The sequence below is a fragment of the Cibotium barometz genome, chromosome 43, assembly GCF_041138505.1.
Source record: "Cibotium barometz isolate CiBa-2024 chromosome 43, ASM4113850v1, whole genome shotgun sequence".
Lineage (NCBI taxonomy): Eukaryota > Viridiplantae > Streptophyta > Polypodiopsida > Cyatheales > Cibotiaceae > Cibotium > Cibotium barometz.
In genome coordinates this window covers 37,972,030-38,044,118 of record NC_141088.1, presented here as the reverse complement: position 1 = coordinate 38,044,118, position 72,089 = coordinate 37,972,030, and the positions used below count along the sequence as shown (strand labels likewise).

Below are 72,089 nucleotides of genomic sequence, written 5' to 3'. Positions count from 1 at the left end.
GGGACTGTTGGAAAGACCTTTGTGCTTGTACTACTTCGGACTTCTTGGATGCAAACATTGTTGTTTTTTGCATGAGCAAGTGTGGGCAAATTTCCATAAGGTAGTGCGGTTGATGTGTCAAAGCAGCACAACAAATGAAAACCGTAAACAATTTCAAGCAGAGTTGCAAAGTTTCATTGAAGCCATGGTCCACACATGGGGTGAATTGAATATTGTGCATTACATGGTAATATAATGCTTTTAAAGGTTTGCAAAATAGATTTCTTCTTCTAATGAAATTTTTCTGAATGGTGGTTTTGTTTGGTATCTGTAGCACATCTTGTACGCTAATGGTGCATATTTCATGAACGCCTACTACAACGTGCTTGACATGTGGAGCACCCAAGGAATGGAGAAAAGTCATTACCGTGCAAGGGGACTTTATTTCAAGAATACAAGACATGGAGGTGGCAGGACTCGATCAAACTATCTCAAAGAAATGTTTGATTGGTTCTTCCGTTATACCTTTGGAAGAAACCTTTCAAGGGAGAGGGCTCAAATGTCCAAATTGGCCCAAATTGCCAAAATGAAAAGTAAGGGTCAAAAAACAGCAAGGTGGAGGTCAAGGATAGGACCTACATGTCATGTGGCATGGAGGGTTACACATAGGAGAGTTGGTAAAGTATGGGTCTCTATAGAATTGAATGAGGCCTAGGGTTGATGTGTAGCTGATCTATGGGAATATTATCTATAAAATGTAACCTAGTGTTATAAATGAGAATGTAAATGGTTCTTTTTTGCCTAATATGGAACCATGTTATCTTTCAATTTTAAAAACTTGTTTTTCTGGTGTGTAACATTTCTTTAAAAACTAGGGTTTGGTGTGTAATGATTATGTTGGCCATTATAAATGAGCACCCTCTCTCTTTTTGTCCATTATACAAGCACTTTGAGAGCACACAAGCACTCAACTCCTCATGGGCATGATCACTACTTTCGAACTTGCACGATACTTATTCTCTATCGAGGTCCCCATCCAACCTGATGAGATGCCCTCTCAACCCAAGAACTAGAAGTCACGGATTTGCACAACCTTGCCGCCCGAATCGACAATTTTATTTTTTCATATAGTATCAACAACAAGGCTCCATTTTTCATGCTGACGAACGGGAGGCCACGTAATGACCCCTGCATACCACAAGCGGACCGCACAAGGGTGTTGCAATTTGCTAAGAACATTGCAGAGCACCGGTAATCTATGGTGCAAATTCTATTGCGGTTTTTGGAGTCCCCCTTGGTTTCAAGGACCGTGAAGTCATGCATCATTACCAATTTTGTTAGATTGATATACTTCCCTTTCTAGGTTTGATTGTAGCGAGGAAGCTTTGTAATACATCCAAATATAGTTTTTTTGATGACTTGAATCGTATCCCAAAGATTTACAATGCTTTGTAATACTCAAAGAAGTCGAAAGATGTTGATTTTTGAAATATGACATGCTTTGTATTCCACATGTTCGTGTGTTTTGATACTTTGTGATAAGTGTCCAGAAGGGTGCAAAAATACACTGTGCGGGGTGGCCGGGCAGGCTATTTTCGCACCCTTCCGGACCAATAAAAAAATTGCTCAATTTTTTCAATATTGTCTCTATTGAACGCTTATTCGAATGATGCCCCATGCAACTCGACATGCATTTAGCATGCATACGATTTGTTTGCACACGTGAGTGACCTTAAAATTAGGGTTTTTTAGGGTTATTGCAATGATGGCATTTTCTTGTATAAACAAAGGTCGACCTCTTCTTTTGCCCATTCCTTACCAATAAGAAAAACACACTAAAGCCTTCCCATTCTTACCCTCAGCTCTCCTAACCATGGTGCGTACAAAGAAAACAATGAAGAAGATGACCAAAGAATGATACGCCTGATTAAAGGACAATGCAACAAGAATTTGGAGTGTTACAACCACAGTCTGAAGAAAAAATTGACAGAGCAAGCTAGCTCATCCCAGCCAAGCAAACATGTAAAGTTGGTGGATTACAGCACAGAAGATATCAATGCAACAGACACCGACACCGATTGGGGGGGGGAGCCTATATGGGCGCACATGGAGATTCCCAACCACCCAGCTATAGGAGCAAAGACCTTGCTGCACATCACCATGCAATAGTAACAACAAGAGCAACAACAAATAGCAAGAGAAGCAAGGAGAGCAAGAGGAAGAAACACCGACCCCAAAAAGAAACAGAAGGAAGTCGACCTATTACAGGCCTCGCCCTACAACCACGTCCCATCGAACGTCTTCCTTGTGGCCCCACCTTCTGGCCCACATGGTTTTTCTAGTAAGATGTGTCAATTTTGGATAAACTCTCATCGTGAAGGGCTTGGGGTGTCTCAAATGGGGTTAAGAGTAGGAAAGTTGTGATGGCCAGAGGGGTGCGAAAATGCTGTGTATGAGGACCTTGTACATGCCATTTTTGCACCCCTCTAGTCCTCCTTTCTTGTGTGGCACATTGTCTTGTGGTGGCAGGTGGAGCTAGGGGTGAAGGTGAAAGAGAGAAAGAGAGGACTATTTCAAGCAATAGGACCATTTTTCCCAAGACAATGTGTGGCACATTGTCTTGTGGTGGCAGGTGGAGCTAGGGGTGAAGGTGAAAGAGAGAAAGAGAGGACTATTTCAAGCAATAGGACCATTTTTCCCAACAATTTGAAAAACCTCAAATTTTTGTAGGTTTTTTCCTAAAATTTGAAGGTTTTCATCAAAATTAAAACTCAAATCCCTTAAAATCTGACGTGGTATAACTCAAGCCAATGAAAATTCAATGGCACATATTTTTTCATGATGGCCAAAAGGGTGCAAAAATGCTCTATGCAGGGCCCCCCGAACAGCCCTTATTTGCACCCTTCTGGCCCTCCTCTTTTCTAGATTACAAATCAATCACATGTACTCAAACTTTTATAGGTTTTTTTCCTAAAATTTGAAGGTTTTTATCAAAATTAAAACTCGAATCCCTTAAAATCTAATGTGGTATAACTCAACCCAATGAAAATTAAATGGCACATATTTCTTCATGATGGCCAGAAGGATGCGAAAATGCCCTATGAGGGGCCCCGCGGATAGCCCTTATTTGCACCCTTCTAGCCCTCGTCTTTTCTAGATTACAAAACAATCACATGTACTTAAAACCCACTTTCAACATTGTATTGATATAAAAATTTACATGTGGGATTTGGGAAAATTTACATCGTCTAGCAAAGGGAGTGAGTAATGAAGATGTAAAATACAGGATTAGGGATTACTACCACATGAATGATACACTTTGCATTGCAGCATGGGGAAAGAAGAAGAGTGTGGACATGGTAATATTTCATTCAAATTCAATGAGTTCAACATTTTTTTTGAAATGTGAAAGCTACAAAAGTTAATGATATTGTTCTATGGGTTGCCTTCTGGAACATTGCAAGCATTAGTTCTGCAATCATTCATGGGGGAAGGACTTAACATTTTGTTTGATTTTTTGTGTTTTGAAGATTCTCTCCCACGAGTCACTTACAAAGACTACACACATTCTGCAGCCATGTCGTCAAGGTAAAACATGTTTATTTCACTTGAAAACCAATGAAAATTAAATGGCACATATTTTTTCATGATGGCCAAAAGGGTGCAAAAATGCGCTATGCGGAACCCCGTACAGTCCTTTCTCACACCCTTCTGGCCGCCCTCCTCTTTTTTACATTACAAATCAATCACATGTACTTAAAATAAACTTTCAGCATTGTATTGATATAAAAAAACATCTAGGAAAATCCTAACACATGTGTCGCTGGAAGTTGGTTGGGGTATTTGTGAGCCGAAAGGGCATCACCTTGTAAGCATACACACCCCATTCTATAGCAAAGGCTATTTTATGTTGATCCTTGGGTCTATGAGGACATGATTGGAGCCTGAGAATCCATCTAGGAAACTATAAGCTTTCTTCCTTGCCACTCTTTCTAGGCATGTTCTGTGTAAGGAAGAGGATAGTGATCTCACACTGTGGTAAGCATTCACCTTCTTAAGATCAACACAAAATCTAAGTCTGCCGTTCTTTTTTGGGACAATGACTATGGGGGATACCCATTCCGTATGTTCTATTTCATAGACAAAGCTAGCATTGACCCGTCTCTAGAGCTCTTCTCGTACCAATTTAGAATAGGTAGGGTTCATGCTTGCATCATTCACTATATGAATAGTGTGCATTACCACTTTGGGGGGAACTCCCTTGAGGTCTAAATAACTCCAAGAAAAAATGTCCCAAAACTCTTTTGAGAATGTAATGAGCTCGGTTTCTTCCTCTTGAGTTAGGTTACTGGCTATCCATACCTGTTGGGGTCCTCACCTCTAGCTCAGCAAGCTTAACTTGCTTCGCATCTTCAAGTCCATCATATGAGCTTCTGGACTGGTCCTCTTTGTTTCTTTGAGGAGGTTGGATGTACACCATCTTCTCACCAATGTTATAGTTTTTGAAGTATCCAGGACCTGAGGTCTTCCTCGAGCTCATTGTCCTCTAAGAGGGTAGCTTCATTGGTTTTTACCTATCATCCCTCTTTAATGGCCTTGTTTCTCTACCTCCTTCCGAGTTTGGATAAGTTTTCCATAGTCTTGGGCTAAGAGTCAAAAGGGTCTTCTTGGTTTTCTATGATAGCCACGGGGTCTTCATAGGCTTTAATGATTTCATCATCTATGAGTAGTGTAACCTTTGTTTCAACTTTTTCCCTAAGCCCTCACTCTTTAGGGAACTCCTCCATGGTGTCCAGGGCCCAAGGTATCATAGCCAATGGTTCTCATCCTCCAATGAGGGTGGTGCTGTAACCTTTATTTTTGGGGGCTTGACTCCTGTGGTTGGGTCAGGTTGTCTCTTGTTGCTGACAAGAGCTTGCATATACATGGCAATTACTTGAAGTCTGAGAGGGTCGTGACCTCACAGTGGTGTCAGACTCAAATTCATTGGTGGGCACTTTTGTTTGTGACTGGGTGATGTTCGTAGTTCAGCAGGTTCACCTTGATAACTTGATCTTTCTTCCTTAGGTAGACATGGTCAATGCTCCAATCATGGATCATCCTAAGCTGTTGCATGAATGGCTAGCCCAAAAGTACGTCAGCTTGTTCAAAATCCATGAGTACAAAAGTATGGTGAGGGCCCAAGTGGTCACTTTAACATCTTTTAGGAGACCTAGGAGTTTGTCAATATAGCCATCAACCATCCTGACCTAAAGGTTGTTGTTTTCTAATGGTTTACTCCTCCATTTGTTTCCATATCCATTTCATGGCTATGCTCACACCTATGATGAAAAACAGGTAGAGAGAGAGGAGACACACACACAGGAGCAAGCCCTAATGTATTAGTCAAACCCTAACCATAGAGAAGCCATGTCCCATCTCACACAATGCATTAAGCCATAATCCCAAAAGCTACAACACACTACTTGTGTTGTGTCCGCACACAGCTAACCATAGCTACTGTCCATACAACTATGGCCAGCTGGACACGGTCATTTATGTCTCACACATGCTACTTCCTAACACGCCAGCACACATAGTGCAACTGGCACAAGCTGAAATCGAGCTTGAATCTCAACAGCCCCTCTCAAGCTCATGATGCACTGCCATAGATGAAGATGTAGATGAGCTTGGGCTATCAAAGCTCTCAACACTCCCCCTCAAGCTCATCCCATGTGCACCCAACATAGTATGGAAGTACTCAAACTTCTCCCTCCTAAAGTGGCTTTCTAAAGATGTCGGCCACCTGCTCTTCAGTCTTCACATACTACAAATCCACTATACCATCCAAAACTTTCTCTCTGACAAAATGATAGTGGACCTCTATATGTTTGGTTCGCACATGAAAGATTGGATTCTTGGCTAACTGTATGCTGCTCATGTTGTCACAACAATGAATGACAACCTTGCCATCAATAGGCTCACCCAAATCAGCCAAGAGACTCTTTAACCATACTCCTTCACATGTAGCTAATGGATCATCCAATTGTTCACCAAAATCAGCCCGCAGTTTCACATTTCGCTCCAAAGGTGTACTCATTGGCTTACACCCTGTCATCCCATATTTTGCCAACATATCCAATGCATATTGGCGTTGTACTAACCATGTCCCTGCATGGTCTTTGATCACTTCAATCGCAAGAAAATATCTCAATTCACCCAGGTCTTTCATATCAAACTGCCACTCAATGCCTTCTTGACATGCATAGCATCTGTAGCATGATCTCCTATGACAATCAAGTCATCCATATAGATGACAAGCAAGACAATCCCATGATCTGTTTTCTTCACATAGAGTGAAGAACCTGCTGAAGAAACCTGAAATCCAAGCGAGATAAGATATCGGCTTATCTTATCACTCCAAGCACGAGGTGCTTGCTTCAAACCATATAATGCTTTCTTTAACCTGCATACATGAGTGGGGTACCTCAAGTGTACATATCCTTCTGGCTATGCCATATAAACTTTCTCTTGTAAATCACCATTTAGAAATGCATTTTTCACATCCATTTTATGCATTTCCCAACCATTTGCTGCAACCATAGCAATGACTGCTCTCACTGTTCCCATCTTTGCAACTGGACTAAATGTTTCATCGTAGTCCAAGCCTTGGGTTTGTGCATAACCCTTAGCTACCTGGCACTCATCAATGGAACCATCTGATTTGCATTTCACCTTATAAACCCATTTGCAACCAATGACATTTTTGCCTTGTGGGGGTAAGGCAACCAAATCCCAAGTTTCATTATGGACCAATGCATCCATCTCAAATCCATTGCCCTCTCCCATACATGCTTCCCAATAGCTTCTGTATAGCATGTAGGTTCCACATGCTTCACCAAAGAGGTCATATATGCGTAATGCATAGCAAAGTCATGATATGTCAACCTGTTAACTGGATACCTGACCCTTTGGGATCTCCGCAATGCATGCGAATCACTCTGAACACCTGTCACTCTAGCATGTTGAGGCACATCTCTAATCCTGCCTTGCACCTAGTGTGCATAAAACTGGTATGCCAAGTTCCTCATCCAAACTTTTTGAACTTGACGACTCATAACCTGTAATGCCAATTCCTTCAACCTTCTTTTTCCCTTTATCCACAGCACTACTCCCAGTGCTCACACTCTCATTTTTCAAGCATCCTGACCATGGACGTATAGTACTACTCTCAGACTCTGCTGGCCCAGACATAGAAATAGAACTTGTTTGTGGCAAGTTCACATGCACGTCAGCATCAATGGAATCAATGACACCCTCATCCTTTGCCTTGTACCAACTAGCAAGCTCATCAAACACCACATCTTGTGAGATAACCACTTGCCTAGTATGTGGATTGTAACATTTATATGCCTCACGATCCTGTGTATACCCAACAAAAATGCACTTTTTTGCCTTAGGATCTAGCTTCTTCCTTATCTCATCTGGCACATGCACATAAGCTATGCTACCAAACACTTTGAGGTGTCCAAGGTTTGGCCTAAAACTTGTAAAACGCATCACTGGCGTACTTCCATGTATGGCAGCTGTGGGTGTCTTATTAAGTACATACACGGCTGTGGCACATGGTTCTACCCAATAATAGTCTGGCAAGCTCTTTTCATTAAGCATTGCCCTAGCCACATCACCAATGACTCTATTTTTCCTCTCAGCAGCAACACCATTTTGCTGAGGTGTGTACCTGCAAGTTAGCTGCCTTCTTATGCCATTCTTTCTCAAGAAGTTCTCAAAAGCATGTGAGGTGTATTCACCACCTCCATCTGTCCTCAAACATTTTATCCAAGAGCCATATTGCTTCTCTACAAAAGCTTTGAAGTCCATAAACTTTTCCAACACTTCACTCTTCTCTTTGAGAAAGTAAATCCAAGTCATTCTGCTGAAATCATCAATGAATGTCACATAATACAAGCTGCCTTTAATGGATGGGTTTTGTGCAGGACCCCATACATCAGTATAAACAATCTCAAGTGGCCTGCTACTCATGTTGCCTTCTTTAGGAAATGGCAACCTTGCTTACTTTCCAAACTGGCAAGCATCACAGACATGCATATTCCCATCATACTTGAATCTAGGTAGCCCACCAACAATGCCTCTTGCCTACATGTTCGTTAATTTTTGTATGTTCACATGTCCAATCCTTTAATGCTGCATTTCAATGTCTTGTACCAAATTTCGTCTTTTAGAGAACGTAGCCGATTTCAATTCAGGAATCCCAGCATCCACCAACTTAAATAACCTACCTTCTTTCTTGCCTTTGGCAATGATTGTACATCCATTTTTGAAATCCTCAAACGAAGTAACCATGCTCATTAAACGAACTTGTAAACCTTGTTCAACCATTTGACCAACTTAGGCACATACAAACTCTTTGTAATAGAAGGCACATACAACATCTGACATAGACTTCATTTCACCATTATGCATCACCAATGGTACACTCCCAACATGAGTGATAGCATGCTGGGAATCATCACCTATCTCCACATAGCCTTTCACATCCATTGGCTTCATATGTTCAAACCATTCGCCATGATAAGTCATATGGTTTGATGCTCCAGAGTCCATATACCAAGTGTCATCACTGTCACCATGTGTCATCATAGATCCCACGACATGTTTCATGGCAAACAAGTGATTTGCACTACCATCATGACTGCTTGATGCAAAATTTCCACCATTTGTATAATTTCCACCATGTTGTGCAAAATTTCCACTATTTGCATAATTTCCACCATGTTGTGCTCTACCCCCTCTCATATCATTTTGTTTGCGGTAACAGTCACATGCCATATGACCAAACTTTCCACAGTAATGGCATTCCACATTTTACATAGATGCTTGTTGGCCTTGCCAACGTCCTCTTCCACGAGGATTACCTCTACGTCTTTGAGGTGTCCACCTCTAGCACCATATGAAGGCTGAAAATTCTGTTGTGGTGACCTATCTTGCCATCCACGACCATTATCGACCTCGTGATGCAAATCTCCCCCTGCCTCTAAACCCCCTTTATGAATAGAAAGCTTGATTCCTGCCATGATCATCATGGCTATTAGATGCATCATGAAAAGAGTCATTGAGTTTGATTTCCTCAACAAGCAAGAGTGAAACCAACTCATCAAAATCTAGTAAACCTGTACTCTGAAACAGAGATAGATGTATCAAAAGACTTGTACTCCTTGCCAAGACCACGCAAGGCAATGTCTACCAAATCATCATCAGGCATGGGGGCATTGATAGTTGCCAATGCATCTGCATACTTCTTTATCTCTTGTACATAATCATGAATACTCCTTCCTTTCTGCTTCACATTATGAACCTGTTGTCTCAACTGAGACTTACGATCTGCATACTTCTTTATCTCCTGTACATAATCATGAATACTCCTTCCTTTCTGCTTCACATTATGAATCTCTTGTCTCAACTGAGACTTACGAGCACTAGTATCTGTATCAAACAGCTTTACCAAAGTATCCCATGCATCCTTGGGATTCTCAGCATCATGTATGAGTATAGCATCCGAGATACATATAGACAAGTAATGCAAAACTTTGTATGCTCTCTCTTACCATTGTTATGAGCTACAACTTGTTTTGTAGGTTGTGGGGGTAGATCCGAGCTCTTAATCATGTACTTCCATGCCTGGAAGTTCTTTCTATCCAACTTCTCACCCACAATCTGTATTGGGTTGTCTGACATATTTGCTCAATGCAAATGCACCTTCTACACATGTCCAATTCTATAAATGAGCCTTCCTCAGCTCAACCACACTCTAATAAGTGTCCCAGATACTCCAAAGTACTCAACCAACTTCACTCTGTTAATGTAGAAAATCACACTGATTGCAAATTGAACTGGCATACTCAGTCCAAAATGCCCTATTTTGGCATGTTTTCCAAGGCTTCCAATACTTCAAATTATAATATAGTGGTTCAATCAAGTGTGGATAACTTGCATTCACACCCAAACAAGCTCAATGTTTCATATTAACACCAACCAAGGTGCATACATACCAAAAATATGAAATCCCCTTCTCTGTTTTGAGAAAAAACCAGTAAAACCAGTAGGAAAAGTGCTCTAATTTCTTCAATTCTTTTCCAAATTGAGGGACCAGGAATTCATTAGCTTAGCAATGATGTCTACTAACTCCATGTAAAAGGAATTAGACCAATTGTAAAAGTTGAGAGAGTAATTAGTCGATTAATGATCCTTTGTTTCACTAATCACTATTTATAACCTTTTTAATCAGCTCATAATTAGCTCCAAAATGCATAATTTCTCCAACAAACCACATAGCAACCTTCTCCTCTGTGTGTATCACACTATTGCTAAGAAGATTTTGAGGTTAATCCACCGCCAAGCTAGTATTTGACTTCCACTATGCAAAACTATGCAATTTTGCCCTGTTTCTGGCCTTCAGGCTGCACCGCCTGGTATTAGGGGGGTTTGGAGAGTTGTTTGTGGCTATTGAAGATATATGTGAGTTCCCAACACTCCTAGGCATGCATCCAAGCCACCAATTTGTTGATTTTTGTAAAATACCGACTTTAATTGCATCAAAATTGAACCTCTGTTCTCTGTTTTTGTGAGGGCTTCAAAACATTATTTTTCCAATCACTTCAATGCATCAAACTTGCTCCAAATTCACTCTAGGGCTTGCACATGAGTTTCCAACACATTCCCATTTGCCAGATACATGAATCTTTGCCAGATTTGCAACCATTTGCCTCATACATTCACCACAATCAAGCTTCAATGGAGAGCTTGCAAAATAGAAATTTTTCTTTGCTTTGGGCAACTCAAATCTGATATTGTTTGTGATTTTACACCTGCAATCTGCTCAAGGATGTTTAGTTTTCCTTACCCAGTAGGCCAAGCTCTCAGATTTGGTGAAAAACGGTGTGCTCTAAGCTTCAGAGCTCCAATGGCAAGCTCCATAGCTTTTCTTCACAGCTTCTCTCACTCACTCAAAAACCCTAATAGAGAGCACCATGCTCTGATACCATGATGAAAAACACGTAGAGGGAGAGGAGACACACACACAGGAGCAAACCCTAATGTATTAGTCAAACCCTAACCATAGAGGGAAGCCATGTCCCATCTCACACAATGCATTAAGCCATAATCCCAAAAGCTACAACACACTACTTGTGTTGTCTCCACACACAGCTAACCCTAGCTACTGTCCACACAACTATGACCAGCTGGACGTGGTCATTTATGTCTCACACATGCTACTACGTAACATGCCAGCATATAGTACAACTGGCACAAGCTGACATCGAGCTTGAATCTCAACAACCTACACCTCCATTCAGAATGCAAATGGCTTGCACTCCATCTAATTGAAAGGGTAAGGTGGTGCTCATGTCATCGCCTTCAAAGTACTTTCCCATCCTATTGACAGGGATTTCCTTGTATTGTGATAGGGGCAGATAAGATAGCATTCATTGCCCAAGTATCCTTCAGCCTTGATGGATTTTGGAGGTAGGGGATTCTTGCACTAGTCACGGATCCCACATTTTTGGGTATTCTCCATAGTACCTAGGCAGAAAATCCTCCTTTTGGGAATCTTGGGCTCTATCTGCCGTATGGGAGTTATCCCAGGAGGAGGTGTAGGTGTAGGTGGAGGTGGTAGCACAGGAGGTGGTACATCTTGTCCTCTATATATGCTACAAATCAATGGGCTGGCTAGAGGGCCTTGTGCTCCATTGGTGGGGTTAACTGTAGACAATGTCAATGGTTGGGTTGCCACGGGCAATGCTAGGAGGGTCAAGGCAGGATTGTAGTAGCTAAAACATGTAGTCATGTCATGGTTTCCATAGCATCTACAATATGTGCAATAGAGAGGTGGTTTGGCAAATAAATGTGGGCATTTCGAGCTTGTGTGGTTAGCATGACAGATGGCACACCACACCATCTCTCTCTTGGGATAGAGGTGAGGATGTGCTGCCTCTTTCAGGGTAATCTTCCAACTCTTCTCCATCTTCTTAAGGACAACACTAGCTATTTCCTCAATTCCCTTGGGTTCTTTGGTCTTTTTGGGTTCAGACTCTTTACTAGAACATCTCATTTTAAAGGAGGCTTTAGAGTTTGTGGTGGTTTCCTTGGGTGGTCCCATGAAACTGTCATCAAAGTCAATCACATGAAGACAACACTCTTGAAGGGTGCAATGCCTCTTAGAGTATAAGGAATCATGGAAGGATCTTTGCAAACCTTCTAGAAATAGACAGATAAGTCGGGCTTCTTTTCCTCATCCTCTCACGATGTGTGTACAGGTTCTTTAGACAGTTTATGTAGTCTCTAGATGGACTCTCTTTCCTCTTGCATTAGGGGAAATTCAAGCTCAAAATGGGCCCTTTTAGAGCCCTTTAAAATAATATAAGGCTAGCCAATGAGAGTGCTTGAATTCTAGATCCATGTAACATGGATCTTTTTTATTAGAGTGGTCCCAAAATTTTCGAGCTCAAAAAAAGAGGAATAAAATATATTGGCATAAAACTCAAAAATAGAAGAATCTCAAGCTTGAATACCACCTACCAAAGCGTATGTCAAAAGGAGTATCAGGAAAAGTGGCCAGACGGATTGAAAGCTAGTCTAATTGAAGTATTTCTCCACAATTTGAACTTAGTCCTCTTCATTTCCCACCTGTCTCACAGCATCACTTATTTTCACCATATCTGTTTCATCTCTTCTCTCACCCTCTTTTTTTATTCCATCTTAATAGTCTGGTAAACTTTATCAAGCTATGTTTGCTAATCATGATTTGTATTTTGTTTGTTATGTTCGTTAATCTTCATGAACATGATGTATGTCATTTGTGAAAACGTACAAGGTTTTTTGTCAACTCGACTAGAAGGAAAACAGAGTGCAAGATTCACAACATTTATTTAAAGTTTTATTTTCGTTATTTAGATTGTTGAGCTCAACTAAATGGCAATAATGTTCTCTTTTCCCTTTGTAGATGAGCTCTAAGAGAAATACATCTGCAGCATTGAAAGTGTGGAGCTTTTCAACAAGAAGAATGCTGATGGCCGCTGGATCCCTCAGCAATTCAGGAAGTCAGACTACTAGATCATGATGAGACCCAACACTCGAGAAGCATTCAAGGTAAAACGAAAAGACATTGGTGATCCTAACAAGCATTAGAAAGGTAGGATCGTGGAGTTATGCCGGCGGCCAAATGGTGCAATCGAGGTCCTTGTGCAGCATGTTTATATGCACATGGACATAATGCTACATCACCACAATAAAAGAACAAAATCTAAGACAAATAGTAAGATTCAATAAGTAGTCTTTGTTTTATGTATTCAATGACATTGTTTTTTGCTCTATAGATAAGCATTAAAATTTTCTTGCAGCTTTATATCCATTGAATGTGGAGAAGTGGCAAAATGTAGAGTGAATTAGTGGAAGAATTAATGTCTTCCATATAGAGATAGGCACATTGCTATATAATAACCCACCCAGCCATTCAGTAGCACAAGGAATCTTCTTTTATAATTCCATGTATTTTTGGACTAATGTAAACGATAATGTTGGTAGACTGGAGTCTATCCCACTACCACCATTGTCTAGCCAAGAATGGGTTTATTCTTGCACATACATCATTTTTGCATACAAGAATAAGATAAGAACAGATATGCATGCAGCAATGAAACCATCAACAGGTTCTAGGGACATCCATTTGAGTTGGTTTATACCATTTAGCGCCTTTGCACAGATGTTTGCATCATGTGAGGGTGTCAAGAAAACAAAGTTAAGATATCAAGTGAGGTCCCTTGATAATGATTGGATGAACCAATTTTTGGGGGAGGGATGGGATGTAAAGAGTACCTCTGTAGAAGATGCCATTGATTTTTGCAAAGCAACAATACCAGATGTTACATTATTCAAGTGAAATCAAAACATACAGGTTTTTTGTGTTTGTAGAAAATTCTGTTAGGGTGACATCCGTTACTTTTAAGCATTGTTTATTTTTAAGACCAGGTAATTCATTCGGAGGCAAACATTATGCATGCAATTTCGTTATAGAATATGGTGACTATGGAGAGGCATCTGGCAAATCTTGGATCAAGACATGCATAACGGAACACACTCTTCCATCATCGATGTTGTCATCCAATTACAAGGTCGAGACCTGTTAGTGGTCAATCTAGAAAGCCATTGGCCACCATTGGCATTTCCTTGATAAGAGATCCAATTGATGTGTAGTGATGTACCGAGGGATTTTTATTTTAAGCTAGATGGTAGGAAAATCGAAAGAAGGAGTGAAGCTTCCAAACCTACTCTGTTTGTATCGAACCACATATCATAGAGGTTGTGGAAACCTTGAGATTGTAACCTTTCCATCTATAATAAAATTTCAAGAGTTATCTTTGGTCTACATGATGTTGTATAAATGTTACTTCTTTTTGCATTTTTTTCTTTCAATAGCAACCAAACATCTTGGGCATCCCTACTCCTCTACCTTGAAAATGTCTAGATTTCAACATTAAGCCATAATAGGCTATTATTTACATACATTACTTTGAATTATACATATAAGCCCATATTATTGCAATATAGACCTTGAATAGTGCAAGTCAGTACAACGCGATATAAGGCTTCCCCTCGCCAATGTCCAATGTAAATCGTGTTGTAAGAACATACAATATAGAAGTTCTTTTTTTCTTGAATATGGAACCCTATTCCATATCTTTGTGTCATAGTCGTGTTTGTTGAAATTTTAACAATGCAAACTTAGTATAACTTGAATTCAGAACTGTGGAGAACGAAAGGAACATACGAAAGGAACAGTTAATGTAAAGACATTGTAGTAAAGTGAGTTCTCTTAAAGATCATCATTACAACATGGAGATTAAAAAATGCCTTGTTAAAATTTGGCATGAAAAAATTTTGTACATGTCGAGAGCAATTAATACAAAGAATTTACACATTGCATCAAAGGTGAATAGACTGATGCTGAATATTATCGTTGGGCGAGGAGTGCTCTTGCTATGTGGGGGAGTGCTCTTGCTGTGCAGGGGAGTGGGTCAAAGCATGTATAGGTAGTACCACTTTTCTCCTTTTTGGAAGGCTTTCACAAGAATTTATTTAGGGTGTAAAAGAGGCATTTTGAAAGGAGCGAAAATGTTTAGTTCAAAAAACTTCATGATTAAACGTTGTGGTGGTGGTGGGACATGTGCCACTCTACTCTCTCATGCCGTCTCTTGCCACTCCACTCTCTCACTCTATCTCGTGCTTTACTGCAATTGAACTCTTCTCCTCCTCCTCCTCCTCTCTCTCTCTCTCTCTCTCTCTCTCTCTCTCTCTCTCTCTCTCTCTCTCTCTCTCTCTCTCTCTCTCTCTCTCTCTCTCTCTCTCTCTCTCTCTCTCTCTCTCTCTGTGCATCGCTTGCTCAAGAAGCTTGAAGAAGAGAGATATCTTTCCCGGCAGTGACAAACGGTTGCAACTGTGCTAATGTGCAGAGGCTTGTCACCATTCCCACCCCTATACCTTGAGCTCATCCTGGCCCCTTGAACCCTTCTCTACCTGTTATTGACATATAAAAGGTCCTTGCTCGAACAACCTCCGTAAGACTCTGCAGGCAGTTATATCGACCCGACTAGAAGAGCATGGGTGGCATCCTCAACTAGTAGTGCTCTCTTTCTCTCTCTCTCTCTCTCTCTCATGAAAAGTCATCATCAAAGAACTAGTAGGCTGCCAGGTCTAACCATGTAATATGCCTCTTTTTGCTTAATTATTTCTGCAGAATGAAAACTCCTCTAAGAAAGCGCACCAATAAAAACCTTCCATAGCCCCCTGATGACATCGGAATAGGAAAGTCATCATCCAAATCTCCTTCCCAAGTTAAGGTGTCTCTATTAATATTATTTTAAATGGCTTATTCTTTCATGGTTTTTGCATGATTCTAACTGAGGCAATCGGTCCTGATTCTTCATCATGTTCTATGGTTTTCTATGCAAGGAGTGGTAAGCGATTCTCTAACTTTGAATATCCTCGCCTCACACGATTTTGCTATACTACTGAGGAGTTGAACGCTGAGAATGGAGTCAGCTTAATAGGCACGCTACCAATACATCTCAATGACAAGGATATTCTAGAGAGTCGGTGGGTGGTTGACGGTCTTCAATGCCATCCACCACCAAAAGGGCTGAGAAGTTGAACGCTGAGAATGGACTCAGCTTAATAGGCAAGCTGCCAATACATCTCAATGACAAGGATATTCTAGAGAGTGAGTGGTTGACGGTCTTCAATGCCATCCCATCAAAAGGGCAGCAAGATTTTCTTGAGCATGGTTCACCCAGAGTTTTTGTATGAGTGCCAGCTGCTTTACCAAAAGGTATACCAGGGGATTCCTCCGAACAATGGAATCACAACAAAGTTTGCAAAGTGCTTCGCATTTGAAAAATGCAAAGTAGCCAAAAATAATCCATAGGGCCATAAAATTGCATGGGCTCTTTTTGACGAGAATGTGTTAAGACTGTGCAGGGCCAAATGGGTGGTCTAAATGGAAAGTTGGATGATTGGAGGAAAGCCAATGGGCCATGAAGATCTTATTCCACTGCTAGGAGCTCAATGTCAGAGCAGTCAAAAGGCAAGACTCCTCCATTCATGGAGGAAGTGAAAGAGAAGAAGCTCAAAGCAACTCCTGTGAAACATATAGGGCTGGCAGAGACAATGCTTGCCAAGGTGAAGTTCAGGTTGGTTGAAAAGGAAGAAGCATCGAGGACAATAAAACTAGTGTATGAAAGTATGAGAGATGCTTTGCTTTGACTATAAGGTTCTTCCAGTATAGCTACAATGTTCATGTCAGAGTTGGAAAGTTTGAAAAGATAGATGGTTCTAATACAAGCAGCCCTGTAGCCCAACCTGGTGGAGTCTGGAAAGCTAGAAGTGGAAATTGAATTGTGTGAGAAGGGTCTGAGCTTTTGCGGGGGTCGACATATAGAGCCTCTCTCTAGTGAAAGAAAATCTAGAGTCATTAGAGGTAACAACACTAGGATTTCAGTAAATCTTATTATTAAAAGTATTTTTTATGGCTTTAAAATATGCTTTTAAGCACTGGAAATAACTCCAAAGTATTAGAAAGCACACTTAGTGCTAAAAAGAACTTGAAAGATCTTACTGGCACCTAAAAGTCCTTCCAGCCATTTGAAAGTGCTTCCAAGAAAACATATGGGATTTCATGCACTTGAAAGTGCTTTCTAGCACTTTATAGCACTAAAAAGTCCTTCTCTTGAAATGTATGGGATTTTAAGTACTTTTAAGCACACATGAAAATGATTTCTAGCACTTTATAGCACTTAAAAGTGCTTCAAAGAAAATGTATGGGAATTCATACACTTGAAAGTGCTTTCAAACACATAAAAGTGCTTTTTCTCCAATGAACTTCATTGCACTTGATAGCACTCCAATGTTCTGGAAAAGCACGTTTAAGTGCTAAAAAAACTTGAAAGTGCTTCCCCTCAAAGTGCTTCTAGGCACTTCAAAGTGCTTCCCCTAAAAGTGCTTTTCAAGCACCTGAAAGTGCTTTTCTTTAATGTACTTAAAATCACTCCAATGTGCTGGAAAAACACTTTTAAGTGCTTAAAAGAACTTGAAAGTGCTTCTAGGCACTTCAAAGTGCTTCTAGTCACCTAAAAGTGCTTTTGAAGCACTTGAAAGTGTTTTTTCTTTAATTTACTTGAAAGCACTCCAATGTGTTGGAAAAAGCACTTTTAAGTGCTTAAAAGAACTTGAAAGTGCTTCCAGTCACCTGAAAGTGCTTTAATATATTTAAAAGCACTTGAAAGCACTCCAATGTGCTAGAAAAGCACTTTTAAGTGCTTCAAAGAACCTGAAAGTGCTTCTAGTTACCTAAAAGTGCTTTTGAAGCACCCGAAAGTGCTTTTTATTTTATGTACTTAATAGCACTTGAAAGCACTCCAATATGCTGGAAAAGCACTTTTAATTTAAGTGCTTCAAAGAACTTGAAAGTGCTTCTAGTTACCTAAAAGTGCTTTTTCTTTAATGTACTTAATAGCACTTGAAAGCACTCCAATGTGCTGGAAAAGTACTTTTAAGTGCTTAAAAGAACTTAAAAGTGCTTCTAGGCACTTGAAAGTGCTTCTAGTCACCTGAAAGTGCTTTTCTTTATTGCACTTGAAAGTGCTTTTTCTTTAATTTTGAAAGCACTGCAAAGCACTTTGCAGTGTTTTGAAGTGCTTCAAACCACTTCGAAACCACTTAAAAAAACTTTGTAGGTCTCATTAGCACTATGCTTGATCTTCTCTATAGTGTGTAGATAGTGAAACTCATCCTCTCTTTTAAGTGTTCCTTCTCTCTGATCATGGTTTCTATTTAATATGCCCCCGCAGAAAAAACATGAAGATGCTATGTCTAAAGTTGCACTTTGCAGAGAGCCAATGCCGATTTATAGAGGTATTACTTCAACAAAAACTGAAGCTTGGTGAGATATTCAACATTGTCCCCACACCCCATGATCTCGAGCTCTTTGGATTCACCACCATTTTGATCGATGGGGAATGTGTTGCTTGTGGTCTACCCGTTGGAGGCTGAGGATGTGGTTGGTGTATACATGCTTGCATGTAGACACCAATACCTCCCTCTGTGCTTTGCTAGTGTAAGTAGAGGTAGATCAACCTATGTGAATCTTGATGCAGTCGGAGAATCCCAAAGCTTGCAAGGCAATGGGTGTCTGACCAGCGATCCATGTTTGGTAAGTATGTTTGTTTATACTATACTCTACACTGTATATGTATACTTTTACTAGAAGCACATCTGTTTCTTACTTTTGAATGTAGGGCATAATGTAAGCGCTACAAAGAAACATTTGGCATACATGATTTAGACGAGGATGGCTCGAAATCTAGTGGAGACAAGGCTGCAGGGGTGTCTGGCTTTGATATATGAGAAGAAAGTGGACAATATGTGCAAGGGGCTACTTTTTGTACTGTTATAGGCAGACAAGGCAACCAAGAGTTCTACCAAGACAAAAAGAAGACAGAGAAGGCTGCTTAGGAGGTGCTTACACATCTGGAGCAGAGTGCACATCTAGAGCAGGGTGCACATCTGGGGACGACACAACAGCAGCCAGTGTGAAGGCTGGTTTGAAACTACATTCAGAATACCCTTCAGCAAATGGCAACCAAGTTATCAAAGAAGAGAGCAGGCAAAGGAAATCAAAACGACAGCGAAGCTGGTATGTCGTGTTATGTTATCTAGAAACATTGTAAATATATGTGTAAGATAGAGTTTAATGATCTTTTGTTTTTATGCAGGTGGGAAACATAAGAAAGCAAAAGTAGCACACATGGATGCAATGGAGCAAGGAGGTGACCCGCAAGAAGGAGCAAGGAGTTATGGTCATGCTGAGAAGGGAGAAGATGGCTTGCTTGGAGACCCCAAAAGTGTTGCACCCACACCACTTATAGCACACCCTCCTAAGCCAAGAGCATGTAAAAAGCTGTAGAACTGCACTAGATCCTCTAATGTGGGCCTAGCCGCTTGTATCAAGCAATGAACATTCCACTTTTGTCATCCCCAATATTGGAATGAAATTTTTTTGTGTCTTTGTGCATCATGTTGTGCTATCTCTTTTTGTAAAAAAGTATAGTTTTTTTTTTGTAATAAAGCATGTGTATTTTCTAATATGGTATATTTGTATAGGGCTAAGACACACCAAAAAAAAAGCACAAGTCCAAGCCCCTGAAATTGAAGAGAGAGATTGACAGGGTGCTCCACAGTACGTGATTTGTATTTTCTAATATGGTATATTTGTATAGGGCTAAGGCACACAGAAAAAGCACAAGTCCAAGCCCCTGAAATTGAAGAGATAGAGATTGACAGGGTGCTCCACAGTACGTGATGTCTTCAAAGTTTAGAGAGGATGATTGGAAGGGAAAGCCAGCCCTTATCATTGACATGAGCAATGTTATGATGATGACTTTTGACCCTAGGAGGGGTGATCCTCCAAATTTTAGCATTGATGATGTAGAGATTATCGAAGAACGTATGGTGAAGTACTTTGTGCAGAAGGATGCAGAGCTGTTTTTGGTTGTAGCGATGAGTACGTACGTGAATGTGTTTATCTAGAGCATTAGAATGCTTACTAATGTAAATTGTAAGAGGAGAAAATGCTTTCCAAGAGCTATAGGCTAGTTGTCTGGCTGGATGGCATAAGAAACTTGTTTGGTTGAAGATTTCACATTTCCAACAGGCAAACCTATCTTTTTTAAGCACCTCAGGCAATTTTGGCAGTTGTACCTGCAGTTCAACTAGTCCAACACTTTGTTGCTAAATGACTCTCCATACAAGTGTAGTCGAAATAGTCCTAACACGTATGTGATAGTACCAAAGATGGAGGATTAATCTGAAGAATAGCAGAAATGTTTCATGATGAAAGAGATTGGGCCATGGTTGTATAAGTGGCTGTTATCAGTTGATCATGTGGAATGGGCGTCAATGAACCCCTTTAATGTGCGGGGTACGATTGAAGAAGAGTTTGTACACAGGAGTCTCTGCTCAAAGGAGGAAAGATTATGCCTTATGTACGAATGGTGCAAAATGGAACAGGCTAGTCAAAGAAGAAAGAGGAGGAGGTGAAGAGAAATTTATGTACCCCTCCTTATACCTTATGTAAATATGTTTCGTTGACCATGTAAACCCTTATAATATAATTTGTTATATTATATTATAAGGTATAAGGAGGGGTACATCAATACAAGAAGTTGCTGGCATTAATGTACTTTAATGTGTAGTTTCTTGGTGTCAATGTTTTTTCATGTGTAATTTGATGTCATCAATATAGGTACTGCAAATGTACTTTAACATGTAAACTAATGTGAAATTCTTAAAATGCAGTGATAAAAAGTGGAAAGTGTTGTACATTTTATTAAGTCAAGTGCTATAAGGTACTTCCATGGACACACACAATAAGATTTTGTAAGTTTGGAAGTTCTTTTTTCATTGAAGACTAGGTAGATCCAAAGAGCCTAAGTTTCTTATACAGACCAGTTAACCCACATGTCAATCATTCATAGAACATGAGAAACATCTGGTATCATATACCCAAAACCAATCACTACAACTCACTTATCCAACTGATATCCTAAAATCATACATGTTTTTGGACAACCTCTCAAAATATTCAAAGCTTCACAGATTCAAAATAGTTGGACATTCATTCTACCCAATGTTAAAGACACATCATGTTGTAGCTCTTTAAGCGTGGAACTTCTAATCTATGATGTCGCAAAATTGAAGAAGTTTTGTTGAAAGATCCCTGCCCCCTCCGCGCAACGGATTCAACCTGAGTTATACAAGGACATAACGAACTACATAAAATAGGACTGTGAGGATTCGTAAGTTTCCAAATAGCCCTCATTAAGAATTGTCAAAGGGCCAAGTGTGCCAGTGTACGCATTGGGTACTCTTGAAAAAGATGAGACCCAAACAAAGGATGAAAGTGAATGGGAATATGAAACACACACAGGATCTAAAGCTGATACAATAACCGAAACACCCATGGTTCCTTTGGAGGATTCTATCATGGTATGGTTGGATTTCCCTACAAGCAATGATGTTCTACGCAAACATGCATTGATTAGCCCTCGAGCTAGTCATAACATTGTGACAATAGACACTTGGATGTCATTGGGACACTTGAATGTCATTGGGACAACCTAAACTCATCCCTATAAGCAATAGTCTTGCAAGAGGAGCCAATGGTGGACAATACATTGAAGTTCCAGGTTCCTTTAGATACACTACTCAAACAATCGATGGCGATATGGAATTTACCTTCCATGTTACTGTAGAATCCCTTGAGTATGATGTCATCTTTAGTGGACCTTGGATAAGTGAATCGTTGTATTCACTAGATGAATCCATGCAAACGGTCACTTTGAACACTCCTGCAGAGGCAATGTACAATTCATATTACGGGAGGAAGAAACCTTGCAGGAGCTGGAACTTCCAACATATCTTACTTAAAAGATCCCTAGGATTTTGGTTGGATTGGAAATTGCAAATAAAATCACCACAGCTTAAGCACAGCTTTATCCAACACCAAAACACAATCTCACGAACCTGGAGCTATGGGATTTGTTAGGTCAACCAACACTCACGACACATCCTGAAAGGATTACCTTTACACAAGTCTTGAACATACCATGTTTGGGGTACTTTGAACATACAATGTATATTGAAACTAACCCCCTTACTTGCAAGTTTTTTGTGGTTGAGTATGTGTTGGAAGCATATTTAATCTTGGGGCATAAATGGACTATTGCTGCCCAAGCACCACTGTGCTTTGCTAGCAATAGAGTCATCATAATAGTCAATGACAAAAAGTTGACACTACCATATTGTGAGGAAGAGGATCCAACTTTAATGGATTTCTATGATGCTGAACACAAACGAATACAAGCCTCTTCCATAAAAGCCCCTCTACACAAGGACCTACCATCTGCGTCACAACGATCGACTCTGATAAAGCATCAACTCCTCCTCACCTACAAAGTTTGATGCCAAAACCTCGTAATCAGCAGCTATTCCTGAAGAAGTTCCCAGAGCCCAACCATCTATCTCTAACAGGGAACTCAAAGGAAAGACCCCGGAGCCTATGCATTTTCATCGACAAACCTTAACAAAGGAGACAACCAAGTGCTCAAAGGCCTTGTCATCATCGACAACCACTCCACAAGAGACTCTAACCTCATCATCATCAACAATGCCCATGAGTCTCAAACCCACAGCCTCAACACCATGCCAAGTCAAGGAAGGCCTCAAACCTTCCACATCAACCCTAAAGAAAACTCCACCAAGACTCCCACGATCACGATATCTTAATAGTATCAAAATGTGGGTGGAGAAGCAGCTACTTGTAGCTCAAGGCTACTATGAAAGTGCCAATCAAATTTGGGTGCCTCGACAGTCAAAACCTCTTCCTCAAAACAAAGCACTCGAAAGCCAAGGAAGAAGAAGAGTACTCCACAACACCATCCACAAAAGCCTATGCGAGTTTCTCAAAGAACTCCACCAATGCAACAAGTGTGGGTACCAAAAACACTGCTGCAAGCACAAGGTTACTACCAAAGAAATACCAAAGCTTGGGTCCCTAAGCGCATCACAAAGTCTCCTAAGCTTGCACAATGAAGAAAGCCTCAACACCAAGCACATCGGCAACAACCAAATTACAGTGTTTGTCAAAGATGGGTGCCTTTGCATGTACTTCAACAACAAGGATACTATGATGGTAATTCCATCATATGGTTGCCAAAATCGAACAATGTGAAGAAAACCTCACCACCAACTTCAACCCCAACAACTTCACCTATTGTTCAACAAAAATGGAGGCCCAAGCAAAAGCAAGCAAATCCCTCAACCACTCTCGTGCATTCAGCACCAACACAAGAGCTTGTCTATTCAAGCAAACAATCAGTAGTCTTCCCTACTACCTTGACATCATTTCAGCACAAATTCAAGAAGCAATACGGAGACTTAGGCATTAGGGGAAATTTGGGCTCATTTTTGGGCCCTCTAAGGGATTTTTTGCCATCTTTGCCTTGAAAATGGGGGCCTCCGGTGAACATTTCTTAACTTATGTTAAAACCCCATCATATGACATATCATTATAAAGATCATGAAAAGTAGATCTTATAAGTTCAAACTCCGAAACATTTGGAGTTGCTAAGCTCAAGATATACCATTTTCCTCAAAATCAAGTTTAAAGGCTACCGTAAAACGGTCCACATCATCATCACTTTTGAACCTACTTTTTGTACATCTTCCATGGGTCATGTCCAAACCCCATCATGTTATATATGAATGGAAAGATCTTGACAAGTAGATTCTATATATGCAACCTCCAAAACAATTGGAGTTGATTTATAAAAAATTTACCATGGCCCCATTTTTTATGCTGTGGCATTACTTAGAGGGCCCAAAAATAAGCCTAAATTTTCGGAGCACATCAATAATAGAATAACAATGCTCTTGTCACCCCTCTGGAAGTAAGAAATGAGCACATAAGAAGCTGTTGCTTGCAAACATGACATAGATGACCCATAAAATCCACACAAAAAAAGGATAACCCATAAAATCCACACAAAAAAAGATGGTCAAAATCTGCAAATTCATGGAATTCCATCTCACAGAATTACAATTCACAAAGTTCCATCTCATGGCTTAAGAAACCAGCACTTTCATGATTTAAGCCCCATCATGGATTAAGCCATATCACGCAATAGCCACTATATATTTGTTAAGCTTATTTCTTCCTATTCTTTTGGCTAAATTAATGTAGCAGCTGCTCCATGAGTACATATCCATACTCATGCACTAGAGAACATTTGCACCAAAGCCTCACCATCGACAACTTCAAGGTACATCTCTGGATGGGGGGGCCATGGTGGGCGAAAGCCTGGTCAATGGTATAACCCATCGCCTGGAATTTTTCTTCAAATTACAAACCTCTCCAAACAACGCAGTCTTCACAACTCAATGATTTTCAATCCCTAGTGAAGATCTTTATATTAGCCTCACAAGTCGACGTAATTCTTTCAATCCTCACCAACAAGTGGTTACTTCAACACAAAGCAGTTCAATAAGAGTCTAAATGACTCAATTCATGTACTTCATATAAATACCATTCTATTAGAGAGTACCTAGTCTCTTGATTCTCTGCTTTCTCAACAAGAAATCATTGAACTCACTCTCTCCCACCATTTGATCTTAGGCATTTTATTTGCATGCCTTTTTCCTTCTTGACCAAGGCTTTAAATCTCTAAAAGTGATCAAACACCTCACTTTTCTCCTTCATGAAATAAACCCACACTTTCCTAATGTGATCACATCAATGAATGTAGCATAATACCGGTAACCTATAATTATTATAGTCTTGGTCAGCCCCCATATATTTGAATGTGTAACATCCAATGGTCTTACATTGATATGATTTTTATACGGGAAAGAATCTAGCATGCTTCACATACCTTATGCACACCATCGACAAACTTTGATAAACCTACAATAATATTTTGGGCCTGCATAGACTTCAGCTATCCATTGTATATTTATATGACCAATTGCCATCTTTACCAACATGCATAATGGGATGTGCAGTATTATCACCTATTTCCATATATCCTGGTTTTTCCATTTTCTGCGTATCTCGAAATCACTCACCATGATTGGTCATATGGTTAGAGGTGCCAAAATCCATACACCAAATATCTTATGATCCTGACATATCTCCTATTGTGGAGTTGAGCATGTGTTGTATCACAAATAGTTGCTCACTTCTAGCATCACCCTGTTTACTTGATGATCCATAGTTGCCTTACTGTAACTTTTCACTTTTGGTATCATTCTACTTTTTATAGTAGCCTTTTGCCATGTACCTTGGTTTGCCACACTAATAGCACTCTATGCTATTTGCATTTTGATTTCTTTGCCAACAATCACTTTGGCCTCTCTGCTCCCCTGCCTTTAGAGTGCCCTCTTTCATTTATTTGTATATTTGAATCCCGTTGTGTGTTCCCACCCATGATTTAGGGTTTCCAGAAGGAACAGGCTCCACCTTAGCATCTGGATGATTATCTTCCTCTGCCTCTACCTATATCTAAGTAGAAGGCCTGCTCGTTTGAATTTTTAGAGGATGAAGCTCCCTAAATATTCATCTCCTCAATGGATGAGGATTAATCAGTTCCTAAAAGTCAAAGAAGTTCTCTTGAACTCTAATGGAGATCTAAAACTAGTTGTATTCCTTGCCAAGACCATTCAGGTCACCGAATCCATATCATCATCATCATCTACTGGTGATCCAATAGAAGCAAGGGCATGAACAAGCCCTTGCTTCTATTGGGCATGAACAAGCCCTTTAACCTTCACTTAGTAATCATTTGTACTCAGCAAGGTTAAAGGGCATGAACAAGCCCTTTAACCTTCACTTAGCAATCATTTGTACTCAGCTTTCCTCTCATCACATTATGTATCTCCGGTTTTAGCTACATCTTCCGAGCTTGGGTGTTTGTGCTGTTGTACATCTTCACCAAGGTGTCCCAGCCTCCTTAGGCATTTGGGCATCCTATATATGCACAATCATTTGTAGTTAAAGTGCCATAGTAGCATCTAATATTGCTACCATTGAAGAATCCTTTCATCTCCATACCCTCAAGTGTTTTGATACATGTGGATCCTTGAGAGTGAGTTTGCACACTAGGAATGGTCCCATTTTTTTGTACTTTAGCTTGTCCTTTTTCCTCTTTGTGTTATACATGAGAATTATATCTATCCCGGACGTTTATTTCTTTGTCTTTGAGCTTCTCTTTGAACCATTCGTTACACCACAACTTTTTTAAAATCATTCCATAGACTGTATGCAATCTCGCTTCTCATAACCATTCAAGCGTTCAATCTTGCTTCTTCTAAGCGTTCAAGAATTCAAGGTCGAATAGACAATCTCAGTCAAGATTTTTCCTATTAACCTTTCCTTGATGGTAATTCTTAATCTTGGTACTAAGAATTCCATGGGCATGATGGCATTGTTTCGTATGTCAAGTTGAAAGGTGTGGTATGGATGCCCCCCTTGTAAGGAGTTCTATACACCCATAGAGATTTATGTTCCCAATTATTATGTAAGGCTTCAATAGTCTTGATTAGGGTAGCATAGATAATCTCGTTGGTGCTTTCAACCTCGCCCATTAGCCTAGGCATAGTAGGTCAAGGATTTATAGTGCACTACCATGAATTCACTTAGCAGGAACTGATGAAGTGAGTCCCCCTACCACTTTTACTAGTTTGAGTGGATACCCAAAGCTAGTAATTATATTCTCATAAAGGAATTTGGCTATTGATGTGGCATCAGCATTTTCGGTTGCATGAGCCTCAACCCATTTGTAATAGTAGTCCGTAGTAGTAGTGATAAAACATGTTTGAGTTCCTCGCGAGAAACTAGACTAATTGGTGCGACAAAGTCTATGCCCCATTTCTCAATGGCTGCAAGGAAACTACAGGGTGTAGGGACATTCTGTCACAGTCCTGAACCCTAGCAAAAATGTTAACATTCATTACATCCTTTTACAAATTTTGATGTATCTCCAAATAAGGTAGGCCATCACAGACCTGCCAATAGGAATTTCTTTGTGGTGGTGTCTACTACCTAGAAATGTCCCACTAGCTCTCAAGGCATATCAATGCACATGATTACCACCATTTGCAACTCATGGTTAGGGTAAGACACCCAAATACAGCATAGGAGTCGTACTCCCCCTTGATCAAAACAATTAATGTACAAGGGGGGCAATCTATACTGCAGCAGCAATAGCCAATAGCATGGGCCTCCCACTCGTATTTATCAATATTATACATATTTTGTGTAAAATTATACTACATACTACATTAAATTAGTATTCTCTCTGTGTGTGTGTAATACATAGCCTTTTCTTTGAAAATGTAGAGAAAAAAAAAGGGACATCCAAAGCATGGCTACCTTTTTTGCAGCACACCTCCCCCACAAAAGGGTGGTCATTCCATGGACATTCTTTTAGTGGCAACCGTCCACCCAAAATGGTGGCCAAAAAAATTACAAGTTATGCAGGTTAAAAGGGAAAGTCTTGGCCACCCTTTTGGCACATTTACTTGAAGCGATGGTAGGAGCCATAAAAGTAATAGTGGTACCCATTATACTTGTATGCTTATCTTGCCATATTTGTTAGAGGTCTAGTGGTGCCAATTTTAGTATAGTTAAAATCCTAAAAAAATTTCTCCCTTATGGGTGCACCTTCCAAACTCTATATATACTCTCATCCATACATCTATGTTGTTTCTAACCTTGAAATTATGGGTTGAGAGTGAGTTTTGGAAAGCCCCTTCTCCTTGAGTGACTCCCCTACTTTAATTTCTCTACCATCCCTTTGCAAAATGCCTAACTTCTTGGATTTAAGAGCTGTGACTATCCATCCCTTGTCCATACATTGCCTAGGGTACTATTGTCCAAGGAGTCTGTATTATCAAATCTAGAAATTGAATTCAAAATCTAATAGCACACCTTTTTACCCCATTTGCAAGGCGGCATTTGGCCAAGTATCCTTGATAGAGCCCATTGATGCTCTGTTTGCCCTTGATATTTTTTTTAGAATCATCACTTTTTAGAGTCCAAACCCAAGATAGTTGATAATATCGCCTAGTGGTTTAATGTGCTTGACTTCATACAATCCCATCCTTATGCTTTTTAAAACATTACAAGATAACAAGATTACCCTTTTTATTTACAAAGATTAACAAACCAACTTTCTATCTAGCCTTCTCTGTCATCATCATGGCATGTGTGGCCAAGATACAAACTTTATCTAACTTCCTGAGGTCCTCAATATGCTTAGTATTTGACCAATTTATATGTATCCTTTGATCATAGTGCCTAGTGGTGTGATGTTTTTCATTTTATAGAGTCCCATTTTTGGGCTTTTTAAAACTTTACAAAATAACAAGATTACCTTTCTAAGATGCCTTTGACAATGGTTAACAAACCAAATTTCTATCTAGCCTTCTCTCTCATCATGGCATGTGTGGCCATGATACAAACTTCATCTAACTTCTCTAGGTCCTCAATATGCTTAGCATTTGACCCATTTTTATCTATCCCTTCTGCTATAGAAGCCCTCATGTACTAAGCTCTTGTGATTCTAGTGGCATCATTACCTATAAGACCAAAAATGGGGTCTCAGTTGTGCCAGTATTTTTTGTTGTTCTGTATGGCCAGATTGCTAATGCAAGTTGTGCTCTAAATTTGATCTTTTAGCCTCAATAATGTTATGAAGATTCCATAAAGAAATTTATTTATAGCCTCTACTTGACCATTGCCTTAAGGATAGTAAGGTGTATGACTTCCAATGTATACATGAACTTACAAGATGTCTTATTGATAAAATTAGAGGGATGATCACTTACCAACTATGTGGGACACCCAAACCTATCAATGATAATGTTACACAAGAAATTGATCACTCTCCTTTCACCATTTATCCTTGCCATTTCAACCCTCGGCCAATCCATGCCCACTTACTCCACTTGTGTAGTATTCATCCTCTATGCCCTTAACCTTTTCTTCAAGATGGGAAAAGGTTTCAAAATCCACCTAATAATTATTCCCCTTGCCTTTTCTTTAACACAGGCAAAGCTCTCTACATCCACCCCAAAATAGTTAGCATTGCCTTTCACCCACAAACCAACCAATCAATCAAACACCTCTCATAAAATGGTGTGAGAGAAAGCACAATAAATAAAATGGCGCTCTCCTTACAACCTTAGGATTTATCAGCACAAAAAGATAAACTCATGGAGCACCTCTTATCACAATCTTAACACTGCACATTCAATTCATCAAAAGCACAAAATTGCTTCCTTATCTTTTCTAACAACTCTCTCTCTCTCTCTCTCTCTCTCTCTCTCTCTCTCTCTCTCTCTCTCTCTCTCTCTCTCTCTCTCTCTCTCTCTCACACACACACACACACACACCTAGATCAATAAATCCCTATAGTTTAATGAGCACAAAAACAAAAACAAAATATGGTGTGTAGTTCTCTATTCTTTAGTAAGCACAAAAACAAAATTTCTTGTGGCATAGCAACTTTTACTATCACTTATCAACTTATAAAACGCCTCAAACTCACCAATCACAATCATAAAATCCCACATTCTATTTATCAAAAGCACAAATGGCTTGTCTAATAACTGAAATTGAAACCCCAAATATGTTTTATTGGTGAATGTATGTAATGCATGACACCATATCTCTTCTAGATGATTAGTAGGCTTTTTCCCTTTGTTTAGGTTTGTGTGTCAGAGAGAGGTAGTGTGTGTGTGTGTGTGTGTGTGTGTGTGTGTGTGTGTGTGTGTGTGTGTGTGTGTGTGTGTGTGTGTGTTTATCATACAAAGATGGGTTCTTCTGAGCAAATTCATAATTGGCAAAAAGAAGTGGAGCAAGGGAAAAACATATGTGAAAGTGGTAGTGAAGAGAGAAACCATAATGTACAAAGTGAGGCAATTTTCACAACAGGCTGCAATATTGTTTTTCTTGAAACATATGCCCTCAACAAGGGATATTCATCAATGGGTCACAACAATCTCTTGGCTAAAGAATGTGTGGATGGAGTTTACTACGCAGTGAGAGGATTCTCAGAAATCCTGCTTAACTCAGTGCATGCAAAGAAAAAGTTGTTTGAGATTTTACACCAAAAAAAATGGTGCATGTGTGTTGCCATTGGGTGCCTACTGTTGACTATCAAGGGTTGCTAAAACATCAATGCCCGGTATCAGTTGAGGTGGTGGATTTCCCCAACCACTGATCTCTATAGATTGCACCTCTCTTTTACACCAAGAAAATGGTGCATGTGTGTTGCCATGGGTGCTATCATTGGTTGCTAAAACATCAATGCCCGATATGGATTGAGGTGGTGAATTTCCCCACTCATCTCTATAGGATGCACTGCCAAACAGATAGCTCAGACATTGGGAAAATTAGTATGTACACCCAAAATCATGGGCAATAGAAACAAATTCTGTGCGCTCTGCGATACATATATGCCAACACCCAAAAGCATTGAAATCAAAATTGTTGATGTTCCCATTCGAGAAAAGCCACATAAATTAAACTAGTCTCCTTTGGTCGGGTTGTGTTTTAAATGTTACAAGTTTGGACATTTGCATCAGAATGTCCGACACTGAAATTGCAAGTTTCTCCCCCATTCGTGCAAGAACAACCAAAACTTCGAGAACAAATACCAATGGTTAATGAAGTGAATGCAAATGTAAATACCAATGGTTAATGAAGTGAATGCAAATGCAAATACCAAAGAAATACAATGTCCGCATTAACCATTGGCCTTGAAAAACAAGCCATTAATTGCAAGGCACTAGGATAAAACATCTATGACCCCCACCTCGGGTGAATCATCCACATGTACATCCATGAGAATTGGCTGAATGCAGGGAAGGGAGGGATGGAATATGAATGCACGGAGACCTACAGAGAGATCAATATTAGCAAATGACTATATGTGAGTTACATGATGGGGATACAACACCATGTACATATGTAACATATAATGTACAGGGTTTGTCCCATCCAAATAAATAGAGGTTCTTATGGGGTTATGTTGCTTTTCAAATCCGGGCATGATTTGCTTGTAGGAACATTATCAGCATGGTTTTGCTTTTTAAAAAAAGGGCTATTTTAGAGGTTTTAGCATATATTTTATGCAGGAAGAACTGCTTGATTACTCAAGCACATGCATATTAATACAAACAGCTTTGAGGCCAACGATCACCTATAATGATCCTCTTGGTTGATACATTATGTTGCAATGTATGCTTAATGAGAAAATGCATGATTTTACGAGTGTATATGCACCAACAACGTCAACCAGAAGGGCAAAACTTTGGAGAAGACTAGCTATCCATGGTTGACAAATGCATTTGTGTTAGGAGACTTCAATAACTCTCCACCAATGCAAGATAACACATTTGGGATTCACACATGATTACAATAGAAAAAGTTCCCTGGCATACATTTATTAGAGACACTATGACAATGGATATGTGGAATGTGAATTTCAAATAAAACAGGATTCACCTGCTAGATCAAAGTATCAAGTGAGGCTTGACAGATGCTATATGTTAAATGTGCACAATGGGAATCCGAGCCCTGCGAAGGTATGGGTGGATTATGCCTCACAATTATCGGATCATTATCCATTATGGGTGGGGATGCATTTTGAAATAGCTATGGACAATCCAAGGTTGCCATTCATGTAAATGATTATGCATAGTCAATATCTCCTACCTATCACATGATGCATATCAAGAAAAGATGTATAGAATCATTACATTACTTAGAGAAAATGCATGCTATTACTTGGACTTAGCATGGAGAAACTTTGCAAGGAGGATGCAATCTATCTCATTATAGTAGAATATGGCAGATGGTATATAGGGCAGCAAAGAGAGCAAATAAACCGATGCAAAGTGTCTATGCAGGCATTGCATGAGACTGCACAAACAAGACAATTGAATCAAGAGGAAGAAGAGAAGATGTTAAATTTGCACGATATATAATAGATTGCAATAATCAAAGAAAATTAAAAAAAATGGTAAATATGAGCGAGGCAAAAGCCTTTACTAGATAAAGGCTGCTTCTTGTCGAAATAATTTTTCAAAATCTTGCATGTTAAGAGACACAAATTAAACATACATCGTGTGCAAAAGCCTAATGGTCAGTAGACCAATGATGTAAATGAGCTCGAAAGGGAATGTGTGGCACATTTTCAATCTATCTTTGCTACACCAAGGCACTTCTCATGGGAAGAGTTGAAAGGGAAAGCCAAGATGCTTATAAATGTGACACCAATTCCTAATCAACAAGAAGCTACACAGATGGAATCCCCTTTCATGAACATGGAATTGCAAAATATTCTTGGTAAAGTGGATAAGTGGAAGTCACCAGGATTGGATCGATTAGTTGTGGAATTCTTTCAACATTTTCAAGAGGAATTGGGAGACATTCTATTAGAAATAATAAATGTTGCATGGTTACAAGGAGTGATGTCTTCTTCTTGACAAGAGGGCCTTGTAAAATTAGTCTCAAAAAAGGATCTATACTTGAATTTGGCTAATTGAAAACCTACCACTTTAATGTCAGTGCTATACAAATTGGTCACAAAGATGATCTCCAATAGAATAGCCAATATGCTTAACAAAGGGTTGCATCCTATACCCAATACGGGTTCATTTCTAGATGACAAATAACAGATAACATATGTAATGCATGTGGGAATGGAGTATGCCAAATATATTGGTTAGGAGGTGTTGCTATTGTAGGTAGACATTACCAAAGCATTTGATATAGTGCACGGGACTTTATTGTTGCCACCATGAAACGTCTGGGATGTGGTCTGAAAATGACAGAAGTCATCTACTGGTTGTATGTAAGCAGCACAGCTATGATGTCCAGAATCAAGAAGTGAACTTTACATCTCTATTCTACGAGGTAATCCATGTAAACGAAAGATCTCTCGTAAGAACATTCTAGCAATATGTATCATTGGGAAAGGATTATCATCACCCTCGACTTTGGGCAAATCGGTTAGGTAAGGCTGCCTACTGAGCTCCATGTTGTATGCAATTGCCACTCATCCTTTGTTGATGTGTATGGATATTCTTACTCAAGAAGAGAATTACATGGACAAGTACAGCCAGATGGGTTATCAATTGTTGCACATGCATATGCTAATGACTTTTTTTCTTCCCAACAGATACTCAAAGAGATTTGATAGTGATTATAGATGTTCTGCAATTGTTTGGAACAGCAACAACGGGATTGAAAAACAACTTTAAAAACGAAGTGGCTACCACTAAAATAGACAAACTGGCATAGTATACTCTAGTTAGGAGATATACTTACCCCAGGACATATCACTAGGCATTCGGGATATCCTTGGGAGTGGAACATATCTTTCAAAGAAGCAGTTGCATGGGTGCAAACAAAAGTCAAACAAAAGATTGATTACTAGCACTCGTCTACATTGCCTTTGCATGTCAGGCTGTGAAAGTACAATCCGTCATGATGGCTTACATACACTTCTTGCCGTTGCTAATTTGGGACAAAATATCGTGACACATTTATGCCATCAACAATGGAGCTGTTATAGAAAATAAGCACTAATAGGAAGGCTTTAAGGCTATTGAAAATGGAGTATATATGCAACCCTAAAATGCATGGTGGATTGAATAGCTTGAATCTGCATGACCATGTACTTGCTCGAGAAAGTACCATGATAATGACTTTTGTGGAACAAGGACAGCCATGGATGCTAGTTGTAATGTGTGCATGTTACAAGGTCGATTCTTTTGGACATTGGAATCTCTCCTATTGGGATATCTTGGTAGATCAAGTACAAGGAAAAACCCCAAGATGCCCTATTCTTCCATATTCTTGCAAGACTAGAAGTCTGTGTGCTCATACATTTACATTGGACACATGGGCCAATGCCTCACTAGTAGTTGAAAATGTGCATTGGAGCAGAGCATATGTTGAGCCAAGAAAAGCTTGTTTTTTAGCACAAAAAGGAATTTACGTGGTAAGAGAGACCACTATCGTTTCCACAAGCACGACACCGGTGGCCATTGGGAGCCCATCCATGTATGGAGACTGGTGGTTACGACATAAGGATATGTCGTATATATCATTTGAACAACAATAGGATAATTGGCTACTACGGAATAGCCAACTAGGTTATATTACGGAGTTTCCTCTTTGTGGACTAACAATGCGGCAAGGACATATACATTATTGCTTCCATAACCATGGATAAAGGGACATGCAAATCGGATGTGGCATATGAACAAGTCCTTAGGCTGGTAGAAAGGTGAGTTGGGATAGATACGTCAAAGCAAATTGCCTTTAAAACAAAAGGTCTTTCACCTCACGAGGATGCTCCCCATAGGAGAGTACTTGGCAAAGCGAAAAATAGTGACTTCAAATTGTTTGCAATGCCGTCATCAAATGTAGAGTATCTATTATTTACTATGGGCATACACTGACACAAGGGATGTTCTGAATTGTCTATTTTTGGATATGCGAATCAAATTCCCTGACGTGAGATTTGGCAAAATAATTTGGATGTTTGGAAGATATTATCCTTCCAAACTACAAGAATATGCTCTTTTCTTTGCATGGGCAAGATATTGGGCTATATGGGCAATACGACTGGATCATAATTACAAGGTATTTGCACATCCTCAAATCGACAAGTATGTATACTTCCATCAATCATTGCATGAAAGTTGAGTTGCAATAGATATCGATCAACAAAACTATGAAGTGTTTTTCCACTGTTTTTAAATGTACTTTAATGAGAGCCTCTTCCCTTTGAGGGTTCTCGAATATAAGATTTGGCAGTGGTTTCACACAAAAAAAAATGTGCACATGCGTGCGCACACACGTGTGTGTGTGTGTGTGAGAGAGAGAGAGAGAGAGAGAGAGAGACTTTTAGCAATACATAAATTGATCAAACGTTGAATAAGAAAACAACAAAGAAATGAGTCATAATACTCCCCCATAAAGACAGGATTTCTAAGAACTTTTGGGAGTATAAGAACACCATAATATTTGATTGTACTTAACCAGATTCTAGGTGAGATAAGGGCCAAAAATTTGAAGGGACTCAAGCTACTTCATAAGGATTCCTAAACTACTTTCTGTTGACTGTCCCATTTTACATTGAATTGTCCACTGAGAACCTGGAGCTGAATAGAATGAACTGTGTTTTGCATCTGTGATAAGAGAGTTATCTTCGGCACCAAATTATCCTACGTCGGTTCAATACCATGTATGATCCAAAAAAAACAGGGTTGATGGGTATGTTATCTCCACTGTGATGCATCTGTCTGCCTGTTTATGAGAAGAACAAAAGATGTTTAAAATTTATCATGGTGAATCAAGTCACTGCATCCATTTGAAAAAAGTGTAGAACAGGTCTCATCATCATTCATGTGTATATGCGATATGTGCCTGGGTGTGGGTGTGGGTGTGGGTGTGGGTGTGGGTGTGCACCTGAGTGCAGGTACCCCCGTGTGTGGAATAGTGAGTGCATAGATGCATGTGAGTGCCCGTGCCTGTCCGCATGCACATTCTCTCTGACGTACCTTCACAGTCCATGCTGCTGCATTGCCCGTACTCGAATTGGGAGACCATACAAGCGAATAAACCCAGCAGCATCTGCTTGATTGTATATACCACTGCCTTCCTCAAAAGAAGAAATATCTTTACGATAAAGGCTGTATGGACTCTTTCTGCAGGCTACATTCACTGAGCCTTTGAATAGCTTCAAGGTGACCGAACCAGTTGTCGTGGACGACACTTTCTCCATGAAAGCATCTAGGGACTCCCTGAGTGGGTCAAACCATCTACCTGCATACACAAGCTCTGCATACTTGATCGCTAAAGTATCTTTCAGTTGCATCGTTTCCCTGTCCAAGATTAAAGCCTCTAGCTCACGAACCGCTGCAGTGAGAATCGTTCCACCAGGAGTTTCATATACCCCTCTACTTTTCATGCCCACCAACCTATTTTCAACCATGTCAACGCGTCCAATACCATGTCGGCCCCCTATCTCATTCAGTGCTGCAAGAAGGTTGGCAGGTGACAAATGCTTGCCATTAATTGAAACAGGGATGCCAGCTTCAATACTGATTTCCACATACCTGAGAGCATACGGAGCATACATTATGAAACCAGACATTACATGTTCTCATTCATACTTCCCTCGCACATAAAGTCTCTCAGCAGTCTTTCTATTTGTCTAGTACCTCCCTCTCTCTCTCTCTCTCTCTCTCTCTCTCTACACTGAGGTTAGAGGGAGATACCATTTAAAAGGGATTTGGACCTTTATCACAATTCATTCAATACAAAGATCATACATGCATGGGCCTTTTCTTCTTGAGATGAGACGGCATAGAAATCACCTGATAAAATCTTGCTCACGTATGCTCAGGAGTAAGCCTCTGGTGCCACACGAAGTATTGGCTGAGTTTGGGTCAGCACCTTTCGTTTTAGATGCCACGTGTCAAGGTCACATGTCATAGTCACAAGGGACAAGGACGGGGGACGGGGACGGGGACAGGACGGGGGACGACCATAAGTAGGGAACAGGGACGGGGGAGGGAATGGCACTTAAAAAATACTCTTTTTTTTTTAGTTTTTCTACTCTACACTTATTCTACTTTGAAAGTACATCAAAATGAGCACAAATTTACACTAAAATGGTAAGCTTTGACCACCACTTTTGTGTGTGAGCCTTGAGGAAGTGTGTGTGTGTGTGTGGCTTAAAGCTTGAGTAATGAGCAATGAGACTTGAACTTCCTTGACTCTAGAGACTTGAAGGCTTGAAGGTGTGTGTGTGTGTGTGCTTGTTCTCATATAGACAGGCAAGAGGGAGGTGGCATTAGGGACACATGTGGCAAGAGGACTCAAGAGGGAGGTTGGAGTTTGAGGCAAGAGGACTCAAGAGGGAGGTAAGGATAGGTCCTAGGATAAGGGCCCCCAAGACTCAAGAGGAAGGTGAGAATAGGTTGAGGCCCAAGTGACAAGAGGGGCTAGAGGGGCAAGAGACTAGAGTGGCAAGAGGGGAGGGGGGCCAAGAGGGCCACTATGGCCCTTGTGACCATGGGCCAAAGGCCTTGAACTATGGCCCAAAAAGGCCCCCAAGAGGACGTCCCCCAACGGTCATAAAATTGACCGTTTTGCTGCCCAACGGTCACTTGACCGTCCCCCCAAGATCCGTCCCCCACACCGTCCCTGCCCAGACCTGTCCCCATCCCCTCGTCCCTTGTGAGGGACATCCGACCGTCCCCGACCCTACCACGTCCCAACATGGCGTCCCCACGTCCCATCCTCCCGTCCCCTGTGACTATGTCACATGTACATGAACCGCATCTACACTCTTGACATAGATTACCTCCCAAGACTAAAACTTAGTCCTCGGGAAAGCTTTCACGGGAGACACAAAGTAGCTCCAAGTGCCTCTGCACCACTAGATGGTTTGACTCGCATGACCTTCGGATGGACCGTCTGCCCCCTTCTGAGTATGGAAATACTTTCTCACTTATTACCTAGGATTTGCAAAGAATGCAACATCCCAGCCTGTTGAAAGCGTTCAGCTTTATTTGCTTGACAAATCTGACACTTGAGGACATAATCTTCTACATACCCTTTCATCTTTGGCCAATAGAAAGTGTGTCTTACTAAAGCTAAAGTCCTGCGTACCCCGGGGTGTCCAGCAGAAGGGGCATCGTGACACTCCTTAAGAATCTTGGACCTAATGTCCGGAACCTGTGGTACACAAACAAAACAGTAAACCATTCTAAATCATCCACTGGTCTCTCAGTCATCGAGTCTTGGTCAATCAATGAGCTCCCGTCCTGGATCCTCTGCCAATATGGACCAAAATAACTATCGATCCTGCAAAGCCCTCTTCAATGACTAAAATAAGTCAGTGGAAATCTTGGTGAACGACAAAGTATTCACCTCTCTGATCCGAATAAGTGCATCTGCTACACTATTCATGGACCCCTTTTCATAGCGTATTTCAAAATCAAAATCTTGCATTAACTCTTCCCATCAAGCTTTTCGTCCTCTCAAATCATCTGCATCACACACATACAAACTTGGAGCCATATAAATAATGCGTCCAAACCTTGAGAGCATAAATAACAGCGTAAAGCTCCTTCTCAAGGGTTAGCTAACAAGATTGAGTGTCGTCCAACTTTCGACTCTCGAAAGCAATAGGTCTACCATCTTGGAATAGAGCAACCCCGATCGCATAGTCACTCACGTCAATCTCAAGAACATAAGGCCAACCAGGATCGAGTAGTGCTAAGATAGATGCTTCCTTGACTTTATCTTTCAAAAGTCTAAAGGCCATATCCAAATCGTTATTCCAAGGGATAGATTGATTCGACTTAGGTCCACGACCTTTCACGGTCATCGGTAGTGTAAGCTGAGAGTACTTCTCTATAGATTTCCGAAGCAAAACAACAAAACCTAGAAAAGAACGAAGTTGTCTCACCGTCTATGGTATCGGCCAAGCCAAAACCTTCTGGACTCGGTCATAGTCAATGCCCAACCCATCTCGTGTGATCTTGTGTCCCAAGTAAATGATTTCTGTCATAAAAAACTCACATTTACTAAATTTAGCATACAATCGATTATGTCTTAAAATAGTCAAGACAATTATGAGGTGGCTAGCATGATCCTCAAGAGTACGAGTGTATACTAAAATATCGTCCAAGAACACCACTGTGAACTTTCCCAAATGTTCACGAAAAAGATCGTTCATTATTTGCTAGAAAGTGACTGCAACATTGGTCAATCCAAAAGGTAATACGAGAAACTCATAATAGCCATACCTAGTCCGAAGGGCGGTTCTTTCAACGTGCCTTTCATGAATACGTATCTAGTAGTAGCCAGTACGTAAATCTATCTTGTGAAATACTTCACTCCCACTAAAGAATCTATCAGGTCATCTGATCTAGGAAGAGGATAGCGATTCTTGACTGTCACTTTGTTCAGTCTCTTATAATCTACACACATTCGCCATGTATTATCCTTCTTTCTCCTAAGTAACACAAGCGCACCCCAAGGTGATTTACTTGGACGGATCTGGCCCATTCTCAAATAATTTGCGAGTTGTTTGGCCAACTCATCTTCCTCAACCTGGTTCATCCTGTAAGGCGGAATGCTAACAAGTTAAGCACCAGGGATTAGATCAATACGATGATCCACTACCCTTTCGGATGGTAAGCCCGATGGCAGTTCCTTAGGAAATACATCTTGAAACAAGTCAAGTAACTTCTTTAATTCTTTGCTTTCAAACACACTTAATTCATTAACATCCATAGTAGGTATAAGAAATGAAAAAAGTGGAATCAAGACACGGTGAAAAGCAATATACAAAGAAGAATCCATTATATTTCCAAAATCAACTGTATTTACAAGAGGTCCCTGAGAGGGATGTATACAATTACCTTGGATACAAAACTGGGTGTTTCTACGTGCAAAAGAAAAAGAATGACTAGACCAATCTATTTGGACCTTGAGGGTCTTAAACCACTCAATCCCTAATACCCTTGACCCCAGCAAAAGTGTACCGTCCATGCCTGACAAGCATTGGCCACCCAAACACATGGAGTCCAAAGTGCACAAATTCTTCAGAGAGTTAGACATGCTCGAGCCCTGAGATCAAGACCCTTTCTTGCTAGCCCCAGATCAAGGACATATTCCTATCACGTGCATCCCACACTTGGATGCCACGTGGGCATGTTTGTGCAACAGCACGTGCAAGACTTAGAGTGCTAACTCACCCTTTGTGAGCCCTTGTCCAGAGAGAGTCAGCCAAGGATCCACTGTAGACGGTCATGGTCATGTCCCACACGTTTGTCTAACCCTCTGGAATGATGTAGAGATGTACTGGGCATTTATTAGGCTTCCACCTGGATGCACGAGGAACAATCTAGTGTCAAGAGACAGGCTTGGAAGAGCCAACCAGGGGCAACCATGATCTATCATCTACCTCGAAAGGGGCAAGACCTTGAATATGGGGGCTAGCCATGGGCCAGCCCACTGCCCAATCAGCCAGCATAGGAGGTTGCCACCCAGCTTCACGCATGTGAAAAGCGCAGCCTTGTAGGGTATTTTCAGCAGGTCATGAGCATATGAATCTTCAATCAGGCCAACAGCAGTTCTATGAACCGACTGGAGAATGAAGGATATATATACAGCCCTTCAGTCCCTTGCATAAATCATCTCATATTTTCTACAAGTGCCAAGGCTCAAGGGCCTAGACAGCCCTTCAGTCCCTTGCATAAATCATCTCATATTTTCTACAAGTGCCAAGGCTCAAGGGCCTAGACAGCCAGAAGGAGCCAAGGGCAAGGTGGAAAGTGAAGTTCAAGGGTCATATTCAGGCTGAGAGTCACCTCAGCCAAGTGAAGATCTCCAAGGTCAGTTCAGTCTAGGTTATTTACGGTCAGCAGTCAAACGTTCTACTCATTCAATAAAGCAAATACACCATACATGGTAGGGGCCCTTCAGAGGGTATTTGGGACCCAACATTGTGTATCATCTCTTTTCTCTCACTCTTATTCTCAATGCATTGTGATATACATCATCAGAACAAAGGTGCTGAAAGTTATTTATCAAAGTATAGTCCTCATCTATAAGCTTCCGCATGTTACATTTCCACAGCCATAGAGCGGCACCACCATGAGAGGTCGACACTGATATCTTCTTTCTACTTCTCTGTCATCATTACACGTGTGATAGGCATTAATCTCTATTGATTAGCATTAGTCATCATTAATTATACTTCCACATAGTAGTCATGTTATGCAAAGCCAAGAGAAAATCCCATCTTTTGATGGCCTAGCTGGTGAACCCACCATGTTGTTACTAAACGTTTTACTGTTCCTGAGTTACCGTGGCATGGCATTGGAGAAAGGTGTGCATGTGACACTTTGCAATCATAATCCTTTGATATGGAGTATGATTGCAACCTTGACATAGCAGAATATGTCCAGAACCCACTAGTAGATCACAGTGCTTTCTAGCATCTGCAAGGTTGGTCATTTAATTTTTCATTTCTTTGTTGCAATAGCATTTAAGGAATGCTCTAGGCTGCTTCCTTTTCTCATACAAATTGTAAACATAGCATACTTTATTGGGGCCTATGGTACCTTTTAGGCCATTTTGGTTTTTCACAAACCTTGAAAAATCTCTCTCTCTTTCACACACACACACACCCCTTGATAAATCTCTCTCTCTCACACACACACACACACACCTCCCTTAGTAAATCCCTCACACACAAAAAAACACACAAAGGAGGTGGAGGTATAGAAACATGCTATATACACATGCTATATACTCTACTGTTCAGCATATTATGAGTACAAGGGCACTTTAATCCTATGTCCAGGTCCCTATGCAGAAAGGGGGGTCCTCTATGCAGTGTCATTGTGTATGAGGACCCAGAGATGTGTGGCTCTCTATTTTGATGAGATCATCAGCACTCTCGCAAAGGCACACTAACAAGCATGCAGTCACTCTTTGAAAGAAGTGGCAAGCAACACCGAGTGAAAGAGAGAAGATTTTAGACCACAAGACTACCCAGTCAGAGCTCAGAGTGGGGCCGACACACAGACGTCTTGTCTCAAATCATCTCAAAGACTAGTAGCCTCCCCGAGATCCAAAATTCATGGAACTAAATCCACTACCTCCTAGATGAGATTCTGGAGAGCCTAAAGGAGCCAACAACCATGGGACCAGCCAAGGAAGATACAAATCATTCATGGACACATGAAGGGTTCACCATCTATGCCTCATAAACTGAGACTGTACCTATTCTGGTAACCCCATTGCTTTGACAAAGAGTGAGCTTCTAGGACCATCTGAGCAGATTCACTAGTGCCTTACAGCACTTTTATAACATCACTACGTTACAGTTACCTGCCCATTCAATTTTCATTGCTGTGTTGCACCAGCATTCAAAAGACCCTAGGGAGGTTCGATTACTAATTGCATAACATCACTACGTTACAGTTACCTGCTCATTCAATTTTCATTGCTGTGTTGCACCAGCATTCAAAAGATACCCCAGGCAGCTTCAATTACTAATTGAAAGGACAAGGTTTTTAGCCAGAAGGGGCCACTGCCTACCCCATAGAGATGTTCACATCCCCAAGTTGCCAGTTGATGTTTTCCAATGCCGTTGACCTTCAACAATCTCTTACCATGCCTATGCCTGTCAGCCTTCATGTGAAACATAACTAACTCTTTCATGTGGCATGATGACGTTGCATTGGAATCTGTTTGCCTTTTTTATTTTTTGCCATTTTTCAACACATTTTGGGTGCTTTCATTTTCTCCCATTGTGGTGAAACCTGAGGAGTATACAAGTCCAACACATAGAAATACACCCTAGTATCTAGCAATGGCATCTAACCATGCTTTCAGATCTTTAAAACGAACTTACTCTGGCTTGTTCGGAGCATCCTCTGGATCTGTTGTCATTACATACATGTCCTTCTTGGGTTCATTTTCTGGATTTTCCAAGATATCCCCCTGGCATGAGAACACTCTACATAAGTGTCAACCCTACTAAGAAGATCAATCAATTGCATGCAAATCAACCTTACACATACCTCATGGCTGATGTGCCATAGGTTACGATCTCTACTATAGATAGATTTTTTTGTGACGGGAACAGGCACACTATGCTTCTTAGCATATTCTATTGCATCTTCACGGCCTCGTATGTCCCATTCCCTCCATGGAGCCACCACCTTTAGCTTCGGGTTGAGGGCAAAAAATGTCAGCTCAAATCTCACCTGCACAAATTCACGAGTAAAAAGAGAGACTACTCAAACTTTATCAACAAAGCATTCTTCCCAAAGAAATGTGTGATAAAAACATAACTACCTGATCATTGCCCTTGCCTGTGCAACCATGAGAAACAGCATCTGCACCAACCTCCTTGGCAATGTCAACCATCGCCTGTCACAAGCTCAAAAAGCCTTAGTCAGTGCAAGTTTCAACAAACATGTGTAATAAAGTCTTACCAAAACCAAGAAAAATCAATAGAAATAAAGTATATTACCTTTGCAATAATTGGACGAGCCATCGATGTGCCAAGTAGATACTTTCTTTCATAAACAGCTCCTGCTCGTAAACAAGGGAAGACAAAATCCCTAACAAACTCTTCCTTCAAATCCTTGATGAATAGCTGACTGGCCCCACTAGCCTTTGCTTTGGCTTCCAAACCTTTGGTTTCACCAGTACCCTACATCCAGTAGGAATATGCAAGCTTTAGAAAAAATCAAGCAGCTAAGCTTGATCAGATTTTTTATGCTAAATATTGAAGGTCATTGCACTAAACCCTCCCCCCCCCCCTTTTTTTGCCTTCCTGCACAGCCTGCACGCCCCCCACCTTCTGCGTTCCCCGTCACCACCCTCCTGCCTGCCTGCCCGCCTTCTCCTGAGCCCCTGCCCTCCCGCCCTTCAGCACCCTTGCCGCCTTCTGCATTCCCCATCACCCTCCTCCCGCCTGCCCGTCCACCTTCTCCTGAGCCCCTGCCCTCCTTTGCGCCCTTGCCGCCTTTGCCTCAGCGCCCGACCTCCGGCTTTTGGCTTCGACAGTTTCCTTCCTTGAGGCCCGCGGACAGATTCAGGATTTGTCGAGCCAGGAAAAATCACCAATACTCATTTCCTTGGGCTTGGCCACTCAGGTAGATTTCAACCCACCAACAGAGGCAGATCAGGTGATGACACAAAACCCCATCGCAATACGCAGCGCTCACACATTTTTCGCTAGATGGCACCATGGCTTCAACCCAGCATCTAACCCCCTTGCAGTTGATACCAGCTTCCCACTTACGGTCTGCTTCCCCAGCCTTATGAAGGAGTACCACCCTCTCCTCGCTCAATTGGACAGATGCTCGGGCAGGTTATTGAGTCCCCCCAGACTGCTGCCTCAGTGGTAGCCAGGACAGCAGGAATTCCGGCATCAGAGTTTGCATAGCCTCTCCGGAGGCTCTCCCGCATGTAACCGTTCTCCCCAGCCTACAGGCGGACCCATTGCTGCAGCGGGTGGAGTATTCAAGACTCCCCAGCCAGTGTTCCATGTGTCAGCAGATGGGCACCTTGCTAGGATCTGTCCGTGCCGCCAGGCCTGCCAAGGACAACCCCCTGACCCTCCTGTCCCTGCCTCAGGCTCACCCGCGCGGGGGGGGGGGGGGGGGGGGGACCGACACAAGAGCTCAGCACACCCCCCCCCCTCTCCCGGAGAGAGGACGACTCGCGCGCGGGGGGGGGGGGGGGGGGGGGGGGGGGGGGACCCGACGCAAGAGCTCAGCACACCCCCCCCCCCTCTCCCGGAGAGAGGGCGACTCACCAGCCCAGCTTCGGGACACCGGCACAGCAGCCCTCAAATGCCACCGCCAGCCCCTACAGGTGCGCCACCAGTCAGAGCACCTGGCAGGCAGGGGCCCCAAGGCAATGGTGCCTACTAGTAACTGTTACAAGCATTCATCCCAGGATCCGGAGGTGAGCGGCGTCCAGGAGGTGCCAATCCCAGTTCTCAGTTCCTGAGTTTTCGCTGCAGTTGGTCCCCCCTCCACCCCCTTCCTCTCCTCCCCGCTTCCCAACTCCATTCCCGCGGCCCACCGGCCGCTCCTGATCCCTCCCAGTGCCAACAGTCTGGCTCTCCTCACCATTTGATTCACCAATTCTCCAATCCTATACGATTGTAGCATTCCCTGTGGCTGCCCTTCCTCCAGATTCCCTCGTGCCTTCGGCATGCTGATCTATCCTATGCCACAAGAGTGGCCAGAATCTTGGTCAAACTCTGACCAATAGCGAGGTTATGACAATAATATCCCATGTTTCACTTATATAGTGCCACTACTCACTTATATAGTGCTACTGCTGCTATAAATAACCATCCTGTTATAAATAGCCAATACACATGGATTTATTAATAATAACCTTAGCAGCCCATATTAGCCTGCTTTCTCCTAATCCCAGGGCTCCCCTAACCCTGTGGGGGCAACGAAGCGGGTGAAAGCAAAAGCAATCATCTGGTCCTCGCAAGAAAGAACCGGAGTGGCACGTTGGGCCCTAGGCCACTAATCTTGAGGATTAGGCTTTAGCACTAGGTACGTAACCCATGTTTCACTTATATCGTGCCTCTGCTGCTACAAATAACCATCCTGTTCTAAATAGCCAATACACATGGGTTTATTGATAATAACCGTAGCTGCCCGTATTAGCCTACTTTCTCCTAATCCCAAGGCTCCCCTAACCCTACCGGATTAGGCCACTAATCTTGAGGATTAGCACTAGGTACGTAACACGCAGCCCCCCTCTGATCATGGGAGCCCCGGTGGATTCCAGCCTCTTCAAATGCCTTCCAGTGGAGGCAAGTGAGTTCTCGAAGACGATGGCTCCCCTCCGTGTCTGTGTGATTTTCCATCACTCCCGAGTGGCCACTCCAAACAGTGGCACCGTAATCTTTTCATTCCCGTTCAGTTTGCCCCAGTGGGACTCTGAGACAGCTTCCTCCACCATCCACTCTCAGGCAGTCGCCCCCTCTCAGCATTTGGGAGACGGGGACGGACGGCTTGTTCATATTGTCATGCATTTTTGGATGGGATTCCCAGCCGAAGGATCCGGGGAGTCCTCATTCAGGAGGGGCAAAAGGGACAGGTTTTTTATTACCAGATCTCTCCAAAAAGGGTGTCCACTCACCCCCTTCCTCTTTCTCTTTGTTGCAATGAGCAGTTTCTTGGCCACCTAGGAGACTTGGCTACAAGGTCTCCACCTCCCCATCCGCTCTCAAGAGGAGCTTCTAGACTCCAAGTTTGCTGATGATACCACCACCTACCTCTCAGAAGAGGAGGGGACGAACCATCAAGGTCTTCTACACGGCGTCAAGAGCTCGAGTCAACTGGCATAAGTCATGTGGTTTTTGGGTTGAATCCTCACCCACCCTAGCTTGGAGACCAGTTGAGTCTTTTCAATGGATTCCCCGTGGTACATCGGTCAAATATACGGGATATCATGTGCGATCGATATTTTGCCAAAGCAACAGATCGTCCCTCCTCTTATGAGCATTCGAAAGAATTCTTCTTTACAAGAGCACAACACGGCTCTCACTCGTTGGCCGAGCGGTGGTGGCCAACCAGGTTCTCATGGCCACCATGTGGTACATTACCTCTTGTTGGGCTTTCTCCCAGGCATGCCTCAGCCGGGTGCAGAGGCTAACCCATGAATTTCTCTGGGCGGCCGGGCCCAACGGGCCAAGGTGGCTCGGAGGGTTATTATTCAGCCCTATCATCGTGACGGGTTGGGCATCATTGATCCAACATTCAGAGCATAGCCCTATTGAGCAAGTTGGTCGTTAGAGGCCTTCAGCCAGGGGGTGAGCCTTGGAAGGCTTTCCTCATCGCCAGGATCTCAGCTTGACCCTAGACCCCCAATGTGTCGTCTCACTAGTGGATCTTCGTGGAGGCTCGAGCCAGCGGCCTCAACTCCTCCTTCGAGGACCGCTTTGCTGCCAGTTTGATCAGAGCTTGGGCTCACCTCAAGCTTACCCTCACCCAGTTATCCCGACCTCAAACGAGGAAAGACTTCGCCAATCCCTCCTCTTCTCTTGGGCACTCGCTGACACATTGCTTGGAGGTGCCTGTCATGCTCAGTCGTTGGTGGGAGAGTGGGGCACTTTCAGGAAGCCCCCCCTAGAGACTCAGGACATACGCCTCATGCAGATCGAGGATCCGGGGCCGTGATCAGATTACCCTCGTCTCTGCTATCTCCCTGATTGGCAAACCCCCCCTTTCACAATCTTCCACCCCCCCCCCCCCCGAATGGCTTGGTGCTTTCACTCGACATGAATGATTGCCCTCTCAGTCCTTGGTTCTGATGGGGGGGCCAACGCTTATTTTCTCAGTTGGACAACAGGGATGGCTCACCCTTTCCCCCACAGAGGATTCTTGGCTTTCCTGATCATCAACAGCACATTGACCCTCCCCCCGCCAAGGTGGCCAGCGACAATTCCTAGCACCTCTGCAACCTTTGACTTGCCTCCAATGGGATCCTGGCAGTGGGAGTGACCTGTCCCCTTCAAGCCAGAGAGCCACACCCTTTTCTCATTACTCGGCAAGGATGGGCCCCAGGATCCAGATGCATGAGATTGATGGTACTCCGGCAACAGCAGACCATTTAGCAACCCAAGGCATCTCTTCTCACTTTCTGTGAGATTTTTGGAGGTGGCCAAGGGATAGTTAAGGTCACACTCAGCAGTTAGCCCACTGCACCCTTGCTGTCAGCACCTAGTTGGCCACTGGAGGACGGCCGGCACAGTGCATGTGTTGCAACCACCCAATGGAGTCGCAGAGCGGCACTGCTTTTGGGACTATCCCAAATCACAACAGGCTTGGCAGAGGATCCTTCACCTGTATACGTCGGTGCGGTCACATCAACGCCACATACTCCTGGGTGACTGAGGCCGGCCCCACTCTCTCCTATGAGGAGACTGCAGGTGAGCAGGCCCTCCGACTCTTCTCACTGCAGGATTGATACAATTCCCACTCCCAACAGTTCGGCAGAGCCCTGGTCGCTTGGCACCAGCCCGAGATTCCAAACTGCCAAGTATTTCCTATGGTGCCTCGCATCATCCATACACGAGAAGGAAGGAGGTGAGAAGAGAGATTGTAAAATGTTAAGTCATTTGACATATATCAAACCTGAAATGGGGGGTGCAGAAAGGAAACACCAGTTGTTATCTGGAAAACAACCAAGCCAATCATGATGTAGAGTGGCCATCTACAGGAGAGGGAATTATGCTATCCTCACAGGCACTGATTCTCCACCATGACGAATCATGGCAACAAACCTTTGAGACATTTTTTATTAAAAAAAAGAAAGGAAAGGGGTCGTGAAGTCTTCATGCAAGTGGACATTGCATGCAGTTATTGTCATAAAAAGGCCGATTGCAAAATATTAATTGGCACTGTTTGCACTGAGCTCCGAGCTAATACTGTCAATAACCTTGCCTTGACTAATCGTGGTTGATTTCAAAAAATCCTTTCTTTTGAATGATCATACTATCCTATGCTGGTCAGACTTGAGAAAAGTACCTGCCCAACATCTGCTGTAAAGCATATAACCTCACAGCCATAGTTCTCTCTGTAACAACAATAGCATATATTAGTTAGTATGAATGGGCAATATTAGCACTATAGTTTTTCAAAACAAAAAAGCAAGTGTTGACCTTAGAGTAGTTCAAAAAGTTCCTACCTTAACCATGGTACTATCACTGAAGTGTCCAAGCCACCACTGTATGCCAAAACAACTTTATTGAATGTGCCACGAAGTCCCCTCTTGATCCTTTTGGAGAAAGTGCTAGGACTCTCTTCAGCCAAGACCATTTTAATACCTGCAAGAATTGTGATAAAGTTGAGCCAACACTGAGCCACACACTCCTCAAAACATTCTTTTGTAAACGTTGGGACAGTGTAAAGATCGAGGACAGGGTGGCAGAGGGAGATAAAAGGACACCATACCAACGCACACCTAGAGAGGGGAACGAGACCGAAGAGCCCCTGAAAAGGTCCTTAGTTTCCACCGCGATCTGCGTAAAATTAGCTGCTCGATGAGAGCTCAGCACAGAAGACCACCCCTTCCTGGTAGCCAGATATGTTCCCCCTATAAAACAGAGGACCATTTTAAATCTCATGGCACACGGGTATGGTACCCCATCACGTTTGGTCACAGGGGTATGGTACCCCATCACGTTTTGTACACGGGTATGGCCCCTTAAGTGGTTCCGTACCCCCTTTGGCATTGTTGTAGGGTATTACCTCTGACCACCACTGACCATACTTGTCAGTTTATGCTTAGTTTATCTGTTGCCTCGAATGTAGGGCATGCCCTAAGCATCTCCCACCACACTGCACACATTATGTCATTCTCAGGTTCATGAGCAAATACTCCCCTGTTAATTTTAATTACCTTTTGTCTTGAATGTAGGTGATGCCCTAAGTATCTCCCACCACACTGCAAACATTGTGTCATCCTCAGGCCAGTTACTTTCTCTGCACCTAAGCATCTCCCACCACACTACACGCATTGTGTCATTCTCAGGCTTATGGGCAGTTACTCCCCTGTTAATTTTAATTACAAGTTTGTAGGAGATGCCCTAAGCACCTCCCACCACACAACACACATTGTGTCATTCTCAGGCTCATGGGCAGTTACTCCCCCCTCCTCTCCTGCAACTCTCTCTCTCTCTCTCTCTCTCTCTCAGACACACATATGGAGTCAACAGGCATGTAAGCAGCCCCATAACAAGGATAGAAGGTTTACAAGACTGTGAAGCATGAAAAAAGTACTCACTCAATGTTTTGAAAATTTTACATAAGTTCACGACGGGGGCCAAGAAAAACATAAAGAATAGGGGACAAGAATATGGGTGAATTTCAAATTAGTTCGCTTATGGTATATAGGGCCAATAGATTCCTGCATTCAGGTAGCTCGATCACCCAGTTTCCAGAAGAACTCTCTACTGAAATACAAAAGATCTACAAGGTCTCAAATCTGGAATGCTTAGATGGACTCACAACACATGAGACTCATAGATGTCTCAGACTTACACTAATATTCCCTGTGATTTTACTACGATTTTGAGATAAGCAAGTGCTCCTTCATGTAAATGCTAGACTTCTCTTATAATTTGACCAAAAAAACCCATGACTGATATATGTCTATATAGCTAGAACACTGTCTTATGCATGAAAAAAAGATCATCAACAAGACGAGGATGATGGAAAGAAAGGTTTATACTTACTGTGCATGACACGAGCTTGTGGTTTCTTTCCAGTTCTAGGCCATACCGGACTCCTGTCAAGCGTTTGGCAGTCCCCATAAAATGAGGAGTTTTGAGTTGAGTGGGAGAGCAAGGTTCCACTAATGAAACTGCAAGAGGAGAAAGATAAAGCTGGTCCTCCCATGTTGCTGATCTTCTCCTAAGGGAGTAAGAAGCCCTGCAATATGAAATTTCCAAAAGATGAAAAAAGGTTAGTTGAGGCAATAGAATGCACCTTAAGCCTCTGAGTAGTAGCCACTCAGAAGCCTTCTCAACCCTTCTCTTCTTGACCCACTGCAAGGTTTGAGAGAAGGGAAGGCCAAAATTTTACTCTTGAAAAATAAAGGGTAAAATTTCAACACCTGCAAGAATATGCATTTTACATGAGAGAGAAAATCATATAAAGAGCCAAATAAAAAACCATGTAGCATGATTTACAAGGAGATCACAGAAGGGAACCGTGTAGCATGATTTACAAGGAGATCACAGAATATGCATTTTACATGAGAGAGAAAATCCTATAAAGAGCCAAATAAAAAACCGTGTAGCATGATTTACAAGGAGATCACAAAAGGGAAGGCCAAAAATTTGCCCTTGAGAAAAAGAAAAGCGCTAAAATTTTGACACCTGCAGGGCATGCCTTTCAAAGCTTTCAATGAGAGAGAGAAAATAATGGAGACCAAAAATAAAAAGACGGAGACCAAATTGAAAAAAGCAATCCTTCTCTTCTTGGGTTTCGGAGAGAAGGGAAGGCCAAACTTTTCCCTTAAAGAACCTGAGACTTGGACACCTGCAGGGTAATCCTTTCACAGAAATGCAAGAGAGAGAGAGAGAGAGAGAGAGAGAATGATGAAGATCTAAAAGAAAAAGTAGCATGCCTTAGAGGAGGAGATGAAAGGGAGAGACCCTTGAGAACAGAGCCAAGGAAGGGGGATTGCGGTTCTCTCACCTTGAGGAGGAGATGAAATGGGGAGACTCTGGTAAGGAAGCGTGATTGCAACTGTGTGGGGTTCTCTCACCTTGGGCTAAATAGAACAAGCGCTGTAACACAGAGAAAGAGAGAGAGGGAGAGGGAGAGAGAGAGAGAGAGAGAGAGAGAGAGGGACGCACACTCACAATGGTACCACATATGCTGGAAAAGCGTTCGCAGAAAACTACCTGTGCTGACTTCCAGAGCCCTGTGCTGACCTCTAGAGCAGTCCAACACAACCAAAAAAGGTTAAAATATTAAAGAATGTGTTCGAACGGCACTCTCCTTATAAACACGAGTATTAACACCAGTATTAACACGAGTATTTGACATGTTCTTAAACCTTAGCATTTGACATGTTCTTAAACCTTAGCATTTGGCCCCAATTGTCAAATACTTGTTTAAAAGCAAATCCCTTAATGTGCACCCCTCCTCCAACCCCCTCCATTCCTTTAGAAAACGTCCCCACCACCAATGAATTGTGAACATCTAAATAATCATTGTTCGCTTCTCCACTTTTTGATAAACAAATCTTACCTAAGTGTTGTAATTATAACCGACAACTACTTCCCACAACACCGTGCCGATTCTAAAAAAACTTTTCTTTTATTGAACTTTTCTTTTATGATGAAAGACAAGGTACTGAATTTACATAAGCCATAAGCGTAGATTAGAACCTACGGCTAGGCCATAAAGTAGATGATCATAAATCAACTTTCTATAGGGGGTGGGGACAATAGTTTTTATTCTCGCCACCCACCCCTCCCCCATAGTCCATAAAGGGGAGGTGGGGGGGGGAGGAGGGGAGAGAGAGAGAGAGAGAGAGAGAGAGAGAGAAAGAGTGTGTGTGTGTGTGTGTACGTGCACGTGCACGCGCGCATGTGTGTGTTCCTCCTCCATAAGAAAAAAAATAAAGTAAATAAGTGTGTGTGTCCCCTTTGTAAGTAAAAAAGTGTGTGTGTGTGTGTGTGTATGTGTGTTGGCTTCCTTTTGTACGTTTTATATGACTAGTGGGCCGACCCATGCTTCGCACGTCTCCTCAAAATTCCAAATTCAAATTCTACCCCAATCTCCTCGAACCTCCTCCTCCTCTTTTCGAACCTCCAAATTCTTGCCACATGGCACTTTGTGAAACTCTTTCCTTTATATCATACTAGTGGGCAACCCATGCTTCACGAGACTCCAAATTCATAATCTACCCAAACCTCCTGAAACCTCCTCCTCCCCTTCCCAAACCTCCAAATTCTTGCCACATGGCAACTTTGTGAAACTCTTCCTTAAGATAATATAAAGAGAGAGATACAGAGAAGAGATATAGAAATGATGATCTGAAATGTATTCATTGAAGCTCACAAAAGCTTATCAATATACATAAAGATGTACTTGTATGAAGAACACAACAAAAGGTGTATTCACTCAACCTCCAAAAAACAAAAATAATACATGAACAAGTATGTGTATGAAGAACACAACAAAAGGTGTATTCACTCAACCTCAAAAATCAAAAATAATACATGAACATGTATTATTTTTCATACACATACATGAAGTATGAAGAACACAACAAAAGGTGTATTCACTCAACCTCCAAAAAACAAAAATAATACATGAACAAGTATGTGTATGAAGAACACAGCAAAGTGGTTCCCCTGAGGTAGGGCAATCCAAGGTTATACCTTAAGAAACACATGTTATTATAGATATTAAATCCAAGGTTATACCTTAAGAAACACATGTTATTATAGATATTAAATCCAAGGTTATACCTTACGAAACACATGTTATTACACCTAGCATATCAGCAATTAAATAGATATGGATGATAAGTAACTAATGATGTAATGTTAAAAAAAACTATTGCCCTTCTTACTTTTCTTGGTGTTACTATATCATCAATTGTATTCATACATATGACAAGTAACAAGTAAAGTATGAGTATAAAAACTTCTACCTTTTATGGAGTTTATTTGAGATATACTCTTGTGATCTCATATCATGTACATATTCACACAATCTTATATCATGTACACCCCATCCTTCCTCTCATCATACGTATCTGCTCTCCCCCCCCCTCCCCAACCCTCTTCTTCCTTGCATAGCTCCTGAGCTTCCCCCCTTCTCAGTAGTGTAAAGAGAGACACAAAGACTCACCCCTCCTCCTTCCTCCTCCTCCCCCCTCGCTCATCCACCTTCAGAATATAGGGGGGAGAGAGAGGGGGGGGACACACACAAAGACGACAGGGCCACAAGCAAACCACTCAGAATGGTACCACATATGTTAGAAAAGCATCAAAAAAATCTAAATGTGTTGTCCTCTAGAAAAGTCCAACACAAAACAATAAGGTTGCCAACTTGCATTATTAAATAATGTGTTTGAACACTCTCCCTTTCCTTAATAAACACAAGTAAACACTATATTTGACATGTTCTCAAACCTTAGCATTTAGCCTCGTTACCTTAAGTGTTAAATATTGGTTTAAAAGAAAATCCTTTATTGTACATCCCTCCTCCATTCCTTGAGAAATCCTTTGTAACCACTCTAAATGGTACCACATATGTTGGAAAAGCATCACAAAAAGCTAAATGTGTTGTCCTCTAGAAAAGTCCAACATAATATATAATAAGGTTGCCAACTTGCAATATTAAATAATGTGTTTGAACTCCACTGTCCCTCTCCTTAATAAACCCAAGTAAACACTATATTTGACATGTTCTTAAACCTTAGCATTTAGCCTCATTACCTTAAGTGTTAAATATTGGTTTAAAAGAAAATCCTTTAGTATACATCCCTCCTCCAACCCCCTCCATTCCTCGAGAAATCGTTTTCACATCCCCACCAATGAATTATGAACATCCTTGAAAGTAACCACTTCTCCACTTTTTAAACAACAAATTGTACCTAAGTCTTGTAATTATAACCGACAACGAGTTCCCACTATGTTGTGTCCAAGTAACTGACACTACGTTGTGGTGGAGTAAAAGGTTCTCAAAAAAGAAAAGTGGTATTGAACTTTTATTTTTTGATGCAAGAGAGGGTACTGAATTACGTAAGCCATAAGCATAGATTCAAACCTTGCACATTCCTTTTGAGAGGCAAAGGCTATACAACTAGGGCGTACTCTACTTGGGCATAAAGTAGACAGTAATAATCAACTTCATATGGGGGGCGGGGCAATAGCCCTTCTCCTTTGGGGATGCATTTTCTATTCTCGCCCACCCCTCCCCCTCCCTCCACAAAGGTGTGAAACATTCTGTGTGTGTGTGTGTGTGTGTGTGTGTGTGTGTTTCTCCTTCATAAGAAAAAATAAAGTAAAAATTTCATGCATAATTATGAACATAAATAATATGTTCACATCAATTGTTAACTTTGGCTTCCTTTTGTACCTTTTTTATGAGACATGCACACATAGGAGGAAATTACCATAAGCCCTTGTCATTATGCTACATTAATGTATGAGAGAGAGAGAGAGAGAGAGAGAGAGAGAGAGAGAGAGAGAGAGAGAGAGAGAGAGAGAATTGCTTGCTCCTTACGGAAAGGTTGACGAAGACGGACATGTGGAAGAAAATCCCAAAATATTTATGGGATTCTCTTTTTAAGCCTATAAAAGAACTAAGGTTAAGAACCTTAGTTCTTTTATGGCTTCCCAAGGTGTAGCAAATTTTAATTAAAATGAACCATAATATAATGGGCGCACATATTCTTTCCACCTCACAAAAAACTTGAAGGTGCATTAATTATGTGCAAGAACACAATAAATGGTCAACAACTTAACACCATAAGGTCAACATATTTATGGTTTCCTAAGGTGCAAATAATTACAAGTAGAAATAGTCCAATTTAATTAATTAAAAAGAACAATGATAGTATGGGGCACACATTCACTTCACCTCACAAGAACCTTGAAGGTACATTAATTATGTGCAAGGACATGATAAGCAGTTAACAATAATATCATGGGGGTGCGCACATATTCACTCCACCTCACAAAAACCTTGAAATGAGCACGAAGACAATAAAAGGTCAATAACCACATCACAACTCAATGACTTAACAAGGTATTTTGCCTTCTAAATCATTAAGGTCAATAGGTCTATTTATAGTCATGTGAAGCACTAATCTAATGAATCATTTCATAGTCTTTTTGAGACTATTTTATAAGAAATTTGTGAGCCCACCTAGTCATGAGACATGAGCCTAGATAGCCATGACGTGAGCCCATTAAACGTGAGTCCAAGGCATGAGCCCACATACGTGAGCCAATCAAGCGTGACATGAGTCTAGCTTACCAAAATCGCATGGGCCATGTAAAAAGGTCATGAACCACCACACATGAGCCCAGCCAAGCGTGAGTTTACAAAAGTAAACAATCTATAAGAGAGGGATGTAGAAGTTTTCCACCCGAACCAAGAGATAGGGGACACATCATTCAAAGCCTCTGGAGCTAATAGAGCCCAACCAGCACCAAAACGATTGCTCATGAGAGGACAAAAGCATGGATGAGTTAACAGACAATATGCTCAACGATTAGGCCAGCACTGGTGGTAGGGCACTCCAAGGGAAATCTCAGCCATCTCTGCAAGCTGGACATCCTCACCTATTCCCACAGAGAGATATGGTTTAGTACATAATCTACCAAGAACCATACAAGCATGGGGTTTCCATTAAAGCACCTAGGCAGTAATAATGTGCTCATTATTTGACCCATGAGAACCATGAGAGCTCATTGTTGGTACCAAGGAAACCCAATAGGGTGGACTTCGGCACCAAGATAGATCGTAAGAAAACATAATAGTGAAGGCTGGATCAACACAATATAAAGCATTGAATTACAGAAAGAAGAGGAAAGTAAATAATATTATTACTTACAAAAACTTTATTACAAATTGATGGTGTCCACCCACTTGCTCTATGTAAGGAGCTTTGATGGCAATCTAGATAGACCCTTCATGATGGAGGATGTATTGCTTACAAGAGTGCTTGAACATAATGATGAACGAAGGCTGCCAAACTAGTCTATAAAGCCATATTCAGTAGTGATGTGTGCAAACACACTAGGACCAGCCGGGGCACTTTTTCCCTCTTTAGGAGGTTTTTTCCCCGTGCTAGTATACACCCATCTTGGGGTATACTTATCATCTTTGTACAGCACACATTCATGATCTATCTATCATCTCATTGTGTGCTCCCTTGAACTTCTCCACTGTGTGTGTGCGCGCGCATTCCGGCAACCCTGTTTCCAACATTTGGTATCATAGCATATGCTCCTTGCCCCTGTTGCTACTACTGCTTACCCTTCAACCCGAGTCGCTTGTCTTCTTGAATCAAATCAAGGATCCCTTTTGGGAGAAAGAGGACCTAGTAGTTTTCTTTTTGGGCACGTTTTGGGGACTTTTCGTGTGGCTTTTAGTTGTTTGTAGACATCTTCGAGGACCAGATTTACATTGTTCTCCATTAGATTATGGAGTAGTATTGTCAGATCTACTCCATTAGATTCTGGAGTAGTATTGTTAGATTTACTACAAACGGGTGTGCAGATACATGTGAAAGCATCATTAGACACTCATCACACTGAATCTTGTCTACTATGAGCTACACTTCAGCGACATCGATCTCTATATCTTATGAGTAATATTTCTACTCACTTTACTCTATATTTCTTTCATACACCTTGTAGGTCTCCATTCTTAGTGGCCTTATTAGCATCCACGTTAGTTGCATCAAAGGATCACTTAGCACTTGTTGCAAGTTGTGTGATTACTTACTTAGGTATTATCATAAATGGCGGCCAATGATGTATTTCAGATGCTTGATGGGACCAACTACCCATTATGGTCCTATATGATGTGGCATGTATTGGTAGCCAAAGGGCTATGGAATGTTATGGTTGGTACTAAGAAATGTTTTGGTTCCTTTGATGAACATGATGTAGAAGGCACATGTGTAGACACAAACTCAATTTCACATGGTACATTACCACAGGATAGCCAACCTCCTACATAGGAACAAACGAAGTGGGATGGAAGAGATGTATAGGCACATGTGTTGCTTGCTTTGTCAGTCAAGAGGAGTATCACTCCTCACATTCAGTCATACAGAATTGGTAAACATGCTTGGGATGCACTTGCGTCATTGTACCATGTACGTAATGAAGCACGTATTGCTTATCTACGCAAGCAATTAGAGTCAGAGCATATGAATGAGGGAGACCCCATGGATAGTTGAGATTGGCCAGTGTTGATGAAGTATATCATCCTGATATTTTACTGGTGCCTATTGTTTTGAATGCATTGTCGGACTCATATTAATTTTTTGCTTCTACCATTATGCTCTTGCAAAGAAGAGTAATCCAGGTAAAGCAGATATTTCTACAGGAGTTCAGGCTTTTGTTGCTAGTCAACAAAGAGGGAAAGGTAAATCCCTTCCTCAAGGTAGTTACAAGCCAAAATAAGAGTTATCAGGCAAGCCTATAGACAAGGAAGGCAACAACCCAAAGAAAAAGGAAAAATACAACTATTGCAGGAAACCTGGTCACTACATTAATGAGTGTAAGAAGTTGTTGGAGAAGGAGAAAAAGAAACACTCAGGTATGACTGTGTAGCTGATGCGTCAACATCTAATGTAGAAAACAATGAATGTGCAAACTATGCACATGATGATTGGGATTTCATTGTGTAATGCTATTTTGGCCCTTCGCATAAGGATGTATGTATGGCTATTATAGATGTACATGTTTATTATTTGACAGTGGTGCTAGTAAGCACATTACTTCTCAATGCACTTTATTCTCATTACTTGAATCTACTCCACAGGGAAGCACTGTTACATGTGCAAACAACTCCTTATATCATGTAAAAGGAGTTGGTAAAATTTGTTCTCACTGCTACAAATGGTGGAACAATCATGCTCTTAGATGTATTATATGTACTAGGGATCAAGAAGGACTTGTTATCTATCTCTGGCATTACTAAGGCTAGCTTAGTGGTTCAGTTTGTGGATGACAGATGTATTATTCATGATCACAGTGATGGCAATACAATTATTTTTTCTGGTACTTTGTCTCATGGAATTTACAGGTTAGATGCATATGAAAGACAAAAGCATGATGTATGTAGAGTTTCTACCACAAAGTCAATGGGTGATGATAAGCTATGGCATGCATAGTTTGGTCACTTGAACTTTGGTAGTTTGTTGCATTTGCATAAGCATGACATGGTGTTTGAGGTGCCACATCTTGAAGCCCTTATCAAATATGTTTATTAGGGTCGTATTCTTGGAAAAATTCAATGGGCATTAGTTACCAAAGATGGTTCAGTTAGAGATATCCAAAAATTGCAGCTTATACATAGTGATGTATGAGGACATCATGTGTATGTGTACATTCCTGCAGCCTTGTTCCCAATAGTACCCAAGGTCCGCATAGATGTAGGTCAACCATGTCAGCCAACCCATGACGCGATCCAAAATGACCAACCAATCACATCATCTGATTAGAACAGATTTGACTATAACCTTGAAGATGTGACAAGGATTATAAGGATTGTCCCAATAGAGTGACAATTGCCTGAGTGTGGTAGATGCATCAACAACCACTTCAACATGCCAAATCCCAATGTCTCTTATGCCGAACCCTAATGTTATTTCTTTATGGAGGCACACACTACAATTATGGATTTGTTCTTGTAAGTATTATCCCAACAGTGTGATAAGTGCCCCAATGGTAAAAGAATTAACAATCACTTTCGATAAGCCTTATCTTGTTGGGTGTACAAGGAGGACATATTTATACAACCCTCCTTAATGCTATCACAAGGCTCCAATCCAAGACAAAGAGAACATCCAAGGGTGCTAATAAAATACGAGAAAGCTCAAGCTTCAACCTCAAAGTAAGCAGTTAAAGAGCCTAAGGTGGCATAAGTCCCACAAAAGGCTAGTGGACTAGAACCACTGGTCCAAAAAAATAAGACATCAAAGAAGGCTACTAATAAAAAAGTAGAAAGCTCAAGCTTCAACCTTAAAGTAAGCAGCTAAAGGGCCTAAGGTGGCATAAGTCCCAAAAAAGGCTAGTGGACTAGAACCCCAGGTCCAAAGAGCAGACAAAAGCGTAACGCATGATTAGTTATCAAGGAAAAAAACATCGTGACTAATGAAAGTGGTTTGGATAAGATCTTTGAAGCTAACTCCCTTACAAAAATAGCGAGCGATCACCCACTCAAACCAGTGCTTCCCAAAGAGAAGAAGACCATCGACTACACAAATAGAAACTCAATGACTATCTTAACCTTGTATTAGAGGAGGAGTAAATGAAACAAATCCAGATAGACGCGGATATGCTCCCTGCCTCTGCTATAGGCACATCATGGTCAGGCCCGAGTGCCACTTCTCCCTCCTTTCGTTGTTGTGAGGAAGGTAGCATGGAGAAGATGCAAGCTAAACTAGAGCCTATCCTTTAGCAAGTGGTCGAGCCATTGACTTCACCTAAGCATATCCCACACTATCCTTCAACAAGCTAAACTAGAGTCTATCCTTTAGTAAGTGGTTAAGCCATTGACTTCACCTAAGCATATCCAGCACTATTTTAGGTTAAGAAATAACTCTTAGTAGTTATATTTTAGTTTATACCTTAGTTGCCTTAATTGTAGTACTTTTAGCTTATCTTTAAATATCAATGGTCGTAATTGAATGGGAATCTTTTTGTATCTTAACTGATGTAATCATGTAAGTGTAAAAGTGTTATCTGATATGCAATATAATATTCAATGATCTTCATCTTTGTCCTTTTGTAAGCATGATTATTTAATGTTATTGTCTTGCATGTTACCAATCATTTAATATGTGCGTTTGTTATTGTCTATTACCAGTCATCCAATATGTTAGCCTCTTCATGTTGGTTATCCATCGATTTTTCTTTTGACGATCTTATTGTGCTCACTTTTCCGTTGTTCTTTGGTTTTCATTGTTTTCAGAATGTCGCGACCTCGCCATGGATTTATCATTGGTTGAGGGATTACCCTTACCAGCCATCATATCGACAATCGTACAGCTATAGAGGATGTCACATTATACCAGTGTAATGTGGCACAAGTGCTTGCTTCTCCTATTTAGATTTAGGTTTTGATTGTTGATGCCTATGCTTTATCCTACATTTCTACTTATCCCACAAATTTAGTTATTGTAGGGTTAGCCAGTCACATTAGGGCATAGTTGATCGCATATTGTTGTTAAGGAATAACATACTACCTTGCATTCACAAGAGAAAAGAGAAGAGAAAGATGCATGCAATAATTGAATCTGGTGAATAGCATGTGGCCAACCCTATGAGGGTTAACTCCTCGATGGTGAAGCCCCCGCTAAGGGCTTACTCCACACCCTCCTTGTGTCACCCGAGGAGAGATCCAATGCTAGGTAGAGAGCAAGAGGGAAGGAGCTATGGAGACCTCAACCTCTATCTCATGCCACTAGTATGCAAATAAGACATGGTAGATAGCAAAGATAAGGTAGAGAAGAAGAGAGAGAGGAGAGCATTACCATTCTTCCTCACATACACCAACAATCAAAGCAAGCAAGCAACCACACAAGCAACCAAGCAACCATAAGCTCAAATGAGAGAAAAGAGAGAGAGAAGGCAAACTCAAGTGAGACACATGGGGATTGTCCCTTTTCATATTTCATCAAATGTCTTATATACATGAGCTCATATTTACAATGTCCGGCCACCCAATTACAAGTGGGGGCCCAAAACTAGTCTTCCTAGTTTTACCATATCTATGTACATCAATTCCTTATGACCAGCATTACACATGCCGTAAACTCGGTCATCCCATGTCTCATATACAATCAGCGCATTGCGCGGTTACAAAAAGATAAGTTACAAAAGGGGTGTAGTAGCTGCGCAAAAGGGCATGTTTATCGGAGTGGTTAACACACCCCCTCCCTAAAGCAACTCTGTCCTCGGAACTGGCCGGATCTATTTATAATAGATGGAGAAGGTGCAGATGAAATCCCGGTGCAAGAGGTAGGAGTAGGAGGGGCTCGATGGAAGACTCAGGCTGGTCCAAAAAATGGTCTCCATCATGTCTTCAAAAGTTTGAAGTCGCCAAGCAGCAGGCATCCACATAACTCGCTCATAATGACCAAAGAGCTTCTTGAGGGTTGGCCCTTTATTGATGTTGAAAGCGAGATCTTGGGCACCTTTAGCGTAATGGTCCCAGTCCGAAAAAATGACTCCAGTAGCATGATGATAAAATTGAAGAACTGAATAGTGGCTATCACGGCTGGGTTGGGGACCTAGTTATAATGGTGGATGAACTCATGGAAGCGCCAGACCATATAATCTTCTGTGCAGGGATGCTACGCGGACAGTGGGGCGAACCACGGAAAGTTAAACTTTATCTTTGGGTTCTTTTGCTGCTCTACATGAAACACGCTCGATGACCATCGTCGGGGGGGAGGGGGGGCGAATGGGGAGATAGTTGGGGCTGATCCTCAATGCACATGTGGCGCGTTGCAATAGGTCTCCCAAATAAACAGTTTAGCGAGGAATGGACGTCGCCAGGTCGACTGCTCGCCCATAAGATGGAATGTTATGGGGTGAGTAGTAGAGCAGGTGGCCATTGGTATCCACCGCATGGGTTCAGGGTGGGTGGTCACACCGCCACATTGATGGTGCTTCGCTTCGAGGTATGGGTGAAGGAAGTTGATGTGGTCGGTGACATGGGTAAGTGGCTCAACTTGGAGTTGGTGATGACCGAGCAGGATGGCTATAGCCTGCTTGAACTCCATGCAGTCCAGAGATCGTGCCAATTCAGGGGGTTGAGCAAAGGGTCAACTTGCTCTTGCTCAGATGGCGGCGGCGGTGGGATCTCCCCTTCTTCGAGTTTGGTTGGGGGTTTGCTGAGCCAGCGAACGGGGGCAGAGGGGCTGATGATGTGGATGGTTTGGTGGTGAGGTTGGCATCGAGAAGTGGTGGGGGTTTAGTGGATGAGGAGGGTGTATCCTGGAATGTGTTATGCATTCCTAATTGAAGGGATAAGAGAGGTGGTGAGGGGGGAGTGGGTTATGGGGGTGGGGTGGGAAAATGAAGGGGCGGGGAAGAAGATGGTGCATGAAAAAGAGTAAGGGTAGAGGTTCCAGTGGGGGGTGGTAATGGTGGGGGTTGGTTATGAGGAGGTGCGGAGGATGAACTATGTTGGGGAGGGGGAGGTGGGGGAGAAGAAGTTTTGGGGGGTGAGGTGGCAAGCTACCTTGCCCATCATCGCCTCCGTCGTTGTTGTCTAGGGTAGGGTCAGGTGCAGCAGCATCGTTGGGGCCGTAATCATGAAAAAATCTGACAGTAGTGTCAACCTCATCGTCGTGAGAATGCCCATGGGAACGTGACATGGGTATCATCAAACTGGCAAATGCTAGTGGTTGTTGCCATCACCTCAATCTGCACAAACACCTATGGTAGAGGACTAGCAAACCATCTAAAGAGTATGGTGGGAGGGGGTCATTTTGAAGAGAGACATATACACTGTTGACTACATGCCACCTGACTATCTGTAGATACTGGAGTCCCCCTGTGGAGATTTGAGAAGAGTAGGGGTGGGGGCATAGGCCTTCTGGGAGGACCGATAAAGTGAATCAAAATCTGCTAGGTAGGTAGGGTCGGAGGGAAATATGAAGCGAAGGAGATGGCTCTAGCTTGTCAGGATTGCATATAGAGAGGGTGCTGGGGGAGCTCAAAAAAGTCTTGAGGGTGCTGGAATGAGAGAAACACTTGAAAGAAGAAGTGGGGGATCAATGTTATACTAGCGATGGGGAGTTTGGTGAGGGCGATTGTGAAGTGTTGCCGGGAGAGCGACTCGTTGATGTAGAGGTTATGTTGCAAAAGGTTTAGACGGATGCTCCAAAATCGGAGATCGACGAGCTAGTAGGGAGTTTGTGGGGGGAGGGCCAAGACGGGAGCTCCGTCGTCGTATCCATCAAGGCGTCCACCTTTTTGTCTAAGGTGCTAGAGGAGGGAGTAGAGGGTGTGGGAGGAGGTTATGTTGCCCGGGCCTCAGCATCTCCGAGCTGATCTTGCAAAGTACGGATTGTGGCCTCTGTAATCTCTCGATGCTTGACAAAATCCGTCTAAGTGCAGGAAAGAATGTCCTTCACAGTAGTCTGGGCCTGACTCTGTGCCTCTTGATGCAGGCCCTCAATGATAGTGAGTTCATGATGTGCCCTTTCAGCCGTTGCATGGGCTTGAGTAACCTGCTATTGGAGCTCAGTGATGCAAGTAATGGAATTCCCTAACTGCTCCATCTGCTCATCGAACTTCTTTTGCAGCTGCATGTACTGGAGGTTTGTCTGGTATAGGTCCTCAGACAGAACTTGCTCCTGGGCTTTGGTAGCATTTCTCTCTCGGATATCTAGGCCACTTCTTGCTGACAGTAAATACAGTCAGTCATTTGTGTAATAAGCTCACTTGCCATTTGAGAGAAGCCGAGCACAAATTTGGGTACATCTCCATGGGCTGCATGTACGCTCTCTACATAAGCCTGACTAGAACGGAAGCTACCCAAGCATGCCCAATGGACAGTATTGACTATGTTTTGTGTAGCGCTAGGGGAAGAAGGGTCGACCTCTGAATATGATGGCATTTTGTTGAGAAGCATTTGGGAGGGGGTGTTTCAAAGAGGCTCCTATTGAAAAAATCCTATTTCTGCTTCTCTTCTTCTTCCTCTGCGGCCTTCTTGGTGGCTTCTGCCTGTTGCGAGCTCTTCTCTTGTGTCGATCCTGGGCTAGGCAGCGAAGCCTATTCTGTAACTGTTGGCTTGTGGCGTGGCCTCTTTGTTGGTGGGGGGTTAGGAGAAGTGGATGGAGAGGGTAATGCTGCATCTGGCTCGCTCAGCTGGATTGCCCGGGGCAACTCCTCCCATCCAACTACATAGTAGAGTACTCTGGTAAGCAAGGTAGTAGCTGCCAGCTTCCCTTGGGGGTTTGAACAAACTGTGTGCAGGTGATCCGCCCAATTCACCATTTGTCCTTGGTGGACCCGAGCCAAAGTTGACATACTACAGCGGCTGAAATGGTCTATCAACCTAGTGGTGAGTAAAAACTATAATGCTCATGCGGGCATGACAAGGTCCTCTTATGCAATATTCACCCATTTAACACTATCCTTATTGGGGTTGTTCCTATATAGACCTCTGGTGAGCTTTGATGCATTGTTGAGGTGGACATATGGCTGATCCATAGGTGGTAGCGGCAAAGCATCCCTCACTAGCTCCGCACTGAGCTGTACTTGTGGTGCCTCTGGCCCTCGTTATCTATTACTATGCCAGTGTGCTGATTGGCATCGTAGGTCTTCGTGAAGTATAGGGCATTGTAGAGGTTTGTCCCCCCCAGGGCTCTAAGGTGGGCAATCTCCACAATCCAAGGTGTTCGAGCTTCTGTACCACAGTTGGGTCGGCATCCCCATAGCCCTGTAACATGGTCCAGTGTAATAAAGGAGCTTGTACTCCACCGTATGATTGTTCTTCATAAGGGAGTGTACAGTATGCCCATTGACCTGTTTCATAAGTGCTTCACCCAGGTGAGAGAACTGGGTTGGGTGCTTAGCATATTCTTCGAAATGGCCCCCTACAGGTCTCTTCCTTTTGATAGAGGTGTGACGGAGAACCTCTTGGGAGGAATCAAAGGCTTCTAACATGTTGCTGTGGCTGGCTGGCTGGTGAGTGTGGGATCGCGAGAGAAAAAATAGCAATAGTTCGGCTAAGGTGAGAGTTGAAAGTGAGGAAATAAATAAGGAAGGCCCATATTTATAGCTTTGGGGGAAGGGAACAAGCGTAGCAAGTCCAGGGTAGTACGACTGTAGCACTTGCAGGGAACGACTGTGTGGCAAGGTGAACGAACGGCCATGGCAATTGGCTAGTGGGCGAGAATGGGCACGGCAAGTCAAGCGCGAACGGGCGTAGCTACATGATATACAAAGAAAACGGGTGCGAGCTTTTGATTTTAAGAAGGGAACGGGCATTCGGCACTGAATCGAAATGGAACAGCCGGGGAACTTCGAACGGGCATGGCACTTGGGTTGAAGAAGGAATGCCTGGGGCAAACTTGGAATGGCCAGGGCATTCCAAAACCGGAGAAGGGAACGGGCGTGGCAAATGTGGAACGTCGTGGCTTCTTCTTCTCCTTTTTTTTGTGTGCACCCTAAAGCACATTTTGTACACAACGGTTATGTTGCCAGCACCCCATTTTACGGGTTTTGTACTGACCGCATGACCTGTTTGCCAAAGTAAGGAGTCGATTCCAGTTAGGCGGAGGCGAGATAGTAGGGGTTACTTTCTTAAGGGATTCTAAGGTGGGTGATAAGGAAGTACCTGAGGCTGAAGGACCTAATGATGGCATTGTAGTACTTTGTGGTTGTAGCCTCACAATGATAGGTGGGGGGGTTGTTGACGTTGAAGGTACATCAGTAAGGAGCTCTATTAGAGCAGCACCATGTGGGTTGTAGTGTTACCATAAAGTTTCTACTTTCCCTTTTCTTGGGCAATCTTAATAGCGGATATTGTCTCGGGTTTCCATTGAAGGGTAGGGAACTGTGGAGTGACATGAGGTAGAGGCTTAGGTTGGGGAGATTTGGGGATCCAAATGCGATGATTGTTCTTCGTAGAAGTGTTGGGCTCAGAGAAGAGGTTTTGGGATCCACCAAGGAGTTGGTTTTGGATAGACTTGAGGGTGTGGTTGAGGGTCAAAATGCCATGGAGAGAGCATGGGCTTGCATTTTTCCTTTACCTTGTAAAGCTTAAGGTTGGCGAATGTGTTGCCGATGTTAGGGATGAGGAGCTTTGGGTGCCTTTGGGCAAGGGGGATGGTTGGACCTTTTGGGGATCCACAACTTTGATTCGCCTGCATAATATCCTTGAGTTGCAAGAAGCTTTCGAGGTACCCAATGGCGAGATAGCAAACCCCGTGGGTGGAGATTTGTTAGTGATGTTAGCAATGTTAGTTGGGTTAGTGTGACATGGTGGGGCAGAAGCTTGTGAAGTGGCAATGTAATAGTGGATTGCTATCGTGTGTGGTGGTGGGGAGTATGTGAGAGAGGCATTGATGTGGTTGGCATGATTAACGGCCTCTTTTTTAGGGGGAAGGATTGATAGCGGTGAGGTGATGGGATGATTGTGGGTGGTGGAATTGGAAGTTCTTGGCATGGGGAAGCAATGGGAACTGGCTCTTCATCCGTTCATGAGAATTGTGACTTGGCCCAAAGCCAATTCTTGGGTCATCGTCCGTGTATCCAAGTCGATGTTGCATCAGTTATGCCCCATTCACCTTCCTCTTCACACATTGTTCATGCAGGCATTATGTAGAACTTCCCTTCCAAGGGATTATTAAGGACACTGTAGGGTTCAGGGGTGTGTGGTTTTTGAAGCATAGAAAGGCGGTACGTTGGCACTCATCACATCGTTTGACGTACTCAACCGCATCAGTCGCATAGAAAGGCGGTACGTTGCACTCATCACATCGTTTGACGTACTCAACCGCATCAGCCATTAGAGTGGGCCACCATAACCCAGTCGTGAGGATCTTACGAGTAGTGATATCTACCTCAAAATCCCCCCCAGCATAGGCAGAGTGAGCCTATTCAAGGGGGAAGACATACTCATCTTCTCGGAAACAACTTCGAAGGATTATATCTTTTCCCTGTTTATATAGTTGACCCGCAAAATGAGTTGGTAGGGGGCAGCTTTTTTGATCAAGTGGCGGGAGAGGTCTTTGTTGAGGAGGGGATCAATGAGTAAGCCATTGGCCAAAAAGTGAGCCACTTCCTTGCCCTATTCAAAAATCAGGCATAGTTGGAATAGGGCGGCATTTGGTAAATCATCATCTACTCCCATCGGTTGTTCATTGTTGGGTATCCTTGACATGTGGTCTGCAAGAACATGCTGAGAGCCTTTCCTCACCGGTAACAATGAAGTTAAATTCAAGCAAAATAAGTAGCCACTGAGTGATTCTAACTGTCATACAGGGCTTATTTACGAGCTACAGGAGGGCTTGATGGTCTACAAAGAATATAAACTTTGTTGCCAAAAGATAATGGAGAAACTTCTTGATAGTGTAAACCATGGCTAGTCCCTCTCTTAGTCATGTTGTAGTTCCTCTCAGCTTCATTGAGTTAGCAACTAGCAAAACTGATGGGGAAATCCATCTTGTGTTCTCTTTTTTGGGCCAACACGCATCCAATAGCAAAGGCTGAGGCATCGATGTGGATATGAAAGATGATATCCCAATTTGGGGATCTAAGAATTGGAGCACTTTGCCAGGGATTTTTTGAGCGTAGTGTAAGCATGTTGGCATTCTTTAGTCCACTCAAAGACGATGAGGAGTCCATAAAGAGGCCAAATGATATCAGTGTACATAAAAATGGATTGCCCGATAGTAGCTGACGTGTCCCATAAAGCATTGGACTCCCTTAAAGTTTGTGGGTGGTGGCAGCTCTAAGATGAGCCGCACTTTGCTATCATCAGTCGAGATTCCCTGCCTAGAGACCATGTGTCCTAGGATCACTCCATGTTGAACCCAAAATTGGCATTTCAGTGGCTTCAATGAGATGTAGTATAGTCTTCACCTTTCTAGCGCTTTGCGCAAGCATGCAAGGTGCTCCTTCCAGGAGGAATTGACACAAAGGTCATCCATGAAGACCTCAAGGAATTTTCAAAGATATTCCTTGTAAGCCGTGCACATAAGACGTTGGAAGGTTCCTGGGGCATTGATCAGCTCGAAGGGCATGACTTGGTATGCATAGGTGCCCCACTTAGTGGTAAAGGCTGAATTGTGTTGGTCCTTTGGATCAATCAGCACACTTGATTATAACCAGAGAATCCATCGAGGAAGTTGTAGGCTTACTTTCTTGCTACTCGCTCCAATAAATGTTCTGTGAAGGGTAGGGGATAGTGGTCTTTGATGGTGGCGACATTGACCTTTTTGAGGTTGACGCACACTCTGACTTTACTGTTCTTTTTGGGCACTATCATGATAGGTGATACCCACTTTGTATGCTCGATTTCATAGATGAATCCAGCATCAATGAGTCTTTCGATCTCTTTGTGAACCATCTTGGAGTACTTCGGGTTCATTGGGTAAGCTCGTTGTTTGGTCGCCCTGGCTCCTTCAACCATGGGAATGGTGTGCTGTACTACTTCTAGGCGTACACCTTTCATGTTTGTGTACTTCCAAGCGAAGCAATCTTAGAACTCAGTTAATAAGGTGATGAGCTTAGTCTCTTCTTTGGTTGTTTTGTCATCTGATTCATGTTTCTGGCCCATGATGATGCTGGGCTTCTAAGTACATAGGGTACATTTGATCTCCCTCCATAACGTAATGATTGAAGGTTTGTGAGGGTGGTCTTGTGTAAGCTCTTGGGTTTCATAGATAGGAACTTTTGAAATTTCCCCCCCGTTCGCATCTTCAAAGAGTTCTGTCAGGGTTAGCTGATGAACTAGTGCAACTCTTTGGCAGTAGGGGCTAAGGTGGAAGAACTGGAGGTGGTAAGGGCATTTCAGGTACCCTTAAGATTCCTCTTTGGGCCACTTCTTGGCCAGGTTGAGGTGAATTATGATGTGCAGGTGTTGGCAAGGCCAGCGGTTTGCCTAGGGTTTGTGAGCAACACCTGAGGTAGGGCTCTTGCATGCTAAGGCAGCTTTTTGATGTAGCAGTTGGAGACCTTATGATTGCGCCATTTGACATAATATGTATAGTACAAGCTTGGATGGGGTCTCAGGTGTGTGGACACTCTATTCCCGTATGGTTAGCTCGACATGTAAAGCACCATACAAGTTCACTCCTAGGATAAAGATGAGGTTGGCCTCCTTGGTTGACCTTGGCCGGTTCTCCATTATTGGGTCATTTGCTGCATTAAAGTAGTGGCCAATTGCTCAACATTTTGTCCCGATGTGGACTCGTTACTTTTGCCATCAAGCTTTGTAGTACTGGTGGTCTTAAAAGAAGATTCTGATGTGCCCTCGTGGAGTTCTCGAGAATGGGTCTCCTTGAAATTATCCTTAAAATCCATAGCACTCTTGCAACATTGCTCGAAGGAGGTATGGCCCAAGGCATATAATGAGTTGTGTAAGGGCACATCATCAAGACCTGCTAGAAATCTCCCTATTAACCTTTCGTCAGAGAACTTTTCTCTAGCACTACAGTGAGAATGGAGGTATTTAACTCTGTTGATATAGTCTCTAATGGTCTCGCCCTCCTTTTGCTTTACATTATGTAGTTGCTCAATGGGGCTCCACCTGGTACCTTGGCGAGAATATCCTACCTTGAAAGCCTCTTTCAAAGCTTCAAAGGGCCTTATCCTTAGTCTACAAGGACCGAAACCATTGGCCTCCTTTGCCATCAAGGGTGAGGCCGAAGGCACTCACCTTGACTTGATCTTCTACATGGTCGAAAAGGCATTGCAAATTTAATTAAACATCTCTAAATATGGGATTGGATCTCTGGTCCCATCAAATTTTGTAATAAGTTTCGAGATGTTTGCGGGTTTATTCCACTCTATCCTTGGTACCGATGCAGGTTGTACTAGTGCTGCTGGAGGTGTGATACCGGCAGCCACTCCCCTCCCTATTTCCATGGCTAATCTCAATATTTCTAGCGTCAGCCCTGCAATGGCTGGCACAGGTGCGGTTTGAGGAAGAGTTGGTGGAGGAGCGTGGCCGAGAGGATAATATACCATAGGAGGCCCCTCTCTAGTTGGTGGGGTTAGATGTACCCCTTGTGGTCCCATGTGGTACCCAGGGTAGACTCCTTGCTGTGGGTACTGCTAATATACAGGCGGACTGGGCTGATGTGAAGGGCCTGGGTAGACCCTTTCGCCTTGATACGACGTTCTTGGTCCCTAAGATGGTGGACCTAGCCTTGGACTTTGTGCCGGTCCCTAAGATGGTGGACCCAGCCTTGGACTTTGTGCCAGTCCCTAGGCCCTAAACTGATTAGTTATACCGAAACAGGTACAACTCTCTAGATTGTTGGCTTTTGCTTTGTCGTACCTTTGCTCTAGGGTCTAGAGACACAGTAGGCTCGATCTCTTGGGGTTGGTCCATGCCTCTCACCTTGGGTTGAGGTTCTTCTGATTGTGTATTTTCCAAGATAAAATTGTGTAGCCTTGAAGCAAAACTTCTCTATGAATGTGTGGGAGAGGCAGGAGCTTGCTCTTGGATAGATGGTCCATCCATACATTGAAGTTTTGTCTCTCTGGTTTGAAGGTCTAGTGTCCCTCATCCTGTGCTTAGGTGGTCTTCGCTTTCAGTGGTACTATCAAAGACAAGCACCGCTTGACTCCACTCGGAATTGACCGATGGGTCAGATCTTATTAGAGCAAAGGAGCTTCCTCAGAGTTTGCTTCATCGAAGAGAGGATTATTTTGCAGCTACTCTGCCAAGCTAAATTGTTTGCACCACTTGTTCTTTCTCCAAACCCTTCCCTTGTTTTGCTTTTGCTATGGAGAGAGTTATTTCTTAATTAATGTTAGACTTTAAGACCATCACTAAGTCTATTCCCACGATGAGCACCAACTTTTTCTTTTGGCCTTTGACATGTCTCTATAGTGGTTTGAGATTTTGTAGGCTTTGACATGTCTCTATAGTGGTTTGAGATATTGTAGGCTTCTTTGGGAGTGGGGGAGTGGCCTTTGGCATGCCAAACTTTCTCTATAAGTGATCTCAAATACTCTATAATGATCTGAGATACTGTAGGCTTTTTTAGGAGTGGGGGAGTTGACCTTGGTGATCCTATCTATTTCTTGTTGGGATTTTGGGGAGTTTGATTAGATGCCTAATCTTCAACTCACCTCTCAATAGGCTTTGGAAATTATGGGAGGCATTTGAGAGGCCGGATAAGGAATTACTTTATGGGTTTCAGAGTGCTAGGAGAACTCAAGTTATTTGGTTGCAAGGTCTTTCTGAGGAAACTTTTCAATATGGTTTGGGCCTTTGCATTGAAAACATTGCATATTAGTGGTGCATGTACCATGTTATTAAGGTCTCTTACTCTTTTGTACACCATTGCATTTAGAAAAAAGGCATAGTCTATGGGTGAAAACTATTTAGGATACCCATATGGATCATATGGATGCAAACTATTTAGGATACCCATATGGATCATATGGGTCTTGTTGGTTATAAGACTCATAGCTCTCTTGTTCCTAGGTGCTTTTATCTCTCTACTGATAGGATCACCAAGTACAATTGTATTGGTGTGTGGTTCCTAGAGGAAATCGATTGAGGTGGTGGTATGGGAGGTGGATATGGTAGTTGAGGGGGTTTTTACATACCTCACAGTAAGGCTTTTGATAGGTAGGCACCAGAGTTTATGTCAGCTGAGGATGTTGTTTACTTTCTCAGAGAGAAAAGTGAAGTGTTGGGAAAGTTTATGGACTTCAAAGCTTTTGCAGAGAAGCAATATGGCTCTTGGATAAAATGTTTAAGGACATATGGAGGTGGTGAATACACCTCACATGCTTTTGAGAATTTCTTGAGAAAGCATGGCATAAGAAGGAAGTTAACTTGCAGGTACACACCTTAGCAAAATGGTGTTGCTGAGAGGAAGAATAGAGTCATTTGTGATGTGGCCAGGGCGATGCTCAATGAAAAGAACATGCCAGATTATTATTGGGCAAAAGTGTGTGGTGCCACCGCGGTGTATGTACTTAATAAGACACCCACAGCAGCCATACATGGAAGTATGCCAGAGATGCAGCTTACAGGCTTTAGGCCAGACATTGGACACCTCAAAGTGTTTGGTTGCATAGCTTATGTGCATAGATGAGAGAAGGAAGAAGTTGGATCCTAAGGCAGAAAAGTGCATTTTTGTTGGGTATGCACAGGATCCCAAGGCATATAAATGTTACAATCCACAAACTAGGCAAGTGGTTATCTCACGAGATGTGGTGTTTGATGAACTTGCTAGTTGGTACAAGGCAAAGGATGAGGGTGTCATTTATTCCGTTGATGCTGATGTGCATGTGAACTTGCCACAAGCAAGTTCTATTTCTATGTCTGGGCTAGCAGAGTCTAAGAGTAGCACTATACGTCCATGGTCAGGACGCTTGAGACATCAGAGTGTGAGCACTGGGAGTAGTGCTGTGGATAAT

General features: G+C 42.3%; 1 protein-coding gene across 7 annotated transcripts; it reads right to left on the bottom strand.

Moving 5' to 3' along the window:
- Positions 1-35,066: 35,066 nt before the first annotated feature.
- On the bottom strand, positions 35,067-51,316 carry LOC147613888 (argininosuccinate synthase, chloroplastic-like). Of its 7 annotated transcripts, none has more exons than XM_086781878.1 (10): positions 51,156-51,316; positions 49,980-50,175; positions 48,431-48,569; positions 48,271-48,319; positions 43,233-43,415; positions 43,055-43,129; positions 42,778-42,963; positions 42,609-42,697; positions 35,725-36,282; positions 35,067-35,470 (listed from the first exon to the last, which is right to left on the bottom strand). In XM_086781878.1, exons 2-9 carry the CDS (start codon positions 50,140-50,142, stop codon positions 35,727-35,729), a joined length of 1,440 nt encoding a protein of 479 aa, XP_086638004.1. In that variant the 5' UTR covers positions 50,143-50,175; positions 51,156-51,316; the 3' UTR covers positions 35,067-35,470; positions 35,725-35,726. The 7 variants fall into 7 exon arrangements, with proteins under 7 accessions (XP_086638004.1, XP_086638002.1, XP_086638005.1 ...); XM_086781876.1 differs by lacking the exon at positions 51,156-51,316 and adding an exon at positions 50,947-51,081; XM_086781879.1 differs by lacking the exon at positions 51,156-51,316 and adding an exon at positions 50,904-50,948.
- Positions 51,317-72,089: the final 20,773 nt, after the last annotated feature.

What these genes read in the sequence shown, in the direction of transcription:
- LOC147613888 (XM_086781878.1), bottom strand. Translation starts at nt 50,142, where the DNA reads ATGGGAGGACCAGCTTTATCTTTCTCCTCTTGCAGTTTCATTAGTGGA. An exon ending in TTACAGCAGATGTTGGGCAG is followed by an intron (nt 43,416 to 48,270) that starts GTACTTTTCTCA and finishes TACTGGATGTAG; the next exon opens with GGTACTGGTGAAACCAAAGG. An exon ending in CTCGTCCAATTATTGCAAAG is followed by an intron (nt 43,130 to 43,232) that starts GTAATATACTTT and finishes AGCTTGTGACAG; the next exon opens with GCGATGGTTGACATTGCCAA.